Raw genomic sequence first — 72,089 nt, 5'->3', positions numbered from 1 at the left:
AAAGGTGGATAAACAGTAGAGCTCAAAATTTTTATTGAATTGTTAGGTAAGATGTTTACCACATAGCACTGTGTTATTTAGGAAATATAGGTCTCAAAGGTGATGCTGACTTCTACAGAGATCATTCCAACAACAGTAGAACAAAAGATTTGTTACTATCATCTTTGAAGATACAAAAGGCAAAACTTGTGGAGTTTGTAGCTTTTCTTCAGTATTCAGTATTTTTAAGAGTAGTAAAAAAGTTAACAAGATAACATCAAGTACTATAAGAAACTGAAAATGATTAAGTTTGTCATTTTATGCTTTTTTTTAATATTTGTTTTTTCGAATTTTACCTTGTCATACCACAAATGACACATTCAGTACTGAATGTTTTTTTTGTTATTTTACTTATATCCTGCTATCTGTTTCAGATATTAATAAGGGTATTGTTGATTTGACACCCCTGATAGTGACTTCACCCCTGTAAATTTATTTTGTGTATTTGGCCACTCTTTATCTGCTGGTATCAGTGGTGCAGCATCTGCACCTTTACCTCTTATACAGTGTTGTCCATCTTGGGTTTGTTTTCTTCTTTTCCTTGTTCGTTTCTTGTATGGAACCTCATCAAAACTCCCTCTTGTTCAACTCATCCATATGGAGGTGATTCCATTCATTATAAATGATCACCATCTCCTTCAGAGCTTTCTCTAGAAGCTGGATTTAGTCATGCTAAATTTCATCTGAATCTTGCTCATATAATGTATTTTAAGAAAGGTTGTTTTCTCATTAATAATCTGAACATTCCTATTATTTTATATAATAATTTGGATATATAATCTCTCAAGTAAAGCAGATTGAAAGCAAATGGTAGTGAATCTGGGTATGATTGTGTAGCATTGACTAAGCTTGTGTCCGATAATGCTGGTGTGCTCCTTGGGTAATACATGTCAGAGCTAGTCCTTCACTGACTCACCGATTACACCTAAGTTGGCTTACTTCAACGTTATTGTAAGGCTTCATGTCTTCTGATCCTGATATCAAATGTTAGATATTGTGTAAAAGTCTTGAAGGTATGAATCAGTATGATAAGCCCATGATCAAATTTACTGCCTTTCTCAGCATTTATTGTATCATTTTACCTGTTTCTTTTAAAGAGGCAAATTTGATATCACAAAAGGAATAAAGCTCAATAGTACTGTTTTGTCGCAGTGGCAGAACTTGACTAGGACACCTATGACTGCCTGTATCCTTTTTATGTTTAATACAGAGGTTGATGAAGTGATAATATGTACTTAGTTTCATGTTTCTATCATTTCTTAGCATTTTAAGGGCGACCAGATAGATAGCTTCATTCGATTCACTAACAGCTTTCAAAATTAAAGTCATTCGTTACTATATGGGCCTGGAAATAGCCTTTAATTAAAGTTTTACTCGGCAGAACTCATCAAGGCCTTAAATCAGCCATGATTCACAAGGGCTCTTGTTTACAGGACCCTTCTCAAAGCCAGAACTTATACTGCCATTACTGTTTTCTTTGTAATTTCCTGTCAAGGCATTTATGGGCACAACCTTTTAATCATTTGAGTATTTTTGATATGTATTTCATAGACATAGCCAGGAAATTGCAATCTTAGCTTAGTGCAGGATTGCCACTTGCAGTTTGTGGCAACTGTAAATATTTGTTCACAATCTCCGTTTGCGTGGGTAAATAATTGGTTGCAGCAATTATCACGCTACAGCTAGCGTCATTAGCGATGCTCTTGAAATTTTCGTAATGAAATTATGAGAATACTGAGAATACTCCTAAAATCCTTCCATACTGAATCTCTAAGCACCATATTGAAAATAGACTAATGCTGGCATTGTATTGTTGGCATTTCATTAAATGGTAATATTTTCAGTTAATGATACATTAGTATTGCAAGTGTTTGGGATACATGTTGCAGGTAGGCGAATCACTTCCCTTAGACATAACGAAGAAACTTTTCTCCTTTCTTTCACAACTGACGCCTATCTAGATTTAAACGGTTGTGTCTGCCTAAGTCATCTCGGCATAAGAAGTAACACGTCACAAATATGATTTGATTCCTTGAATTGTGATTTAGGATCCTCTGGTGATAATATATTCATATCAAGGCCCATACATAACAATGAATACATTATATGTTTGGAATTAATTCTCAAACGGCCTTTCTGGATGTCTCTGATGAATTTACATGCGATGGCATATGTGTTGCTTGTTTTTCAATATTAGGAGTGTAAGGACAAAATAAATCTACAGTTTTATGTAGCTATTTACTAAACAGTTCGTTGCAGTCAATAATCATCATCCTATCATATTTGTTATTGTATTTGATAACGTGCAGTGATCAGGCAAAAATAAATAACAATGATGAAACTCCAGGTGAGACCCCTGATTGCTGTGTATTGTCAGGCACGATTAAAACCAAGCATGTTCTCTTGTACGTGTATTCGTATCACATCTAAATTACCAGGTAGAAACTGGATTGACAAATTAAGCAGGAGCACTTCAGGATGATTAACTAGTTACTTGATGGAACTGTCAGTTGAAAATATTAGATCCGAACTTGGGCATTCTTGAAAAGAGAAAGAATCCTTTTGGGGAGTGCTTAACCTGGTGAGCTTTTGAATTTTGGTACATAATCCAAGTTTCCACCTTACATATAGTTTCAACTTTACATAAAGTTTCTACTCAAGTGTGCCTGATGTTCGACTATAATCAAAGTAATGGAAAACCTCCGGTATTTGTATTGTCTCTTGCAAATTTTTAATTTATAGTTTAGCATATCGGTCTCATGCTTAAAGATGAACTTGAATAGCATTTTATAGCTTTAAAATTGTTTGAGAACTGCTCAGTGATGTAGTTCTATTATATGTCTTTTTTTTGTAAAGAAGTTATTGATTAATCCTATTCCATAAATGTGAAAGCTAAGAATACATAAATTCTTTAAAAATTTTGTGGTTGTAAATACGTATTTGCTTTGTTTTCAGTATTTTTAGAGTTATTCTTATTTTGTCTAGGAATTAGCATTGTCTGGGAAGTTGTAAAATTTATGAGAATAGGTGTACAAGACTTAGACAGCGATATTTTGCAAAGCATTTGAAAATGGGACGAAGTTTCGCTCTCTATGGAGAAAAATGCAAGAGACAACTACAGCTTGCATTCTAGTAGGTTGAACGGTTAAGTAACGTACAGAGGCTGGCAGTGTAATTTTGAATTCTCTCTCTCTCTGTCTCTCTCTTTATATATCTCTCTCTCTCTCTCTCTCTCTCTCTCTCTCTCTCTCTCTATATATATATATCTATCTCTCTATATATATATATATATATATATATATATATACTATATATATATATATATATATATATATATATATATATATATATATATATATATATATATATATATATATATATATATATATATATATATATATATATATATATATATATATATATATATATATATATATATATATCCAGGTATATATATGTAATATATAATACATATAACAATAAAAAAGCGAGTATGCTGTTTTTCACTGAGAGTGTTCTTGAATTGCCGATATTTGATGGGATCAAACTTTTGATCTCATTTTGTCCATCACTGACTTCTTTCTGGGTGTAATCGAGATGTGTAGACGGTGGAATGCTGCATCTGTTGATCTTATTGTTCTGATCGTTGCATGGTTTGAAGGAGGGTAGTCAAGTATCAGTAGTGACTGACTGACTGTAAGTTAGCAAAATATCCAAGGTCACTCACACTGAACTAGGTCAGTATGAAGGCAAAGAATGTTTTGAGTGTTTCTAACATTCAGGAGAAGTCTTTACAAGAATGTGGCACCACTTCACTTTCACAAGGCAAAAATCGGATCATTCCGGGTTAAAACCCCCAAGGGTTTCAACCCGGTATGCATCCACCTTTGTGGCGTGTTTAGTACAAGCCCGTTGGGGATGACCGTAAAAACATAAACAAAAGACTGTAAATATCATAAAGATAATGACCCACAAGAAATATTAGTCCTAGATAACGACCCCTGAAAACCCTTGGGGGTCACTATCTAGGAAAAATCCCAAAAATCTTCACTACTTTGCATAATGTGTGTGCATGTTAATGCTATTCACTTTAAGTATTAGAATCTGTGTAATTGCAACACCTAGGAGGGAGGGACGGGGTAAGGGTTTGGTGGTGGCGGTGTAACTGACACACATTGCTCCAGTTTGTCTGGCATTGAGTTCTTCCATTTTCTCCCATTGTAACTCCCGCGTAATTCTGATTATTCCCAATCTTTATGAATGTGTTATCTATGCAACAGACTTAGAAGATGGATTATTTCTCAGTCTTCAAAGAAGAAATATAGACAAAAGGGAATAAGTATGAGAGGAGTAGCCCCTGGTAACCCTCGGGATTTACAGTAGTATACTTTAAATCATCTGCTACCCTAGTCTAATGCTACCACTGTTAATGAGGAACAGTTGCGCCACTTGCAAAGATAAGTAATTGATGAATTTTTAATGAAATATAAACTTGCTTGTTGAGATAAAACTTGAAATTCGTTCCAACACAAAAACAAGGAAATAATTTTTCTCAAATCATTGCTTCTGTACCATGACCATCTGCTACCATGGGTGTGACTTTCCAAGCTTGAGGGTAAATTTAAACCCCGTTATTTTCGTGACTTATCTATTTATTATCTAATTTTAATTATATATTCCGGTTCATTTGTTGCTGTTTAGTGTATATATTTTATTCCTACTATTTTTTAATTTTTTTTTTTTGTACACATGAATTACTATTCGTCCCTGTAAGGGCTAGTTCCGTCAGTGCACCTCACATGCTAAACTCAAGGCATTTTTAAACGTGGTTTGCTGCGTCCCTTCAGCCCCTAGCTTCACCCACTTTTTAACCTTTTACTTTACCTCTGTTCTCAAAACCTTGTTCCTAACCAACCACTCCAAATCTCACTTTTCACTGTCTTAAGTCCTGAATGACTGAAAGTGCCTCAGTGCTTGGCTTTATAGCCAAATTTTCATAAATCATAAATCATTAATAGTCGTGATGGCATGACTGTTATGGTGTTGAATCTCTGCTCTCAGGCACAGGTTCAAATCCTTGTATGGAAAGAGATTCTTATTGTTTAATTCGTAAAATATACTGGCTGTTGTACGTGAATCCATGTGGCCAATATGACTAGTGGTCCTAATACAGTATCTCATAATGCTTTTCTTAATGAACATTTCGTTCTTGCTATCTGTACATGCTCTTTGAATGTGAATATGTTTCCAAAACTCGAGAGGCCATGTACTACTTGGCCATGCATATTGTTGACAAGTGCATCAGTAGGGACTAAGTGGAGTTGAGTTGGTAGAGTATGTAAAGGCCTTTATGACGTTTTGATAGTCAGTCACGTGACATTCAGGACAAGAAAATGTTACATTCGCCTCATCACATGAATGGCAGAGGCTCAGTTACTGCTACAGATAATCATGGTGCTGGATGAGATTTTTCTGTTATTTCTGGTTGTGAGCAGTTACTAAATGAACCCACATACCAATCTGTCAGCCACCTTGACCTTGTATTTACATATATTAATGAGATTTTATCTTGGGAGTCGGCTTGCCAGTGGGCTCATCTGATTATAGTTTGACTAATGTGGAGATGGATCAGGTTGTTCCTGACATTAGCTTTTCAAGAAAGCCTAGGCTACTTGAAATCCCAGGCCATTTGGGATGGTATTCACTGTTATCTTATGGCGCTCAGCTGGAGTGATATTTGTCGAGTGTTTAAATCGTAATCTTGGCACTATTATCAAGAGGAGAATTCTTTTTAAAATCTTCAAGTTTCGTCTCATTATAAGCCATGGTGTAATGCTGCATGTGAGCTTGCCTACCATGAAAAATACGTTTATAATTTTTAGAAGAACAATTGTTTCAACTTTTTGTGGCGTAATTTCATTGAGCTTGGATGTCAAGCTCAGGTAGTGTATGAGAGAGCTGAGAGAGCTTGCAATGAGGGTGTGAGGACAATCTAGCTCTCCAGCGATGATGACCAGAATTAATGGTCTATCCTTAAGTCATCACTCTTTGGAGTTGATTGTAGCTTGCTTCCTCTTGTCGGGTTCTTCGTTGGGCGAGCGGGTTCCGTTCTCAGCTACCACTCTATTGGCCGCGAGTTCGAATCTCCGACCGGCCAGTGAAGAATAAGAGGAATTTATTTCTGGTGATAGAAATTCCATTTCTCGCTAATGTGGTTCGGATTCCACAATAAGCTGTAGGTCCCGTTGCTAGGTAACCAATTGGTTCTTAGCCACGTGAAATAAGTCAATCCTTCAGAGGAGCTGTTAGTCAGCTCAGTGGTCTGGTTAAACTAAGATATACTTTTTCCTCTTGTCGGAGTCCTGGCTTTGTGAGAAGAGAGTATTGTGAGTCCTTGGTTTTGTTTCAGTTATGCTTTTCCAGAGTCTAAGTTGTGTTCAGCAGCCTGCAGGTCTAGAGAAGTCAAAACCTTGCTTCTAGGGTGTGTTAGACCCCTAACGGGATTTTCTCATCTTTTTAAATTAAAGAGACTAACAGTTTCATTGCTCCTAAGGTTAATCTTGTTTTTTTAAAGTTAGCTGGTACTTGCGATGCACTCTTGTAAATATCTACCATCTTGCTGAGTGCTCTTGATTAGGGTGCAGAGGGACACATGGTTGGTTTAGGTTTTAGTTCAGCCTTTGACCATGTTATCATAAAAAAAACTTATCTGCAAGCAAAGATTATTGGGACTGGTGGATCTTAATATTTTAAATGAAATTTTAATAGGCTGAACCCAAAGGGTCTGTGTTGATGGCCAGTAGCTTTAGTAATGTCACTTCAGGTGTTTCTCAAGGTAGTATTCTTTGCTATTTATTATCTTGACTAGTGATATGGTAAGGTCTGGAGAACAAATGTATTCACATGGTCAAAGGCTGCACTAAAATCTAAACCGACCGTGTATGCCTCTGCGCCCTTATGCGGAGAGAGCACGCTGCAAGATGGTAGATATTGACAAGAGTATATCACAAGTACCAAGGCCTTTATGAAACCCAAACTGTAATGCTTGATAGCAGGTTATTATCAACAAACCCACAAAGATGCTTCTCAAAAACTTTGGATAAAACATGGGTAATTGTGATAAACCTATACTCTGAGGGGTATGAGGATGGACTTAGTCCTTTGGGTAATGCAGCAATGTTTCCCAAAAGAGGAAAAACGTGCAAGTCCAGCTAACTTTCAGAAAATAGCATTAATTTTAGGAGACAATAAAGTCTCAAAGTGTGATGGTTACTCCATCCAGAATGCATTTGCTTTTACTTTTGCATCTTGATTTACATATAAATGGTGCAATTTTGGATGTCCGTAAGTCTTCTGAGATTTTAGGTGTAACTTTTGATAAGAAATTGACTTTTTAGAAACATATTAATTATTGCTCCATCTAATTCTCAAAAAGTTGGTATTTTGTGGAAATATTTTTGAATATTTTGTGAAGCTGTAAATGTTTTTACTTTTTTATCCTTCCTTGTTTGGAGTACTGTCATCCAGTGTGCTCTTTGAATGCTGAATCTCTTCTCAAACTCGTGGACAGAGTTAAGTCACCTGTCAAGATTGTTTTCCCAGCTCTTAATGCTGACTTATGGCACCAACGTTTTTTCGATAAAATGTATTATAACAACAACATCCTATATACTTCTCTTTACCTGAATTAACTGTTTTTGCTCACAATAATAGGCAGGCTGATACTGCAAACAGTGTCTAGTATCAGGTTTAACTAGGAGTTTTATTTTGGGTACAATTAAATGTGAAATAGTTTACCTAGTGCAGTTGTGGAGTCTTTTGATCTCCAAATGTTTAGTGAAGAGCAAATTCTTTCCTGCTTTCTGCTGACATCTCCTGAATTTAGGTGTTTTATCACCTTTCCTTATAACTTGTCTCTCTTTGCAGGCTAATTTCCCTTTGGAACCCTTGTAGGTCTATGGTCTGTTGACTCTGTCCATAAGGGTTTTCACCTGAAGATTTAAAGAAAGGAAAGGAAGTGTTGTACCATAGCATGCCTACTGTGATTGATGTGAAGGAGCTTATTCTGGTGCACTGTCTCAGATATTGTGATCAGTGACTAGAGCTACTTTAAAGATGAGGCTGATATAATGTAAGATGACAGTATATCAATACCTTTATCAACCTGTTAAGAAAATTAGAGCTGTTAATGAAATTTGGTAAACCTCACAACTATTGAAATAAATTGAAAGTGATCATATAAAATGGGCCATTCTAAAGTCAAGTTTCCAAAACAGTCTCCTGAAGAGAGAGAGAGATTGCAATGGATGTTAACTGAAAATCTGATGCAAGAAAACCAAAATCTATTCAGCATAATTAGATGTCCTTAATACAGAAATGATATCAGGTACGAATTTCAAGGATGCCAGCAGCCGAAGCTTACTACAGGAGCTAAACACAAACGTGGTATTAGAGCAACAGAAGGCAAATGCCAGATGAGACTTGCACCTCTGTTTATGTTCTTAGCAAGTCGAAACTCCATGCTGTTGGAAAAACTCATTTTTCCTGATTGTTTCAAATGATGGTGTGATAACAAAGGCTGAAATGGAGTGGGCTGTCAGAGTTGGGGTTGCTAATTGCTCCCGTACTGCTTGTGATGGTATAGAATATCTCTTTTTAGACATTTTTTCCGGATAGCAGTATTGCTATTTTTTCATCATATGAATCAGTATAGTATCATACTTGATAAGTGATGGAATTTGTCATCATTTTGCAAAGAACTCAGTGAAGGATCTTATGGATCCACCAGAAGAAATACTTGTAATACACTTTTTTTTAAGGAAAAATCTGCTTGTTTTATTTTGTAAGGTACTATTTTATTGCTTCCAAGGAAGTAAAGGTTCAGTTTCTGAATTTGTACTGTACTGTTATACCACACTATTGTGCGGACAGTGTTGTTACAGGAATTGGTATCCACCATGCTAGAGCTTAAGTTCCTGTGAAATAGTTCTCATCATTTCATCAGATGGTCTCAATTTAAAAGTATGATTAAGAAGCTAGACACAGTGATAAAAGATGTAGGTGGGGTGCTAATTGGTATTGGATTTCTTACTATCACACTTTTCATCATATATTCAAGACATTTATAGGTATAAATGTGAAGAACTGGCAATGGATTTGTATTAATCTTTCGAATATCTTCTGGCAGATGTTAAGATGGATAACCTGCCAGATGAGCTGAAACTCAAAGAAGTTTTTTCATTAGTGTGTGAAATGTTGTTGGTTGATTTACTGGATCAATGACCGACGGATGAACTGAAGAAGACCTTTTTTGAAGTCATTCCAGCCACTAAATAATGACTTTGTAGTAGGCATTTTCCCTTAGAGTGGTAAACAGCTGTCTGACAAGTATCTTCAGATTTTCCATATTGAAGAATCCTTCATCCGTTGTTTACACGGATCTGTGATGGATTTCATTAAATTTGTTCTTTGTCATTTCATGACAGACAGTGCTGTCAAGGATATACCATCCAAAGACCTGAAAAATATGGACATTTCTGCAAGTCATTTGGCAGGTAAAAAGGTTGAAATTGCTCAGCCAGTTAGAAAAGATGCTTAGTAAATAAAGTCATCTTTAGTAGTGAGGAAATCATACCTTGCATCTTGAAATGCTAAGAAGAAATCATCACAATACTTGATTGACAATGTACCATTAGAAAGCGTATTCCTTAGGTCCTTAAGCATACTTCACCTCAGTAGCAAACAAAAGAAGAATGGTCGTTGAAACATCAAGAGTAACACTGAAGCTATACCATTCATTAAAAGCACTGATTTTGTTTCAGTATGTGATCAGCAGAAAGTGCTTGATGAAGATGAGTTAGAGTACTGGTCTGCAGTCATTGTCCAGTAATCTGCTTATGGAACTCTAAAGTACCACATTTTCTCAGATTGTGAAGACAGCACTCTCCCATTCCCAAGCAGACCCTGAGAGAAGTTTATTTGTAAAAAACAGGTACTCGGTACACAAAAAGGTTCCTTCTCATGATATTCCTTAAATGGTATGAGTGGCTGCAAAGATACTGTAAGATCTTCAAGTCGATGCACTAATATCTGAATATCTGGGAGTTTCCTTAACGCTGCCGAAACTTCACACGGACTGTATCTACAAAAGCAGAATGGAAAATGGAAGAAAGCAGAAAAAAGGCAACAGAAAAAAGAAAGAAGAGCAGATGAACAGAGAGAAGGAAGAAAATAGAGAGCTGAAAGATTCAAAACTTGATCGTACAAGAAGAAGCCATTGCTGAGGAAGAAAAGCAATTAAGAAAGGAGAGTTCAAGAGCCAGAAAAATTGCTCAAGGAGGCACAGTGTAGACTTTAAACTCAATATAAGCTTGGACAAAAAGTACATGGATGGCATTACAGTAGTATCTAGACTTCAACAGATTGTTAGAGAAAAGTTACAATCTTCAGAAAAGAAAATCAGTTGGTAGTCAACGAAAGGGGCCATCAACAAGAAGCAAAGGTGCCTAAGTAATGACTGAATGTTTGGTCTGTTTATCAAACTTGGTGGTGGCATATTACTACTTTTCATGGTTTTATAGATTAGTATGCATGATCATAAATGAGTAAAAATTTGTTTTCATATTCGGTGTCCAAGGATAGACACTTTCACACCATGTTATAACAAAATATGTCATAATCAACTTAGTTTTCCTGTTACTTGTATTTTAAGCAAATGAATGCCACTTTTTTCTCGTGTTGTGTAGTCTTCCCATTCAACTTAATGCACAATTATGGCTCAGTCTGGTTAAGCAATGTTCTGCAGTTTGTATATTCTGAGACTATTTTGTGTCATACTGACCTGCTAATATAATATATTATGATAAAAAAAGACATGTGAAGCCTATATTCTGAAAACGTCACCTAATACATAAGAATATATATATATATATATATATATATATATATATATATATATATATATATATATATATATATTTATATATTCATTTAGAACAAACTTCCTTCTTCCAGTGATCATATAGCAGAATTCTCTTAATGGAGCAGTTTCATGTCCGTGAATCTCTTTAGTACAGCCGCGGCCAATACAGATGATGGAGTAATGTCCGGAAGTTTAATTCTGGGTATACAACTTTCTCGTAAACAGTCGCACGTGCAGAGTGAATGGTCCGGTTTGCTTACAAAATTGATTGTAGCTTTGTACATCAACTGTCAACTGAAGCAACAGTACGATAGGTGCCGGGCCGATACAAGTAAAGTTCCATTAGACATTTTCTTTTTAAGTATCTTTACAGGATAATGCATAGAATAATAACTCTGATTGCAGTCAATAGATTAACTGCATCAGTGGATTCTTTCAAGAGTAATTACAGGCTTTCCAATCCAATAATATATATACGAAGTTACATACATACATTATATTATATATATATATATATATATATATATATATTATATATATATATATATATATATATTTATATATATATATATTTATTTATATATATATAAACTCTGATTATAGTCAAGAGTTCAATTACAGGCCAGTGGATGCAATCAATACTAATATATTCCAATATATATACTATATATATATATATATATATATATATATATATATATATATATATATATATATATATATATATATATGTATATTTTATATATATATATTACATATATTACATATATATTATATATTATATATATATATGTGTGTGTAACTACGTATATACTGTATATTATTGGATTGGAAGGCCTGTAATCACTCTTGAAAGAATCCACTGATGCAGTTGAACTGCTGACTGTAATCAGAGTCATTATTCTATGCGTTATCCCGTAAAGATACTTAAAAAAAGAAAATGACTAATGAAATTTTCTAATGAAACTTAACTTGCATCGGCCCGGTAACTCTTTATCATCCTGTTATTTCAGTTGACAGTTGATGTACAAAATTTTAATCAATTTTGCATGCAAACCGAATCATTCACTCTGCACGTGAGACTGTTTACAAGAAAGTTGTATACCCAGAATTAAAGCTCCGGTCATTACTCCATCATCCGCATTGGTCACGGCTGTACTAAAGACATTCACAGACATGAAACTGCTCAATTAAGAGCTCACTGGAAGAAGAAAGTTTGTTCGTGTATTAATAATGAAAGGCCATGTTGCTTAATTCAGTAAAATTGCCGCGCGCTCCTGAAACTTAATTAAAGTGTTTAACAGAAAAGTAAAATGTAATTGTTTCCAATACTCGTAACACTGTGTACCACAGCAACCTGTAAATAGACTGATTGGAGAAACAATATCTAGCCCAAAGAGATTTTGTAAATATACGAGGACACTAATTGGAGAGCAGATATCTAGGCCAAAGAGACATTGTGAATATACGGACACTACATGGAGAATTAATGTCTAGGCCAAAGAGATATTGATATTTTCGTCTGTCCAATAACTAGTGTTCTCTTGCTCTAGAAGGAAAAGTTAAGTATATCTTAGTTTAACCAGACCACTGAGCTGATTAACAGCTCTCCTAGAGCTGGCCTGAAGGATTAGATTTATTTTTACGTGGCTAAGAACCAATTGGTTACCTAGTAACGGGACCTACAGCTTATTGTGGAATCCGAACCACATTATAGCGAGAAATGAATTTCTGCCACCAGAAACAAATTCCTCTTGTTCTTCACTGGCCGGTCGGAGATTCGAACTCGCGACCAACAGAGTGGTAGCTGAGAACGGAACCCGCTCAGACATCAGATCCTTTGATTAAGCTAACAGCAACATTGGAGGATTAAATAGGTTGTTACCCTGTGATGTTTCCTTTTCTCTGTCTTCTCCATTTTCCTCTTCATCTCCAAACCAGCGGTTAGATGAGAACTCTATTTCCTTTGGGGTATAGAAACCTCCTTTAAATTTAGACATAAACATTTCAGAAGTAAACAACTAATTGGAGTTTAGCATACGGTCATCTCATTCTGAAGAAAAATAATCATAAAAGAAATTAGTGTAAATGTAAAGCCAGACGATAATGAGCTGATTGTGATGCTTATGTGATCTTGAATGATGTTATGCCAAATGTTCCTAATTTCTGAATGGATACAAAATCCACATCGTGACGTTTCTCTAAGATAAGTAAATATTAATGAAACCAATAAGACTGGGGAAAATAGCATTCACCAACGCTAAAACTGGTGGCCTCATTTTTGTAGATTACTTCAGCCGCCTTTCAAGTGCGAGCAAAACTCAACTTCTGAAACAAAGAAAATAGAATGACCCATGCCTTTCTTAACCTGAATAACATCGATTCATAATGGTCATGATTATACCTTAAATTATGACTAATATTTCCTCCATGTTATGTCAGCTGAATATTTTCTGTAAGGAGAAGTGAAAGCTGGAATTTGAAAAACCTTGCAGGCTCCCTAAAAAATTCCTCTCGGATGTTTAAATGAAATGGAATCTACCATCTTCTCAACTGCGAGAAGTAGAGCCAGTAGTAATATAGGAAACTTCAGTGCAACTTCAGCCTCGAAAAAATAAATACAATTAAATCAAGTGAACTTTCAGAGCCTCTTGAATATAAGTGTTCCTAAATGAAAATGATTTTTTTGTTACAAACATTTTTTTTTCCAAGAAGACAGAACTATCTTGAAGGAAATAACCAACAGTCTGTCTCTGTTTCAGGTCACTGGGGGCTATGTCAACCAAGAATGGTGCGCCAAGCTCCCTTTTCAAGCTTAGACACATAACATAAGCCTCACCACTTCTGCCATGAGGTATGTGTGTAGTACGGGTATGCAGTAGCAATATACATATCATCACCTGAAAAATTCCATATCCTTTAGTTATAATTTGTCAACGGTGAAATGTACATTATTTAGATTATTATTGACCATTTGAATAATGCAGTGGTAAACTGCAGTACAAGTTTTTTCTTAGCACCATTATCAAATTTCATTTATGAATGCCATTCTTACTGTGTTTTTTTTTCTTTGCGATATGTTAGGCTTACACTTTGTATTATTGTAAAGTTAATTCTGAGTTAATATCATCTAACCCTTGTCCATTGTCATTAATAAATTACTTTCTGAGAATCTTCAAAGAACAAATTACTTTATAGTACAGAGTATATTATTTATGTATATTGCAAATAACATCACTTTATACTAAGCTGAATTTCTTCATGAATTCATTGATAATGTGGTTATATAAAGATGGGAAACCTCCCATTGCTTTAGTAACACCTTGGTTGTCAGAAAAGTGACAGCACATATATTCCATTTCCTCAACTAAGCCTTATGATTTCCGGTGAATTTTCCAAAAATGTTTTACGTTCAACTATAAAAGCAACATCAACAACACAAAAAACAGCAAACTTTATCTGTGAGTGAGCTGTTCATGCTCATCAGGATTTCCAGATTTCTAGGCATTGGTTTTTTTCATAGAACACCAAAGCACCGAGCAAGTTCAGAAGACACCAAAGCTGGGGGTGATTTTCTTTTTTATTGCCAGTAGAAAGATACTTGTAAGGGGCAATATTGGTGGTGATTTTCTTTTTATTGCTAGTAGAAAGATACTTGCAAGGGGCAATATTGGTGGTGATTTTCTTTTTATTGCTAGAAAGATACTTGCAAGGGGCAATATTGGTGGTGATTTTCTTTTTATTGCTGGTAGAAAGAAGGGCAATGTTGGTTGATTTCATTGCAAGGATACATACACAGGCAATATTTATGGTGATTTTCTTTATTGCTGGTGGGTAGACGATTTGCAGGCAATTTTTCTTTTATTACAGCTAGTGGAAAGATACTTATGAGGAGCAATATTGATTTTCTTTATTGGCTGGTGAAAGTACTGATTTTCTTTTTTTATTGCTGGTAGAAACATACTTATATGGGCAATTTTCTTTTATTGCTGGTAGAAACATACTTATTGGTTTCTTTTTTGCAAGTGGAAAGATACTTGTAAGGGGCAGTATTGCACGGCATAATCTGAAAGAGAGTGTAAGTGCATTGCCCATTTCAGTAACTCCTCATTACTTTCCTAAAGACCATTATCCTACAATCAAGTGGCTGGAATGCATCTGGATGTATTAAATACTTAGGCCTCCTTGTGCAAAGTTTCCCTGAAATTATGAGAAACGTTGTCATCAGTCGTCAAGGCAGTCACTCTTCTTTCGTTTTCACAAACACTTCAGAAAAGTTTGTAGCAAAGAGATTGTGAATGTTTAGGGGCAGTCCTGGCACTGGTCTTGTTGACATGCTGATTGACGTGTTCATTCTGGTAAATCCTGTCTAGATAACTGAGTAAAATGATATTTTGGCCATCTAAACGTAACAGTAACGATTAAAGTCAATGTGAAACATCAGTTTGTGCAATTCTGTATACCTTGTGTTGGTGAATCATAGGCTAGAACTGGTTTTCATTTCATAATATTCGACATCCTTCGATCGTTTAGCGTATTTACACCATTTACATTTAGTTGCTATGTTGTAAGATCTGTTTGTGTTTCTGATAATTAAACTGCAGTATAACATTACATAGTTCTGGGATTAAAAAGGAACAACTGTATCGAAAACATTAAAGAGCAGTCACACGACCAAGGCATTTCAGCATTTCCTGCTTCAGGGTCCAAACAGGATACCAGAACCTGCACTTATTGTTCAGGAAGAGTAACTGTTGTAGTTAGTGCTTGTTTATGATCGCGCACACTTGTATGATTTTTCTGGTTTGTTAAATCTATGTCTGAATACAGATGCTGTGTTCAAATCTGTCATCGTGCTTGGGTCACTGTTTTACATAAATCATCTGAAGATGGTGTAAGGCAATAAAGAGGTGTGTATTAAAGAGCCATGTAAGGTTAGGAAACATGATATATAAAGAGAGAGAAACTGGGTTTTAGATGGGGGACTAATTGGTTAAGAATAATAAAGCATAACTGGGGTGGAAATAATTTCTTAGGCCATCGGAAAAAACATGGAGATCTAGTTTAAAAGGTTTGGTTAAACAAGCACCTTCTTTAATTAAACCAACAAGACTTCGTGTACTCTTTCTCAGACCTAAGCATAAAGTACTCAGGCTTCTAGGTTTTACGACTTATAACACTTAGAAAAATAAATAATGATTGAAAGATAATAGAGAGAACACTAGAAAAACAATTGTTAGGCAAACGAGGAATGGCAGGGAGGAACTTTTTGTAGAAGCCAGTAACTGATCATTTAACGAAAGTATTAGGTGATAGGAACATGAGATGGTTGAATAAGGAAATACAGTAATGGGCTGAGGGAACTGAACAAGGGAAATACAGTAATGGGCTGAGGGAACTGAACAAGGGAATGATGTCTAAAAGGAACTAGAGAGAATAATGCGGTAGAGATTATGTTAAAAACTATGGATGGAAGATAAAGATTATAGAGCAATAAAAAGATAAGGCACGTTATCTTACAGTAATGGGTGTATATCCTGAAAAAGAAAAGGTTTGGTGTGAGGGATAGAGTTTATAAAGATAGTATTAATGGGAGGCGATTCTGGAGTGAGGGATGGTGAATTCCAAGCTGCCTTATTAATGGTCATTTTGAGTAAGATGTTTGGTGAATATTAAACTGAGTAGCCTTGTAATGGCCACTTACCCTTGGATAATGATTACTAAATGTCTTATTAATGACTGTTTTGAGAAATGATGGATGATGAATATTATATAAACTTGTAATAGCTGTATGGGATGAACTGAATCATTGTTATTAGATTGGAAACAGAGAACACTGCACTATTGAATACATAATATGATTTTTAGGAATGATTCATGACTTTTTAGATGGAGATCAACAGGATTATGGATTCTAGAGTGGTGGTTTAATGATGCTAGGTTTGATGGTTAGTTGATAATGGATCTATGGTAAAGCAAGTATTCGATGGGGATTAAAATAATGTCTGATAGTATAGAATAAAAGCATAAAGGTCGCTAATGAGCAGCAGAGGCAAGTGACAAGTCTTTTTTCTGTCGTACAATGCCCTAGAAATTGAAACTGCTAATGTACAAACGTCCAAGCCACCTTTCCACCCACGTGCCACCTGGGGTAATAAGGTAAATGGCTGCTGATGACTCAGCAAGTAGATCCCTGCCACTAGCTCGCAAGGACAGGTAGGTCCTGTACCAGTGACAATCTGTCATGCCTGAATTGTGTAGGTCCTGTACCAGTTACAATCTGTCATGCCTGAATGAAGGTGTGAACTTGGGACCAACTTGGAAGAAAGTCGCTGCCGATATACCATTAACAATGGGGGATAGAGAACTGCAGAAGAGGTATAATGGAAAAGTGCTGGATGATGAAAAACTGTGGTGAAAGCATCACTACCATGGAACTACATAACAAAGTCCTGTAAAAGTCCACTACCTGGAACAAGTAGTTCTGATATTTTTGAACTGATGAATTTTGATCCTTCAGTCAGTGTGCACTTTCGAATGACCAACATAGTAAAATATGCTTGTTGGATGAGAAATGACAGTTGTTCAGTGAATGACAAAAATTACTATGCTTTTTGCAAAAATAAAAACGTACAATTTTTCTACTGATAAAAGATAGACATGTACAGAAAACCTAAAAATGAGGATCTGGTGAGTTGGTGTGCTTATGGGCGAGTAATTAAGACGTTGGTTGGGAGTGTTCTGAGGGTGTGAATGCTGACATCAAAGGTGATACCTATCCATATTCACCTCCACAAGAAGCGACCAGTGTATGACTACTGTGGGCTGAAGAAGCAGAAATTGCTGGTACTTTCAACAAAATTCTTTGTTGACAATGACGTTATTCAATGAACGAGATCGTTGGGGGACAGACTTCGACATAAGGCCGATGATGCTGTTGCCCTGAGTTTTTATGGTTACCCTAACACAGCTCTCATCTTCAGCAAATGTTTCCACACCTGTTAGGCAAAGCATGACAGGTGATATCCTCTATGCAAGGACTGATAATAGTCTTAATAATTTCCTTTGCTTCCTTAAGAGCATGACGTCTCGAGACAATAAACTAAAGCACCCTTGCATTCAGCAAAATTGGGACCAAGGATCTAAGGGTATGGGGACCTTAACTTACGGGAATGGTTTTTGGTAATTAGTCAAAGGTGAGTTTGGGGAATTGGCATTCTAGAGAAAGAAGGATGTCTTTTGGACACGCATCTTTTACCGAATCGATAGACAGGCAATAGATAGGTGGTGTAAAAGTGATATCCAAATGAGGAATAGGTATGATATGAATAGAAGCGGTGATAGGAATATGAAAAAGTAAAATCTAGGATCGGCCAGTGTATGGGGGCTGCTACCAACTGTGGGTGAAAGAAAGAAGGAAAATGAATAAAGTATATTAGGGAATAAGACTGTAGTGGGGAAGGATAGTGCAAGGAATAGTATAGAAGAGTGGTAGGTAATATGACAAAGGCAAAAATGCAATATCTCTTTGCTCTAGCTGAACTGGAAGAGATAAAACCAGAGAGGGAAAAGGAAGTACATTAAAGTCAGAGTAAGAAGTCTGAGAGATGTACTGTCTGTCACGAAGCTTATTTTGTAACGAATGCAGGCTATTGAGATGCGCACGTGGCATTTCAATGCAAATGAAAAAGTAAACTCTATATAAGGTGGTAGCAATGCACTTTAATGGGACTCATATAGAAAAACGGTTAAGTACATTAATGAAATGTAGTTAACTGTAGGAATTGATATAGTTAGTGAGACCAATAAAAGAATAGAGTAGAGTAGAAGTTTGTTTTCTATCGACGTCACTAAGTATGCAGTTACTTGCACGTAAGATAATGAACTGCCTATATGAAAATCAAAAGTGCACCACTTTAGTAGAACATATATGGTGGGCCGAATACAAAGCAGATTAATGATGCTTAATGGATAGCTTTCAGCAAGTTAATCAACAGGATATAATATTAGTCTACATAATTTTTAAATATTGCCCAGGAAAGTGAACTAAACTTTAGATAATGGGTCATAATTTCATAGTCGAATGATGAGAAAATTTTAGGATGGGATAATATGTTGTATGTAAGATATCAAGACGTATGGAACACCCAGGAACTAATTAGGAAAAAAAAAAAAGGGCACGACAAAATGTGAAGATGTTAAGAGATGAAAAGTAGAATGTCTGAATGTGGCCATGTCTTTTTATAAAAAAAAAAATGTTTCCATGTTCCCTCGCCTGTCTGTGTATTATAAGTACAGTGCATCCATATATGTATTCCTGTGTATGTGTGTGTGGGTGCGTGTATGAGGATACATTATAAACGACGAGTTGTTATTGTCGTCGAACTTCTGTCAAGTCTCGCGAGCTGAAGTTTAATGGGGTTGTATAAATTTAGTTGGCCGTGTGAGAGATAGGCAGGTATCAATTAAAAAGAAAAATAAAATGAGGTGGAGAGACAATGAAACACGGTAGAAGTGCGTCAACAGGATAGACAAATTCGTTATTTATCTTAATAGCAAATTTTGTTGTTTAATCATGGAAAGGTATTATGGTAACTGTCCGTCATTTAAAGTCATTCTGTGATTCATTCACAGAGAATGACTCGCACAGGGAATATCAGCGAAATCTATTTTTGCCATATTGTTTGATGATGATCTTAACGGTAAGAATAAGACAAAAAGACCAAGCTACAGCTTGTTAGATATATAAGAGCCAATAGGTTTGCCGAAAGAGAAGGGGACAATAGTTGTTTGTAAGCAAGAATGAGGAAACTTGAAGCCTGGTAGCGAAATTGACCGGCTTTGCTCTCACCCTGACCACCTAGCCTTTGCTTTTTCTTTATTATCACTCAGAAATTTTTTGGCATTTTTATGTTTATAGTAAAGAATTTTTTTTCTTGTTTTTTTTTCCATTTAGAGTTTTTGTTCATGCGTAGCAAGAACTATCTTAAAGCTTAGAAATGTCATCTTTGAGGAGCCATACTGTTGATGCTCTTGGCAATAATGTTGTTAATCCCATACTTGTCCAGTTTGAAAGTCACTTACTTAGTAATGACTTATAGTTAGAAATATATAAGATTATTCAAGGGTTTTAAAGATATATATAGTCTTCAGTCTTCAGTCTTAATCATACTTTCATAATCTTGTCATTAGATAATTCTAAATACAGAATAAGTGTTAAACTAAACTTAGTATCATTTAGATGTTGGTGATGGCATTGAACGTACATGATTATTTATGACATAAATATTGAATCTTTAAAAATAGAGAAATAGTGTGGATAAGAAAATGCAGACTTATAAAAATATAGTTCTTTGGAAATATGTCTTTACAAAATAACCAGGTTAGAATATTAAACAAAGGATAGTCAAGTCACTAGTGACTTTTGGCCACTGTAATAAATTCTTTGGGCGAGCTTTGGTACCCAATGCAAATGTTACATAACAAAATTTGCTCTTTAGAGGAGTAACAAGAGTTCAGAACTCTCTTAAACTTTCAAGACAAATTTTTAACTCTTGAAGTACAGAAAAATGATCTAATTTCAGCATGACTGTTGGATATTGTATGCAAATAAATAGTTACTATTCTGGTGAAATTAATGTTGGTTTCGTGCGCTTAAATAAATACGCTCTTGGTAACTGCGCGTATGAGTGACTTTTGCTCAAAAATAGATCCTGTGTTTATGACGAACAAATCCGTACAGTCCTCTGGAAGCCACAGCTGCTAATTTAAATGCTGTAGCCTGGTGTCATTTTTGGCAACTTTCCTAGATATGACAGGATCTTTCACTGGACCTACGTACATGAATTTTTTCTCTTAGGAAGAATATATTTGCACCCCGCAAAGGCAGCATTTTAAAACCCGGGAGGCCCTGTAGGGACCACTGAGGAGATGCTCATTTTGGGGAGGGCCAGGTAGCTGAGAGATGCCAAGCCAAACCGCAAGCCACATCAGAATGAGACCGAGGTCATGCTTGGTTCTCGTGGGCAGCGTGGACAGGAATTTTCGGGGATCGATGGGCGAGTTGAAGTAGGAGAGAAGGAAGAAGAGAGAGAGAAAGAGAGAGAGGAACGTGACCACATTAGTAGTAGGGGCTACTTGGGGAAGTTCCTTCTCTCGCACATGGCTGTTTTCTCTCGCCGCGTTGCTGCCTCTCAGTCGGTAAGGTGAGACACGACGATCGGGTCCTGCGACGAAGGAGCCACGGCCTCCGAGTACGACGGAAGGGACGAGTCGTCGCAGGTATCCTCCAGCCACGTGTACATCAAGGTGTCCGAGGCGTCCCCCTCCGTACACGTGTTTTGAACGGCCGCCGCCGCCGGGGCGCACTTGGCAGTCGTTGTGGCGGATGCGACCTCTCCCGAGGGCAGGACGACGGCGTACAGGAGGTGATAGGGTGGAGGCTTGGATGTCACCACTTCGTAGGAAGGTGGAGAGTCCACCATCGGCGATTCCTGCAAGAGGAGAATAATAAGTAAACAAGGAAGGGACTAAGGTTATATCTTATTGCGTTAAGGAGTTACTTGCTAATGCTTTTTAGATTATCACCCACTTTATATACATATATATATGTACATATACATATATACTGTATATGTATTTTTATATATATATAAATTATATATATATAAATATATAAATATATATATATATATATATATATATATATATATATATATATATAATATAATGTATGTATGTATATATACGCTATACGCACAAGGATCACTTAATGTCTAGATTTCTGACACTTTCTGGATACATTTGTCACTACAAACTCTTAGACTGAAATTAAGAAACGAATGAGGAATCTCTCTAACACCTGTGGCAGGATTCGATACATATATATATATATATATATATATATATATATATATATATATATATATATATATATATATAATTATAATATATGTGTGTGTGTGTGATGTACGTATTTTTGTTGTATGTATATTAAAAATAACGTGGACTGTCCTCATAAACAGAATAAAAAATCATTAAAGTTACTTCACGTACTGTCTTAGCAAGTTACCCCCTTTAGTAAAGAAATTCTACTTTCTAGTTTTTATTTCATTTAACGGGTATCCGACCCCTAATTGCAGTTATATGTGTTAACTCTTGTTTTTTCGCATTTAAACATATTGCATTACATGTTTGCTTTGTGTGGGCATATAAAATATATAAAAATCCCTTGATGATTTTATCAGTGACATAAAAACTAATGCACTCACAATCGTTCTTAAATGCTAGTATTCACCGATAGGGATAAAAAAAAGTGCAAAAATAAAAAGAATCTTTGTGAAATTGATTATTTCTTTTGCCAGACTGAGAGGACTCTTAAGGTCTGAGACAGAATATGTTACGCTTAAAATGTAAGACCAGAAAATGACTGTGCACTTAGACCATCAAATGAAATTCTTATCTAAGGACAATTAAAAATAATTTATTGTTACAAAAGTGTTGTAAAATTTAACATTCCTTCCAAAAACAAATCAAAGCGGAAAAAATGTTTTCCTACCGGCATGCCATCCCAGAATGAGTACAAAATACCTAAGGCCGGTCTATGCAAAATGAGCATGCGCACTATTTGCTGAAAATGACGAGTAGAAATGTTATTAGATAAATTTTATGCTGAGGGGACAATTGAACGTTGGGGCGAAGTAAGAGGTGAACTTCAAATTGTGAAGAAAAGCTATATATTATATATATATATATATAAATGAAAGATAAGGTTGAAGGTCACACTAATAAACCAGCTTGGACACTCGAGTCAGAATGTCAGCGCGGGGAGAATAAGGAGTCTTCAACATTTAAGAAAAGTTAAAGAATGCAAGAATTTGTAATTTGAATGAAAAAAGAATGGCCAAGGGATCCGATCTACTTGTGCAATTTACTGCAAACCATTTTCTTATTCGGACTACTGATTCGGTTATTTCAGCTTCAGTTCGACCTGAAAAACGAACAAGTAAGATTAAAAAAGTTTAACAAATACAAATTTTTTTAGCATCAGTATATTAAAAAGTGAAACTGTACATCAAACAAACTCGAAACAAAAATGTAAACCAAAGAAAGCAGGGAAGAGAAATGCGTGAAGAAGGATAAACCTAAAAAAAATGTGGTAATTAAAACCTGATAAGACTAATCCAGTTGACAAACGTGGCGGGTGACCTTGACATTAATTTTGAGGATAAGAAACGTTTTGGAACAATTCAGTTTTATATTGGCAACTATATCAAAAAATGTGCTTGACTTACCTTACTGCAAAATCTTTTAACAAATCACAAACTAACTAACATATATGTATGTATATATATACTGATATATACATACATATATGTATGTATTTATATATTATACATACATATATGTATATATTTATATATAAATATAAATATATATACATACATATATCTATTATAAATAAAGACAGAATCCACGAAGGAAAAAGAAACATTAAGGCTAGGCCTGACCTCTTATCGTCCTTTGCTTGTCTGCTAAGTAAAGGACGGTAAGTCGGAAAGGCCTCATAGCACTCTATTGTTTCTCTTCCTCGTGGATTTTATCTTTATTTATATATATTCATCACGGTCCATATTTTCGTGATTCAGTTATACACACACACACACACATACATATACATATATATATATATATATATATATATATATATATATATATATATATATATATATATATGTATATATATATATATATATATTATATGTAATGGAAATAAAACGATGCTGATAACTGAGACTTCCTCATTAGATTGCTCGTCCACGTATTTATAAAAGTGATTTCGGTTTAAATCTTTGATGGCAAAATTCATGTTTAAGGTCAGGTCACAGCTTTGGCATTTAAACCCTTCAGTAGGATTACATGGGACTTCTGCCAAGGGATTTGCCGCTCTGAAGACTTTCCCCTTTGAATCATGGCACTTGGTGAGTATATTTAGCTATGATGGAACACGTTTCGGGAATGACTTCCTTATGTCGAAAGAAAAAAAGCAGATATTTCCTTCATTGTCAATCCTTTTGGGTCTTTGGAACGTACTCTTCGAAGAACTCTTCCTACATAACACGTGTTATTCATCATTCTCCAGGTATAATTATCAAAAGTTTCAAGTCATGAAAATGACTTAAATGCTTCTTAGTACCAGCCTTTGTTTCTGGGCGCTGGCATTACGCGGTCTAAATCCCCCTGCCTTCATGTACATGTTCGTAGCCTTCCTTTTAATTCTGTTCTTGCGTTGACGGCAACACGCGAATGAAGATTCAGTGTCAATGATGGGGGACTTGTCTGCGCCTTGGGTGGGGATATCCTTTTAGGCTGCATATCTGAACTGAGCTTACATACAAATACTTATTTTGCGTCTATATTATGGTGCACGAGTTTATATTCAATGTTCAAGTGAGCGAAAGGAGAAATTTCCGAGTCATAATCATGTATTCAGAGCTAGTAACTCTGTAAGCTGCCATCTACGATACTTCATTATTTGTATCCTTGTCTCCTACCTAGAGGCAACACCGTGTAGGCATTCCTCTTTCGTTGAAGTGACGCATTAACTCAGCTGAAGGAAGACGCCATTCTCTCATGTCGTGGTCGATCACGTGGATAGAAACGATCACCCTCTCCCTCCACCAGATTTACTTCCCCGTCCCCCTTGTAATCCCGCCATATGATTGACCCCCTCCCCCTCCCTCACCATCTCGCCTCCCATCCATCCACCCCTCCACCCTAGCCACTAACGGTTTATTCCACGCCGGTTCTTTCCTCTTTGTTTCTTTGTTCAAGATATTTTTCTGAACGTTTAAACTTACGAGTAGTGCTCGTTAATAGTGTGGTTCTTAAAAATCTTTTGTAAAATTATGGAAGTTTCTGCTGTGTAGCTTTAATGGAGGACATTTTTTTCTGTAAGTGGTTTATAATTTCCTCATCAACTCTCTTCCATTTGATTTTTATTACAAACCTCTTGGTTCTTTTGTATACTGATGAAGGATGAATCATCTGTTGTCGTTTCCAAAATAGCAGCAGCGCAGTAAATGAAAATAGATCTCGTCAAAAATGAGACGATTATAAAACTGTAAAAATGGAAAACATTATTATGATGAGTTGACGGAGCTTATCACGTACTGTATGTGTGTTGAACGATCTGAATCTAAACGCATTGAGTGACTTCGCATCACAAATCTGTTTTTCTCAAGCGACCAAATCATGTTAAATTGGAGTCATGAAATTCGATAGTGTGGTTAGGATGAAATTACTTCTCTTAGGCGAATGCCGACAGCCGAAAGTCCTGATTTTGCCCGAAACAAGAGGGAAAGGAAAATATTGGCATAGGATTTCAAGGACGTTAGGCCCTAATGCTTATCATAATCTGGCTGCATTTCCTCACCTGAAAATTTGAATGACATGGAGAAATTGTTTAAGAGTAACGTTGTTGGTATGAGAGAGGGATTTGAGGAACGGCTGAGGCGAATGAAAAAAAAAAGTTCTTTAATATTTTAGTTTTCCGAATAACTTACGACCTACAAGAGCTGGTGCCAAATTTTAGAACTGTTGTCGGTGAAAAATTACGGTGAGTCATGTTATTTTCTCCAGAAGTTAATAATGATCATATCACGCGCGCACACACACACACTATATATATATATATATATATATATATAATATATATATACATACAGTATATAGTATATATCAATACAGCCAAATGAACTTTAAACGAAACGTTCCAGAGGTGTTAGGGCTCGTTCAGGAATCGAAGATGTGAATTATGGACCTGGTAGTTAGTCGACTGTTGTGGATTACATCTTGGGCAAAGGACAACGTGGGGCTTGCAGGAAGTTCAAACGGTCATCATAGTGAAAATCAGTAGTTTTTTTAATTTTCTGTAAAAGAAAACTATTGAGATGGCTATTTGTCTGTCCGTCCGCACTTTTTCTGTCCGCCCTCAGATCTTGAAAACTGTTGAGGCTAGAGGGCTGCAAATTGGTATGTTGATCATCTACCCTCCAATCATCAAACATAGCAAATTGCAGCCCTCTAGCCTCAATAGTTGTTTATTTTATTTAGGGTTAAAGTTAGCCATGATCGTGCGTCTGGCACTGCTATAGGTGCCAACAACACAGGCCACCAGCGGGCCGTGACTGAAAGTTTCATGGGTCGCGGCTGAGAGTTTCATACAGCATTATACGCTGTACAGAAAACTCGATTGCGCCGAAGAAACTTCGGCGCATTTTTTACTTGTTTATGCCATGTGCTTGATTATTTACACTGGACCTGCAAACAAATGTGGTTATCTTCTCGGATATTACATTGTTTGCCGCATTATCATGGTGAAAGGAAAAACCTTGTCACGAATATTCGCACATAATAGTCATGCAATTCATACATGCTTACAAAATATTTCGAGAAGCCACAAATAGTGATTCCAAGTGTTTGAAACGAGGCTTGAAAGTCGAGGAAGCAATCAAAAACAACCTGCCAGTGTAGAGCCTCTCGCAAAAAGAAAAAATTTGTGGGACAGAGCGACATCTGTTGACCCTGACAGCTACAAAGATGGCCACATTCTACCCCACGACCCCGGCCGCATACTCCATGAACCAAAACAACAACACATCGTGTGAGGAAAAGAGACCCAACATCGCATTTGGAGGGTGGCAGTTGCGACGAATCACACTTCTCTTACTGGATACGTCGTCTCGAAGCCCAGTTTGTGTTTCCAGCTTTCCTTCAGTTTTTGAATATAAAGATTTTATACCTTATCAGCCCCATTTTAATCTGTGATGCTCTCTGGGGTACTTTTTCAGAAGACATAGTTGTGTTTACTTTGACTACTTTGACTCACTTTTCATCGTCTGTCGTCTCTCTGACGCTTGATTAATTTTAGTTGTTCATTATTTTAATTCATGCGCACTGTTTTTTTCATTCGAGAACCTGTAATGCATTTGAAGTAAATCCCGTCCGGTTTAAGGCACACATGAATAAGCATAACAACAAAATTGAACACGGTTGTTATATCAAGAAACAGTTACGTCAAACAAATGAGGATAAAACGGAAAATAAAGAGATGTAAATGAGCCCTGGAAGATTTTTGTAACATCATAAGACCTTTAACAGTGACCGTGGTCATGGTGCAAATTATGTGATTAAGAAAGGGAAGGGCCAAATAGACTTGAAAGAAAGCCACCTCGTTGCGTGCTGCCTGACAAAAGCGTTTTAGAGGCATCAGGACTCGGTCGGATTCTAGGGAGAACAAGTCACGTAGCGTCTCTCTCTCTCTGAGGAACAAAAAAGACGGCGGTTAACTGTCACGCAAGTAGGGCCTGGGAGTGGAAAGTTTCAAGTGGGGAACAGCTTAAGAGACACACACAATGTTTTATTCAATGACAAATTGTATTTGTTTAAACTTTGAACACAATTTAATAGTACTCGTTCGTGTATACGGCTCTTGGAAAGTCTTTCGAATAGTCTAAGAGCAAAGTGTGACAGACACGAGAACACTCCGTGAATTTAATGTGTATCATTAGGTGGACATGTTTCTCGAGTTCTGTAAACCAGTCCCGGCCCTGGAGAAAATTTTATCAACATATTCTTAATTGAGCAGAGATCGCAATACAGAGAAAATTACAGTATTTTCAACAACTCACCAATGACAGTGCCTCAATTTAATGAGCTGAAAATATGTTTCAAAAAGAAATGTTACCTGGAAACATGTTAATGCATTAATTTTATGTTACAATGTAGAATCCTCCGTTAACTGATGAACGATATAATATATATATATATGTGTGTGTGTGTGTGTGTGTGTGTGTGTGTGTGTATATATATAATTAGTGTGTGTTATTACTAGGGGGTTTCTTTAACAAACGTGGGAGAGTTTTAGATTCCAGGAATCTATAACCATATAAAATCAGTTTTTATATCTTTCATACTTTTGAACCGCGCTGATCTAAAACCTGTCTTCTTATCCCAGTATTGGTCTTATGTCACTCCCGCAAGCAACTATAGAAAGCAAAAAGCTGACTTCGTGTAAAGAACGTGTCGGATTATTAAGTGTGGCAGTTTGCTCTCTATGTCACGTACTGATTATATAAAGGAATGTTGTATTGTTGTGCATCGTTACTGGGGTACATCCTACGTGGTTTGAAATCGAGTTATATTGCGACGCAGATTGATTTTCTTTGTGTTGTCTTTTTGTTTAGTTTTCTGTAAAAGAAAACTATTTAGATGGCTATTTGTTCATCCGTCCGCACTTTTTCTGTTTGCCCTCAGATTCTAAACACTACTGAGGCTAGAGGCTGCAATTGCATGTTGGTCATCCACCCTCCAATCAATGTAAACATACCAAATTGGAGCCTCTAGCATCAGTAGTTTTTATTTGATTTAAGGTTAAAGTTAGGCATAATCGTGCGTCTGGCACCGCCATAGGTGCCAACAACACAGGCCACCAGCGGGCAGTGGCGTAAAGTTTCATGGGCCGCGGCTTAGAGTTTCGTGGGCTGTGGCTGGGAGTCCGTTTACGCTAACTGGGGACGACTCCAGAGAAAAAAAAAACCTTTACAGCCTATTTTGATATTTTAACCGCTGAATCATAGATGAATCTTGAATACGTAAAACCTTTACATCATTTTCCTCTTTATACACACACACACACACACACACACACACACACTCTGCATCACTGATCTTTTTCTCGCACGTAGGCTTGTGCTTTCTGGACATTAAGTCCCTTCATTCCCAATGCCTTTTTCATCTATCTAGCTCTCTCTCTCTCTCTCTCTCTCTCTAAAACTTTCTTTCTCTCTTTATGACTTCATCAAATCATAACTATCCTTTCACCTTTTATACATCTTTGTGTATATCTCGCCCCTTCACTTCTGTGTACACCACATGAGCTACATAAACATCTCGACAGTTTCAACCTGTTATTCTTTCGTTCCTATTTACATCCTTACTGTATATTGCATTCTAACTTCGCTTCTGTAGACATCCTAATTCTCTTCTCAATCTTTCCCGCGCATCTCGGTACCATCTTTGCTTTACCTCTTCTCTCGTCCTACCACCATCAGTTATGTTTACTCTCTAATACCTATACTAAACTCCCTAATATACCTATCCTAATAAACCGCTTCCATATTAACATTTGTTAGTCCATCTTCCTAGTTAGCTTACATTCATAGCCTTACTGTTTCTTTTATTTACTCTCTTCTTTCTCCTCTCAGCTTTTCTTTTTTTTTTTTGACCGGTTTACCAATTTTTCCACTACCCCAAACCTATATTGTATTATGAGCTTGGAACGTCAACTGTTCCAAACTCCATTCCCGACTTGTTTTCTTATCCAGCAGCTTCACATCTACATCTGCTGTCAGCCCTCTGACTCCTTGAGTCGTTCCATCCATTTAAACATTGCATTACTCTTTCCCACCGCCCCTCTAACGATTCCATTTTGAACATTTTCAAGATTCGTGTATGTCGCGTACAGCGTCGTCCTTTTATTTTCAAACTTCTGGCATACCTGTTGCTTAATAAAGGCCTGATTCATACGTATTCTTTTATCTAAACCCTCTTTATTATGTTTTACTACTCAGTCAAAACTCTGTCATATTCCTTCTCTGGTAAACTAAGTAGTGTTATTCCCTATAATGAAAGTTATGTACCTTCTGTATGAAAACCTTTACCTCCAACAATCAAGCCTCTTACCAAACGCAATTCCACAAGAGTCTGTTTTAGATCTTTCTTAGACAGTGACCCCCAACGGGTTTTAACCCGGTATGTATCCACTTTTGCGGCGTTTTTAGCACAAGTCCGTGGGGATTACTGTAAAAACATAAACAAAAGGCTGTAAATATAAAAAAGATAATGACCCCCGAGAAATATTAGTCCTAGATAACGACCCCCGAAAACCACTGGGGGTCACTATCTAGGAAAGATCATCTGTCTTAAAATCTGCTCCAGGAGCGCCTTAACTACCACACCCTTTCTGTCACCCACTATTATTGCATCTTTTGCATTTCTGTCACCCACCATTATTGCATTTTTTGCATTTCTGTCACCCACTATTATTGCGTCTTTTGCATTTTCTGACACCAGCCAGGCACAGCATCAGGTTCTTATAAAACCAGTGTCTTTGGCTCTCATTTTTTTTCCCATTCCAGGACCGTTTGCAGTTATTATTCCAACTACTGAGAGTTGGCACATTTAACTTTACTACCCTCTCCCAAAACGAACTCATTTGCATTCATTTGCACTCATTCAGTCGTCCCCAGTCTCCGTGACACTGCAGGCGCTGTTGCTGCTAGTCATCATCTGCCCTTTAATTTTTTAAACATTTAAAGTTCACACCAAAGAAGATTGTCATTAAATTATCATCTCGGATTCTGTTAATTTGATTCACGAATATAGTCATGGCAGCATAATCGGATGCATTAGAGCACAATTTTTTTTTTTTTTGTATTATCGAATATATTACTCAATGCAAAGTAATGCAAACTTTTCCTGTTTGGAATCGTAACTTTTACGATTTCATTTTGAGAAACAGAGGCCTACTACAATCACTGTAAGTAAGTTGTTGGAACGTGAAGGACTGTGACAACTAACAATAGAAACACTCGTTAACATAAATAAACCACATGTATTCAGACATGCTAGTTTTAGATTTCTGAAGAGAAAACTATTGTGCCGGCTTTGTCTGCCCGTCCGCGCTTTTTTCTGTCCGCACTTTTTCTGTCCGCCCTCAGATCTTACAAACAACTGAGGCTAGAGGGCTGTAAATTGGCATGTTGATCATCCACCCTCCAATCATCAAGCATACCAAATTGCAGCCCTCTAGGCTCTGTAGTTTTTATTTTATTTAGGGTTAAATTTAGACATAATCGTGCGTCTGGCAACGGTATAGGCCGGGCCACCACCGGGCCATAGTTAAAATTTCATGAGCCGCGGCTCATACAGCATTATACCGAGACCACGGAAAGATAGATCTGTTTTCGGTGGCCTTGTACAGAAAACTCGATTACGCTGACGAAACTTCGGCGCATTTTTTACTTGTTTTAATTTATTAGTCTGTTAAAAAAATCTATTTCAAATGGAGCCATGAAGTAGAGATGCTTCTGCAAGGAGCTCTTAAAGGTGACTTGATTGCCTTTGTATTTAGCTCAAGGTTTTGGAAAATAATGAATGGTCTTTTCACTTATGGAGGTCTGTGTCGAACGGTAATTTTGCCTTTTTTTTTTTAATCAAGACTGCTGACTGCTTTTTTTTTTTCTACCACCCACAACATGTTATCGGCATGAATTCGCTAAAAGTGGATGAAATTTGTTAAAGGTCAGTCAGTGTAACATTTTGTAAAGGTTTCTGTAATTCAGATACGGCAGAATACCTCCTTAGTGCAAAAACATTGTGTTGTATAGCCTTAGAATATCTTAAGAGTATTTAACAGCTAGAAGAATTAATAACGTAGAAAAGGAAGGCTAATCTTTTCGCATTGTCAGCAAATTTATTTTGTTATAGTGTTTCGGGATATAAAAAAGAAAATCTTTAATGAAGAGCAAGAGTGTTACGTCATCCATCAACATTAATTCTCGTTGCTTAGTTGCCGCGACTCAAATAGTTGTTGGTGTAGGTCGTCCTGTAAAGTTCAAGGATGTGATTTCTGGAAGAACCACAATTCGGTGGACTTGGTCTTGTTTGCCTAACCTGTCTGTATGAGAAGCTTGCAGATCTCAGAAAAAAAAAAAAGCTTGTGCAGGTAGGTCCTGTTGCTCTTGATGTAGTTACACCAGTTCTTTTACTATTTTTTTGGAGTTATGTTGCCATCGCCGTTATTTGTTTGTTTCCCAGACCTTCAGACATTATTGACAGCGAACAAATACATCTTTGAAGATGAGCTTCGAGAATACCGACACGAAAATAGCAGAAAACTTAGTGAAAGTTCCACGGCACTATTTGCATCATTGCAACCTCCTTGACCACAACACCCGCCCCCTTCTCCCCAGGTAGAAAACAATAAAGTCCAGTTAAGTAAAATCTACAAGTATAATTCTGTCCAGTATTTCAACACGAATATTCATGGTGTGTAAATCAGCAGTTTTCTTGGAACGTGGCTGGATTTTTTTTATATTACTGAATATCTGCTAAAAAGCCAGTGCATGGAACTATTCAAATAAAAAAAAAATTGTCTTTGTGGAATGAGAGAAGTATTGCCAGGAGAAGAAATCTATCGTAAAACATATCTGAAATTTGTCAATCGGTAAAAAAAACATCCATCAGATAAATTAGGTAAAGCAGCATTGCGTGTTCATCTTAAGATTGTAAGAAAACTTTCTCCTATTTATGAGCATCAATAAACTGTACATGCCACTCCCAAGATGATAACTAAGTTTCCATGCAGTGGTATCATGAGAAATAGTTTTTGTTGTAACTACTCGGTTCTCTAACAAGAAAATAAAATATATTTAGTGAATGGAAAAGTTTTTGAAGGTTTTCTGTGGTAATCCTATTAAAATGACCGATCGTCGAGCTTTTTCGTTTCTTGAATTGATTCGCTGATCATGCTGCGGCAGACTTTGATACTAAAACACTATAAAAATAAACTATTCGGTTTCCTCTTCATCCCCATAACACCTAATTTTTAGCACTGGAATCTGTTATGCTTCCATTTTTATGCTCTAAACTTAAACGTGATATTTATCATCCGCTGCTTTTAGCTCCTTGTCGCTAGTTGCTTTTTACAAGCATGAGAATAACCTTGACAGAACAACAAATATCGTATAATTTACTTCTGTTTGTGCAACTTCATATAATATTATTTTTTGGAGGCTTCGCAAGAACTGCCATGAAATATTTGAATAAGTATTTAACAGAGTGCGTGTTATACCAAATGAACCCTGTGCCATTTTTACTGATATCATTATTAATAAAAACTGCATAAGTTGAAAAATTCGTAATTATACATAACCCTTGAGCTTAACCTTCTTAGTTTAAAAAACATGCAGTCTTGAGGGGCTTCAGTATTTTGAGAGGGCTCAGTAATTTAATAAAATCAGTTCCCTTTAACAAAGACGAGAATTTATTGATGTTTCTGGCCTTGTTCTTTTTTTTTTTAAACATATATGTCCATAATTCCCAAAATCCCCAAAGTCTGGAGTGTGTGAACTTTTGTTAAAGGTCAAGATCAAAGTACATTTTCCTTATAACAGGAACGGGATCCTGTTACGAAGAAAATGTAGCAAGTGTGTATTGTATCAGCTGTTGTTAAAGGTCAAGATCAAAGTACATTTTCCTTATAACAGGAATGGGATCCTGTTGCATAGTAAATGTAGCAAGTCTGTATTGTGTCAGCTGTTGTTAAAGGTCAAGATTAAACTACATTTTCCTTATAACAGGAATGGGATCCTATTACACAGTAAATGTAGCAAGTCTGTATAGTATCAGCTGTTGTTAAAGAATAAGCTGCATTTTCTTTCATCATGATCTTTAATACCAGTTAATACAATGCGGACTTTGAAAACTATGGACATACATATTAAGGGAACTGATCAATCCAGAAACATCAATACAATCTCGTGTTGGTTGAAGGGAAATAATTGAACAAAAATACTAAACCCACTCAGCATACTGAAGCTCTAAAGAATTGAAGTTTTTTAAACTAAGAAGACTGAGTTCGAGGGTTTTGTATAATGAAGAATTTGTTGACTTTTGCAACCAATCTACCGATAAGCGGAACCAGGGAAAACTGACTGATTCACTGTAAAATATTGTGCTTCATAACTAAGTCACAATTCCCTTGTCTGTATAGCTTAGTATTACGTTCCCTTTTTCGGATGGGCATAATTATAATTACGAATTAACTTTTATCATTACCTTTGTCACCGTCATCGTGAATGTTTATTAGAACGAGCATGATAAGAACTGTTATTATCAGAGAATAACTAAATCTTGAATAACGAGTTTGCATGTGAAGTGACTCATGTCTAGGGAAGGGAGCGGTTTCACTAAGGTCGGCAGGTTTCGATGTATCAAAGGTAATCCTACCTTTACGAAGAGCCATCAGATGTCTGTCGGTTCCCCGTGACGTTGACTTGATTTTATAAAAGAAGAGAAGAATCTGAAGTTCAGCTGCTCACGTTTTCGTGCCATTAGTGATTCTCATGGCAGAAGAAGGGGAAAAAATGAATAAATTAAAAAGATTGAATAATCGGTTTAGAATGATACGTCGAAAATGCAAGAGACAAGAAAAAAAAAAGCCACTCCTGACGGCCTTGCCTTCAGCTTACTGTTACGATGACAAGCAAACTAGCTTAACAAGGTATTACCGTGCGAAGAGAAAAGTACAGCGAAATGGATTAATCTTATCGGTGGCCTTGCTTACGGTGACGTCATCTCACTTTAACCGTAAATATAAACAAGTATAAAATTCTTCGAAGTTTCTTCGGCGCAATCGAGTTTTCTGTACAGCCGCTACAGCGTATAATCAAGGTCACCGAAAATAGATCTATCTTTCGGTGGTCTGGGTCTAATGCTGTGTGAGCCGCAGCCCATGAAACTTTAACTATGGCCCGTGGTGGCCTATCCTGTTTGTTGCCAGAGGCACGATTATGGCTAACTTTAACCTTAAATAAAATATTACTGAGGCTACAAGGCTGCGATTTGCTATGTTTGATGATTGGAGGGTGGATGATCAACATAAAAATTTGCAGCCCTCTAGCCTCAGTAGTTTTTAAGATCTGAGGGCGGACGGACAGACAAAACCGGCGCAATAGTTTTCTTTCACAGAAAACTAAAAAGAAAAAAAAATTACTACTGCATTATTCTCAGTCATTCTCAGGACGTGTCTTTACCAAAGTCAACGATTTTACAAATAAATTTATAACGATTTTCTATATTTAGGTAATCAGAGATGCAATATATGATCTAACAGCATCTGAGAAGGGTATTGTTCATTATAAATATTCACTTGTTATGTAGCCGCGTAGAATGTTTTTTTTTCTCCGTATCGTTTTCTGTCCCCATTCTGCCAGTGGTTAAGCATTTCCTGTTTTATTCCACTTACACTAACCAACGTACTTATCAGATATGTTGTAATAGTTTATGGGATTAGTTTTAAGGACCAGGGCATGAGAAAATGAAATTCAGTTTTTTTCAGTTACTGTATAAAAATTTCCAACTCACACTATATATGATATAGGCTATATATGTATATATATATATGTGTGTGTATATATACATTATATATATATATATATATATATATATATATATATATATATATATATATATATATATATATATATATATATATATATATATATATATATATATATATATATATATATATATATTTGTGTGTGTGTGTGTGTATCACTGGCGAACATGCTGTGTAATTGCACAACACCATACGGAAGCGTGAAACAAAGGCTATGATCCTGACCAGTGTCATCTTCTAAGGCACTTACCAACCGAAAGATTGGTACACATTAGAAGAGATTCCCGTTAAATATGCCAGGGTAGAAGCACAGTACGTAATTACGAGCATACAAACAAGTAAGACAAGGGCTTTTCCACCTGAGAGGAGGAGGGGGAGGAGGAGGAGGAGGAGGCTGGTCATTGCTGACAGAGTTCTAGTGCGCAGGACACCTCATCTGGATTATTGCTTAACCGTTTTGCTGCCGTTTGGGCCAGCCTTAACTGCACTCAAGTCTGTACGTTTTACGTTCATATATTCCTAACCTGATGTTTCTTTTCTTATTAAATATTTCTTTTATAAAACTAGGCTCGATTATATACATTTCCCTATAACGTTTTATTTGAAACGACCAGTTTTTTACCTGGTGCTCGGTTAATGGCAAGATTGTTATCTGTGACGCGGACAAAAACTGCAGTTTTTCTGTGCATATCTTATGCGGCTTTCAGTTCTCTTTTCCATTGAGGTGCCAGTTTGACTAACGGAATTTATCACATTTATTAGATGGAATGTGATATATACAGCCTTTGGTATTGGCAGGAGAGTTCTTAATCGGTACTTTTGTTTTTTATTACATGATAATTGTTGTTCTTGAATGCCACGCTGACATTAAAGTTCTTGATTGTTTAAATTTAATAGAGGGCAACATCCTTAATTATATTTTCCGTGGGATAATTATATATATACGAGTATATATATATATATATATATATACACACATATACATATATATATATATATATATATATATATATATAGAAAAATCAACACACAATCACGTGTGGAACAGAAATAAATTTCTGACTCACATCAGGACTTGTATGGCATAGTGGGCAGCGCCTTGCCTTTCAATTGAAAGACCTGGGTTCGATCCTGATGGTAGTCAGAAATTTATATATACTGTGATTTATATATATATATACATGTATATACTGTATGCATAAATACATCAATATATATATATATATATATATATATATATATATATATATATATATATATATATATATATATATATATATATATATATATGTGTGTGTGTGTGTGTGTCTGTGTGTGTTTGAGAAACGGGGCTCCAGAAGGTGCGGCAATTTCAGTTTTAGGTGCGTGGTCTCCTCAACTCAATCTGTGATGCGCTCCTTTCAACTAAGTACGAAGAATCAAACCCTCCCCTCCCCTTCTCGCTGGTAAGACCGGTATCATGTTCCTAGACCACGAGGTACATTTGAAATATATCACGAGGGAACCCTAGATCGGTCTCACGGGGTAGGGGCAGCATGCCGTGAACCTGTTTCCTGGAAAAACCTAGCGTGTCTCTGTTGGACTAAGCTGCAATTTCCTCGCCTGACTGGGTAATCTTATGTGGTGATTGCAGCCAAGTGGAGAAGGATATGTACAGCATATATATACACACACACACATATATATACATATATATGTGTGTTTTTTTGTCACATACATCTTGAGATTTTTTATTCATAAATATTAAGCCAGAAATTTCGTTTAATATCAACTCACATTACTTAGGGAATAACTTACACCCAAGAAGATTTATAAGTGATAAGAGCTTCGTCACTATTGGGATTCGAACTGCCACCTGGTTGGGAAACAACGAAAGCAAAGTGACTGACCATTCAGCCATCAGAGATGTGCAAGTTTATATTGACTCTGCTGTACATACGCCTGTATGTATAAATGTAAATATATATAAATATATATTTATTTTATACTTACGCACACATACAGGTGTATATGTATTTATATACATCACACATTATCACAAGTGAAAAATAAGAAACGGGGTGTAGGTCCTGACCCGTTTCGACTTTATTTCCAAGCCATTGACAGTCCTTCGTCAGTGGCTTGGAAATAAAGTCGAAACCGATCAGGACCTACACCCCGTTTCTTATTTTTCACCTGTGGTAATGTGTGATAAATGAATCACGTACAAAAGTGATTATAATCGTGTATATACGTATATATACAGTGTGGTTGTGTATAGTGTGGCAGCGTAAGCATTGAACAATCTACTGCCTTAATATAGCCTTCGGCCATAAGCAATCAAAGCTGAAGATGGAGTGAGGGAGAAAGTCGATATGAACCAAGGCTTAGGGCCGAGCAACTCCTGTCAGCTGGAAATGTATAAGGATCAGAGAAAACGAAACTGAAAGAATACCAGAACTTGGTCGTAGAGGAAAAGGAACCCATCAAGCCAGCGCAGTCTGCTGGGTACTGACCTTCACAGGGTAAATATGGAAGGTGGGTAAAGCTAATTGCTTGCCCCCAAGCTACAAATTGCATGATACCCACTAACCTTCGACGATATGGCTTAGAGGAGCCGGAGCGGTAAACACAAAATGTCAGCATCATGGAAAATCCAAACAGGGGAAGTGACATGCTCTTCAGATATCGAGGTTATGGTTTCACCAACGTAAGGTACATTGGAGTAGTTCATTGGTTCATCATGGACTTCTACTACAATAGAAGGGGTTGTTTACAAGGAATATGTAGTGGAGATGCAAAAGCAGACACTACAGAAGTGAGATAAAATTTCGGGTACCAAATAGGGAAAGTTCATTCGAAAGTATGTTTAGAAGTATAGGGGTATAGAAAGAAGGTCTTGAAGATCAAACAACTTTTCATGTTCGGGACAAAAGGGCAATGGGTGCTTTTCCTCCAACGTCAGCTTGATTGGAATGCAACCCTTCTAAGTAGCCAATTGGTTCTTAGCCACGTAAAATAAGTCTAATCCTTCGGGCCAGCCCTAGGAGAGCTGTTAATCAGCTCAGTGGTCTGGTAAAACTAAGGTATACTTAACTTTTCAACCCTTCGGGTGATGTTCACTCAGAATTTAGGGTTTCCAGTGTTATATTTATATTGAGAATATCAATATGTAGGCGAAAAGAAAGCAGGAATTCTCAGCAAATTAAAGCATCAGAAGAATGATGAGCATACTGAATTTCAGTGAAATTCAGTATGCATGAGTTAAGGTATGAATGTGCAAGCGTCATGATGAAACTACATTCAGGCTTGCGAATGGAGACTTGATTAGAAATTGCGCTGAGAGGTCTGAAATAGCTTCTGGGAAGCATTGCAAGAACAATGAATTTCGTATGCAAGAAGGAGAGGGTACAAGTTGCGTGATAATCTCAGTGGGCATCGAAATTGATCATTCCCTCTGGTATTGGGTGCCGCCAAATCAAAGGAAACTAACAGCCGCTGCCACATTTATCTATGTAGCTGTTAAGGATTTCTTAGGGACATGGGACGTTTGACTTGAGGTGATTAGAGAATATGCAATGGACTGTTCTGAAAAATATCGAAAGGTCTGATTTTAGAAAGGTTCCTTCACAGACGCAAGAAACAACAGTCGTTGTATAAAACATTGGGAAATCATGAAGCTACGAGGATGCAGTCAAAATTCGAGCCAGTTTTGTGTAGATCATGAAGTTGGGCAATTCTGTTCGTAACAAAACTATTACATTTGGTCTTCAGCTCATTCTGCCTAAAGTAAATAGGAAACAGTGACTAGCGCCATCAAGCAATTAAAAGATGAACGTGACAATAATGTCATTCCGGTGTCGATGAACTGTTGAATATAACTCCCGTGTCGATGAACTGTTAAATATAATTCCCGTGTCGATGAACTATTAAATTTAACTCCGGTGTCGATGAACTGTTAAATATAACTCCCGTGTCGATGCACTGCTAAATATAACTCCCGTGTCGATGAACCGTTAAATATAACTCCCTTGTCGATGGAACGTTAAATATAACTCCCGTGTCGATGAACCGCTAAATATAACTACTCCGGTGTCGATGAACCGTTAAATATAACTCCCGTGTCGATGAAATCGTTGAATATAACTCCGTGTCGATGAGCCGTTAAATAATGAACCGTTGAATATAACTCCCGTGTCGATGAGCCGTTAAATAATAACTCCGTGTCGATGAGCCGTTAAATATAACTCCCGTGTCGATGAACCGATAAATATAACTCCCGTGTCGATGAACCGGTAAATATAACTCTGGTGTCGATGAACTGTAAAATATAACTCCTGTGTCGATGAACTTTTAAATATAACTCCGGTGTCGATGAACTGTTAAATATAACTCCGGTGTCGATGAACTGCTAAATATAACTATGGTATTGATGAACTGTTAAATATAACTCCCCCTGTCGATGAACTGCTAAATATAACTCTGGTATCAATGAACTGTTAAATATAACTCCCGTGTCGATGAACTGTTAAATATAACTCTGGTATCAATGAACTGTTAAATATAACTCCGGTGTCGATGAACTACTAAATATAACTCTGGTATCGATGAACTGTTAAATATAACTCTGGTATCGATGAACTGTTAAATATAACTCTGGTGTCGATGAACTGTTAAATATAACTCTGGTGTCGATGAACTGTTAAAAACTCCCCGTGTCGATGAACCGGTAAATATAACTCCCTTGTCGATGAGCTGTTAAATGTAAATCCGGTGTCGATGAAAAGTTAAATATAACTCCCGTGTCGATGAACCGTTAAATATAACTCCCGTGTCGATGAGCTGTTAAATATAACTCCGGTGTCGATGAACCGTTAAATATAACTCCGGCGTCGATGAACTGCTAAATATAACTCTGGTATCGATGAACTGTTAAATATAACTCCGGCGTCGATGAACTGTTAAATATAACTCTGGTATCGATGAACTGTTAAATATAACTCCGGCGTCGATGAACTGTTAAATATGACTCGTGTTGTCATCCGAATCGGTCATGGTCAAAAATAAAAAGAAAGAAAAAAAAAAGCCTTATCGAAGACTCTGATTGCATCACATGGCCTGCGCTCAGGTGACGAGCACTGACCACGCGGCAGTGAATTTCAAGTCCTCTTTTGTCATTCGCGATGGGAAGAAATAAAAAGGCAGCGTGACCGTGAGTCATCCACCGCATGATCTTTGTTTATGTGTTGGGCCGGTAATATTTGCCTCCTCCCCCACATGGGTTTTGCAACAGTCGCATGACCGCAACTGGAAGTAACTGCTTTTATTAGATTGGCATTTATTTGGCGCACGCCTGTAACATTAGTAGTAGATGCATGAATTGTATGGCAAAAAGGTGCCATGTATGTGCATATATATATATATATATATATATATATATATATAAATGCATATGATGCATTATATGATTGTATTTCATCTTAAAATCCACAGACCGTCACAGGAGCTAATCAAAATGTTAAAATGCTTTACACACACACACACACACACACATATATATATATATATATATATATATATATATATATATATATATTATATGTGTGTGTGTGTAAAGCATTTTAACATTTTGATTAGCCACCACTTCACATCTAAGGTCTGTGGATTTTAAGATGAAATACAATCATATAAATGCATACACGCACACATTATACATACATACATACTACACACATACATAAACACACACATACATAAACACACACCTGTCCATCTATCTATCTATCTATCTATCTATCTATATGTGTATATATATATGTATGTGTGTGTATATAGATGCTTTTTCTGGTAATAGGAACGTCCTTAGAAAATCAAAACACTATGTTTACACTCGCATCAACCCCTTAAATTGTGAATCAAAATGAACCACTGTGAAATAAAAAAAAAAAAAACTCCACAAAGGGTTACATCACGCAGGCAATTCAGATGGAAGCAAGGATGGTAACGCAGCAATGTATGCAGAATAAATGGAAGAGAAGAGTCTATGTTTGTCAACACAGGAATGCACGAAGGGATTGTTAAACCTTGCTTTCTTTTATGGAAATGAGGTGAGGTTGTTGAATGTAAATGGAAGGAATACTTGAATAAATTACTTAAAGAGGAAACTAAGGATAAGAAAGGTTGTAAAGGGGATGAAGATTGACATACAGAGTGATAATAGGCTTATTAGGTGCAAATATGGATTCAGGTCCGGAGGTTTTGGTGCTTTTGACGGAGTAGAGGATGACAGGTTGGTGAAAGGTGCTTGGAATTTAGGAGTGCTGTCAGAGGGAAACATATATTGTGAGCATGACAGGGATGAGTGATGCCGTGAGTAAGAGGGCGCAACTCACTAATGGTGAGCCATTTCTTTTGACATATTTATATGTATATATTATATACATATACATACATATATATATATATATATATATATATATATATATATATATATATATATATATATATATATATATAATATATTATATATATATATATATATATATATATATATATATATATATATATATATATGAACTATGTAATATGCACGTCTTAGCAAAGAGATGAAAAGGCAGTGCCTATTATTTTGTTTTCTCCGCGGCCACCCCACTGTGGGAAACGGCTTACGTGTGGGTATGTACAGCGTCTACTTAGAGATACCGGCACATTTAAGAATTTCGGGCGGACTTTCCTCGTCTCCTCGCCCTCCAGGTGCGTCTGGTGGCGATGCGGCCGCTCTCTGGAGGAGTGCATCATTGTTTTAAAAATCCTTTCGCAATCAGGTCCCTCGAGCGTTGACTGTCGGGAAATCCTGCGTTTTGCATAGGCTAAGCACATGTTGGTCGTCCGCCTACAGTACCTCCTAATTTCCATTATTGACTCGTTTGTCCTTTTTAAAAAGGTCTTCTTTTCAGTTCCTGTTACTTTCGCTGTCATAGTTTTCTCGCTCGCATTCACTGGAGCAGTCTGCCGAAAAGTATTTGGAGGACTCTTTTGTTCCTCTTTGCAGCTCTCAGTTGCTGGAGAGTCGAAGCATTGTGGAAAATGTTTTGAATCAGTGTGAGAAACATGTATGCTTGTTGAAGGTCAACGCGGTTACATTCAAAGTCGACTCAATACCCCACTAATTCGGTTCTTGAACCCCTTGCCCTCCAACACGGCTACACACCTCCCAACAGTCTCCGACTAGCCTTTTTTTTTTCTTTTTATGCGGCTGAGGAAAGAACGTTAAGACAGAGGGAGACAAAGACTTCATTTTAGGCGGAGGTTTTAACACGTAGCGGGAGCTTTACTTCAAGTTATCATACTGTGATTTGTAGTCTTATTTTACAGATAAACAATATAGGCTCAACTGTAACCTCTCAGTATTGTTACCAGTCTCTTTGACTTTGCACGTAATATAAAGAAATAACCATTTAGGGATCAAACATAACACAAGAGGTGAAAATTAATAAGGATGGAAAGCTTTGGGAAAATGTGGATGAAGTAAGAAATGGACACGTAACCATAAAAATGTACTGTAATATAACTCTACAGTCACCAAGGGAACAATATTCATAAGTCCCACCGAGTCAGTCTCTCTCTCTCTCTCTCTCTCTCTCTCTCTCTCTCTCTCTCTCTCTCTCTCTCTCTCACACACATCCTTATTAAAAACTTGTTATTAAAATGTAGCTGCTTACAAACTAAGCAGCATAAATAGTTTTAAAATCAAGAGGTTGATAAAACTTATCTCAAGACGTAGGGATAAACATTTCAGAAGGGACTATTTCGTAGGATGGGTGACCTATCCAAAACGAGCTAAAGTTTCTCATCGTAATTGATATCTATGTCATATAGTTTGTTGATTTGTATCTAAATTTCTTTTTCATAGACTGCTTTCCCTGTTGGAGCCTTTGGGCGCATAGTTTGGCTTTTAATAGTAAAACGATAACTGAACCAAATTTTGACTGAATGAAAAAGGCAGTGGTAACTGTAACCTAAAGCAAGCGAGGCGTGATTCTAGATACCCACAAGAATACTCAGTTTATGGGTATTGCTCTCTCTCTCTCACATTGTATTAATATTTCCTCTTAATTCTGAACTATACAGAAAAACAGTTAACTACATGCATTTCTCGTATAGATTTTTAATTTTTCCATTTTAAACAATGATGTATTTATAACCACAATAACGAGCAACGTAACAGCTTCCCTGCTTGGAGAGAAATCATTTAATTTTTTATTCCATGATCTTTCAATTTTCTGGCCTTTTTCCTTTGTGGTAATGAGCATACGATATTGCCCATCACTTTTGTCTCACTAATATATATATATGTGTATATATATATATATATATATATATATATATATATATATATATATATATATATATATATGTGTGTGTGTGTGTGTGTGTGTGTGTGTGTGTGTGTGTGTGTGTATTACTAAAAGGACCTTATTCAAACTGGATGGTATCAATTGGAGTATTTATTCAGAAATACGGATACTTGATAGTGTGGACTGTTCGTCCAAGAAAGCTTGTAACTTTTTCTGAATAAATACTCCAATTGATACCATCCAGTTTGAATGAGGTCCTTTTAGTAATTCTACTAATGCACAGAACAATTGTGTAATTGATAAAGTTAATATATATATGTATGTATGTATGGATGCATGTATACATGACTGTTTGTATGTATGTAGATTCACTCGATTTCTTCTTTTTGTTCGAGAACAAAATAGAAGATTGTGGGATTTTTCCTGCAGCTCTCTTTCGTGGAGCTGAAGTACATGAGTGGTTTGGATTAGATATCGACATAATGGAGTGATTAGGTATCGGTATATGTGCTGAATGGGTATTTTAGTACCCTGGGTTTTATTGCGTAGGGTGGGGTTAATGGAGATCATAGATCAAAGGTCCTTTAAACATACTCAGAAAATATTTAAAGAACCTTGGGTAGAATAGGTACGAAAGTAGTAGTGTGCAGTGCGGTTGGTAAGGGAGCGGAGATGTAGGAAAAAGGTTTGGCTGATAAAGGGCATTTTCTCATTAAATTATGAGCCTCAGGCTAAGTGAGAGTGATTGTAAGGTCTGTTGTCAATGGGGAAGGGGTTGTGGCGGGTTGGGGGTGGGGGTTGCGGCCCCCATTTGCTAAGGCCACGAGCGATATGTAAGGTCAGAAATGGGAGAGAAGAAAAAACGTGACCGAAACGCAGCGCAATGCGCTCTCTCGGATATAGGTTAGATAGAACTTGAAAGTCGATTTCTACGTTTTTCATTCCTTCGCCCGTTAGTGAGATTTTCCGGTGCTGCAGCTCTTAGTCTTAGGGACGAATTTATTCTTTCTCACTCAAGAATGTCAAGAATGTCAAAGCTCTTCTGTTTCACGTATTATAAACAGCAACTTTAGTATCAGTGTTATCACCTCCATATTATCGTAGCATGAATTGGCACATGGTTAATTTTGTTATATATTAGGCATTGTTTCAGCTTCTTATTTACAGCAATATCTGCCAACTTTACAATAAAGTTTCATATATATATATATATATATATATATATAAATTAAATATATATATATATAATATATATATATATATATACTATATATATATATATATATATATATATGCGTGTATGTGTACTGGTAGCATTTGAGTGTGCTTATTTCTCATTTAGGGAATATCGATCCCCGTTAAAATCCGCCTATTGAAAAGATCAGTTGAAGTCTAAAAGTCGAGCACTTTCTTCGACAGTGCCCTCTGGGCGAGGTAAGCTAATCCGCCTGATTCCCACAACAGAGAAAACGTGATTCAGGTGGAATTGTGATGATTTAGGAATAAACATGTTTATCGCTTTTTTTTTTTTTGCCGATACATATCGCTTGGTTTCTGTTTATCATTGTTGTTGTTGCTGTCTCCAGAGCAAACAGTTACTCAGTTGTTTAGAGATGAGGTCAGTGGATAAGGGTACAGCCATATATATTTTATATATATATATATATATATATATATATATATATATATATATATGTATGTATATATATATATATACAGTATATATATTGATTATATCTATCTTGTCTATCTATCTGTCTATATATATATATATATATATACACAATATATCTATATTGATTATATCTATCTGTCTATCTATCTATATATATATGATATATATTACTTATATATATACAGTGCGTATATATATATATATATATATATATATATATATATATATATATATATATGTATGTATAGTATATATATGTGTTGTGTGTATGTATATTACACATGCCTGTATCGGCATAAACAAGCCGCTCTCTAAACTTGCTACTATTTTTAAATATGTGATTGAAATTAACTGTCTTAGGAAATACAACGAATAATAACATCCATGATTCACAGACTAACCTATAAGAAAAATATATACCCGCACAGAGAGAGAGAGAGAGAGAGAGAGAGAGAGAGAGCGTAAATTGTATATGTCAGTGAAACGATGATCTCTTTTCATCCATCCACATTTCACCACATTACGCCCAAATTAAGAAAGACAAAGATTCAAATTTTAAAATGTATATGTGTAGCAAAATATCTTAGCATGGAATAAAAGTCACCAAGTAGTGAGGCAATAATTTGATGTGTTATTTTATGAAATCAAAACCTTCTGATGTGTGTTTCCAATGTGAAAAGCTTTAGCTTCAGGTATTTAAACCATCGCATTAGGTCTATACCTCAGGCGACTGGATGAAGGTAATCAGCTGTTTCACATCTGCCTAGTATTAAATTTTCTAGCAAAAAGGTTCACAACTTGAACATTTTAGCTGCATGGAGGCAGAAATAGCTTTGAAACAAGGAGGCCAACATGAGTGACACCAGTGGTGCGGCAACAGTATGCTTGAAAAAGGGAACGATTTATCAGTACCTGGTCACCATCGGTGTTTGAGGCGTTCCGCTGTCGGCAGCAACGAGTGGAAAGAACCGTTGCCAAAATCAACAGGTAGATTCCAGAGAGAACTAAGGCGCAGCTGACTCCGAACTGGCCATACTGGTGCATGGAGAAAATAGCCAGGATGCTCGGGGTGATGGCCAGCAGGGCCAGAAGAAACGATTCCAAACACCTTTTCATTTTTCTGTCTGAGAGATGCTCAGTGGTTTAACTAATGCTCCGCAATCTGCGCAGGCCACTGAAGCCGTTCGTCGGTTGCGCGCTCAGCGAGCAGCAGAGGCAAACTGACTGAGAGTGAGTGAGTCGAGAGACTCTAGTCGCTTGGTCTGAACTCTAGAGCGACAGAGCCTCTCTCAGCCTGACCTGTCATCCTTCGAGATCTTGGGATGATGACGTCATTCGCAGTGATGCATGCAGCCTCTTGGCTCGGAAGCCATTGGGAAATAGTGGCAGATGAGATATCATAAACTAATTCGAGAAATAACTATTCATATGTGGAGAGAGATAAAAGATTGCATATGCCTGTTGAGTAGTTGCCATGCATTTTTGTTATAGAGTGGCCTCGTTCACCTCCAGCCGAAGTCAGCCTGTTTGTCTGCCTGTCGCTGTAATGGATACCCTGAGAACAAGACGCGGGCATCCTTTATGAATAATCCTTATTCATGTGTTGACAGGATCCACCTGCTTGACTGATCTGGTCGTTGCTGAATGCACGTAAATTGTGAATTGCAATTCATTAACATTAATCAACGCACGAAAATAAGTAAAGATAATTTGTAAGTTAAATGTGAATGGTTAAGGAAATTCGGAGGCGAAATTAGCCGTCTTAGTTGTGGTTGAGACCATGCAGAGACGCAGGCGCCTTGCACAGATCTTGCCATCCAATTTTAGAGTTTACGTAACTGTTGTCATTTGCATACATTATAGACCAAGTCGGTTTTTTGAAATTTTATTTTCATACGTTATTACTGGATCTTTGTAAACAGCATACTTGGACTCCTGATTTTGATCCTGGCTAGGGTCAGTGATATAGGGCTATTCGATGAAAACATGAAGTGATGCTTTGACTTAAGAATTGCATTACGTACCTGATAGTTATCAACTTCGTCTCGGGATGTTTACTGAAAACCAGAAGCCTATACGTCCTCCTTGAACCATCCTCTTCAGGAGGAGAAATATATATATATATATATATATATATATATATATATATATATATATATATATATATATATATATATATATAATATGTATAATTTGGTTATTATAATTATGCACACATGTATATACTTACATATATCTATGTATTTATGTATGCATGTGCATATGTAATAATAGTGAGTCTTTCCTCCTAACAGAGGAGACTCCTGAGAAATAACTACCATCCTGACACTGCTATATTCATGTTTTGGTTGCTGAATTTTATGTAATAAATTACTCACAGCATTGATCACTTCATGTAACAACACAGAGGCTCATCATAACGTTATAACCCATTCTTTTCTGTCTTGTACGCATTGTCGCTTCGAGATTGTTGTATATATATATATATATATATATATATATATATATATATATATATATATATATATATATATATCCTCATAACATATTTCCAAACCTTTTTGTGAAACTTTTATAATCCATGTCATTGAAGTCAGATTACAGCCTGTTTTTTTTTTTTTAAACATGTTTTAGCCGTAGATTTAACTCGACTGAGGAATTCTAAAGCATTATCGCTGGGAAAGGATTTAAGGGTTCTTAAAATTAAAGGGTAAAAATAGGCGAAACGCATCATTTTGCAAAGTAATACATTGTTAGCGTCTAATGAAATTCTGTAACGCCTAACTGTTCAAGGCTGAGAAAGAGAAAAAGACTGATTAGCTCTAGAGGCTTCAAATGGTATACCTTCGATGTGGAACTACAAGAATGACGTCAGGATTTATCATATTCCGGCGACATTATTTCTTTCCTTCTACTGTCGAACTTTGGTTTTCTTTTCGTGCCTTTGGTTTCCCTAACAACTGTCATCCTCCTTGAACCCCCTTTCTTTCCTCTTCCCTTCTTTGCCTGTTAATTTCGGCCCTGGCTGCATAAGAAGGTGCACGTACAAATCATATTTTCCCTTTTTGTCAATAAAAAGTGCTGATTAATTAGCTCCTTAGTTGTCTTTTATTTTTGGGTAATTACTGAGAACTTTTATTTTTCTCGTTATGAATCTTGTTCCTCCGTTTAGTCTGCAACACCTGACTGGCATCTCTAACGGCAAGGCAAAAACTTGTTTTTTTTTTTAAGGTCTTATGCCTGCTGAGATTTATCTTTGACCTCGTTGTTCAGTTAGCTCATTGTGCATCCTGTATAAAATCTATAGTAATAAAATCCGAGTGGATATTGTTTGTCCTCCCCCGGGTGATAGTAGGGGAGACATGACACAGCCACCCAACCCCTGCAAACCGGTTTGTCCGCCCAGGGGGGCGGGGTAGGTAGGGGATCAGGAGGGTAGGGGAGACATGACATATCCACCCTCCTCCTGCAGAACTGTTTGTCTGCAAAACAGTTTGTCCGCCCTGGGTGGGGCGGGTAGGTAAGAGATCGAGAGGGGTAGGGAAGACATGACTGGCAGCTCCAGATTCCAGGGCAACAAGCTCGTATTTAATAATTCTGATTATGTTTTACATTTACCTCTTCCCAGATTGCACCGTCCATCTCAGGGAACCAGATAATTAGTTAATACTAGTAATTAGTTAATACTAATTCCCTTTCCTTATAATCAGTGAGGTTCATTACCACAAAGTTTTCAAGAAGTTTGATTTCTCTTCTAAATCCTGTAATTGAAGTGTCGTAGCTTAAGAAGTTCAGGTTTGGTGCAACTTTTTTTTTTTTTTTTTTTTTTGAGCAGACTGTCATGACGCTGACTTCAGACTGCATTTCCTGTTTACCATTTACTTCATTATTGGCCCTGTACATTTTTCCTTTATTTTTATTTTACTTGCATAATGTACCCTTGCCTTTTCAATTTCCTTTTCTGTGTTGTTCTGCTTTCTTTGCTGGGGTTCGTGGGTTCCTAGCATTCTGCTTTTCCTGAAAGAGTTGAACTTTGGCTCACAATAATAATACTAATGATAAGTGGTTCTTTTGTAAATATTTGAGAGTTGGAAATGTTACCCCATTAGCTAAATGTAGGAGTGGTAGTTCTTTCCCTGCAAATTACCTTACAATCTGATTAACGTCTTATGTAAATAACAGATACACATACACAAACATACACTTAAAACCTTAATGTTACCAACTTATGGAGTCACCTTTTCTAAGGGTAAAAATCGTGTAGTTGAAAAACATAAATATGTATATATACATATACAGATATATATGTATTTATATATGTATATATATATATATATATATATATATATATATATATATATATATATATATATGTATGTGTGTAATCTACGTATGACTGACAAAGACATTGTCTATATAGGTCGCATAATTTAGTTCTGATGCATTTGATGTAAGCCTTAAGAATGAACCTGTCTCATGAAGAATCAAGAACGTGACACCTGCCCTTGCAGAACTTTGTTTCCGTCCAGTTGACCTCTTCTTAAAATACAAGTGAAGAACAATTGCAAGAACTATAATTGCGCATAACTTAATAAAGTCGCAAAAACATCTTCTTTAGTTTTCTGTATTTCTCCCTTCAGCCACCACTGCATATAGACTTTTACCACGGTAAGCCTTCAACCCCATTATTCCAGTAAAATAATGCTCAGGTTACCATGTTTGTAAGTGTTTCTCAAATCATCTCAAATATTTTTGTTAAGGTCCCTATACGGAGCTGATTACGTAATCTTGGTTTCAAGTTCAATCAACTAAAAAAGCTTCATTATATAATATATATTTATATATTCTACTTGTTTTTTTGTGTGTTGTATGTATATAAGATTGCAAATTTAGTTCTGATTCAGTGAATGAACCTTTACCTTTTGTTTAATTAGTATATATAATATATAGTCTTCTATTAGACAGAAGCTCACCACGGTAAGCTTTTGCCACAAAATGTCAGAGCGAGAGTTCAAGCGTAACTCAAGCATGCCTTGTATGCAAGGGTTCAGCCTTTACAATTATAACAAGACAGAAGAAAAAATGTCAGACGAGAGGCTTTCAAATAACAAGAAAGGCCATTCGTGAAATAAAACGGGGATTCCAGAACAAGGAAAGAGAGGTATAGACACAGATAAAGATCTCTCGCTGGAATCCAGCGACTCGCGAAAGGGATCATTATTTACTATCGCATCTAAAATAAAAAATGACACGTTCTCTCCTGGTATGGAGAGAGAGATCAGAGTTGTGATAAAGACGTCTCGAGGCCTGCAGTAATAGCAGTCTTAGAATAAAAAATAAGCAAGTAAAAATGCGCCGAAGTTTCTTCAGCGCAATAGAGTTTTCTGTACAGTGTATAATCAAGGCCACCGAAAATAGATCTATCTTACGGTGGTCTCGGTTTAATGCTGCATGAGCCGCGGCCCATGAATCTTTAACCACAGTCTTGGTGGCCTGTCCTATATTGTTGCCAGATGCACGATTATGGCTAACTTTAACCTTAAATAAAATAAAAACTACTGAGGCTAGAGAGCCGCAATTTGGTATGTTTGATGATTGGAGGGTGGATGATCAACATACCACTTTGCAGCCCTCTAGCCTCAGCAGTTTTTAAGATCTGAGGGCAGACGGACAGACAAAGCCGGCACAATAGTTTTCTTTACAGAAAACTAAAAGTCAATTCGGTAGAATGGGATGAAATGTGACGTCACTGGGCTCGAAACGCACTCGATTTGTAGCCTTCGTGGCGTAACACCAGTCTACAGAACGCCATCGGGCAATCAAAGCTTGCATCTGCAAGTCAGCCACAATGAAAACTCGCAACGAATACAGTTAACATGTGTTATACGCCTTATGCAACCGATGCTGAATCTTCTTGTTGCCGTGGTGACTAATGGTGAGATTAACCGGTTATTAGTTGTTTTTTTTTATTGAAAATTTTTTATTAGTTCAGAGAAGTGGAAAGGGCGGCTTCTAATAAGATGTCGTCGGTGTACAAAAGGTGAGACCTGATTTTGCGGATGCTGTACAATTATTCGCTCTGTTTTCCTCCTCGCTTTTTTGTCGACCCCGTTAACCTACCATACTGGTGCTTGCTGCCTTTGAGAAAGAGCCGTGCGGATACCTGCCCTTGAAATCTGTTTAATTTGCAGTTGAACCTTTGTCCAGCTTTGAACCTTTGTCCAGCTAATAGGTTTCGTACCTATTCCAAGCCTGGAATCTGATGCAAGCCAATATGTAACCGGCGCACCCTGTCACTAATTGCTTTCTTTTTTTGTTTATTCAGTCGCTGGTCTTGTTTTTCTGAATGAATCCTGTTTTTTATAAATGTTATTACATAATGAATTTCATTTTTGCTCTATTTTTCTGTTCTCCCAATGCGATGTATCTCTTTCCAAATGATGTTTAACATAACCTGTTACTTAATCGTCATAATCATCTATTGATTAATAAACCTTCGTATAACGCCTGGGAATTCATGTTTTCTTTGATATATATATTGAATTATTGGAATTACCAAATTAATAATGTTGAAGTCCAATTCTCTTTGTTAGTTTAGTAGACGCTTTTAAGACTTCAGTTTCCTGAATAGCAAAGGTTAGTATCGAAATGTTAAGAGCGTATGTTGTTCCGCCGTCGCTAAAGATGAATACTTCTTTTTGAGGAATCTTTTCCTGGAAATCAGTAGGAAAATATCCACACGGCAACAGCACCTGTTCACCGTCCCCACACACACACACACACACACACACACACACACACACACACACACACACACACACACACACACACACACACACACACACACACACTTTCCTGGAGGACTAGTCTGAGTTGTGGAATCAAATATGTTTAAGAATTTAAAGCTAGTTACACCGGCAAAGGACTGGCGCTGCTTTGCTTATTCTTCCAATATTTCAATTTTTTGCATATTTCTCAGCTGCTTGCGCGAAAATTTGGTTAACTAACGAGCGTTTGAAGTCAGAAGCCAGTCGGTTTATGCATGACCAGTCAAACTCCGGTTATTAAGTTTTGCATCCAACACTGACCTAATCATTGTAGCGGGGCCAAGCTTGGGAATTTTGCATTGTGATATAAGCGCAATAGGTCTTTTCCACTTCTAGCCGAAGGTAATAAAAATAAATGGATTTGGCGACATCATGGAAATGATATGATACTGAAGACGTGTTAGTTAAATTTTGTACTACGCATACTTCTTGGAATTACAAATTGCGTAATGCTAACAAATTATTGCAAATTCAAGATGGACACCATTTAAAAAATTTTCCTATCAAAGGAGGCACCTTGACATAAATCAAGAATTGAGGACAGGTACATTGACTGTCCAGGAAATTAAAGTGTTTTCATCCATAGCCATCATTTGTAGATCTGATTATCTGACAAAATATCAAAGAACTTGGAACTCTCGAATGTTCATGGTATGGGACTACCTATTTCTTACAATTCAAGCGACCAAACAAGGGGTATGGATACATTTAATTTGCATAGAATACCATCCAGTTCGATGAAATTGCCTAGCTGCCTTCATCATTTTTATTTGAACACTAAGTGAGGTCCCATGTTTATGGCAGCCATGATTTCAAATAAAGCTAAATACTTCCTTAGATTTAGAACCATAGAACCAAGGCTGAGAAGATCGCACACACACAAGCACTGACAACAGGTATTTAAAGTTCTGACCTACAGACAGAATACAATAAAATACCAAGTTCACAAGGTTCCAGTCTTAGGATCATGGGGACACATTTGAAATTAGATGAGATACCTGCATCCAAAGAGGGCCAGTTTGCCATGATGGGCATCATGTTGCTTCAGTGCTTCAATTGGACAAAATAGTGGTTTCACTAGATTTCATGTTCATTGTGAGAGGCATCTTTCTCCATGTACTTAGTTATACTAGTGGAGCTAGCCAAAATGGTTTAATGCAAATGCAATATGGCAGATAGATCACGTTTTGATTATGTTTTGTCTGAACTCCAAAGAACACATCATGGGTTAATTTAAGAATTCAGAGCTGGCAACCTCATGTTCCAGAAGACCAAGGTGTTTCCTCCATAGCCAGTGACCTAGCCCAAAATCTACTTAACTTCTGATGAGTCGAGATGGTGGTGGCTCTTTGCTTCACTGATATGTTGATATATTACAATGGATGGTAACAGGACAAGATATTGCCTGATCCATGAAGGAGCTTGAAGTAGCATAAAAAAATCAGGAAGTTCAGATGACACCTATCACCATAAAAATGCAAGAAGTTTCTAGGTCTCATCAAGGATATCCATGCTTTGGTGAGTGCGATGGGAGACTTTGATAACCCCTGTGAAGGCAATCTCAAAAGAAATTGCTGGGCCTAGGGTTGATGAGGAGGTCAGTAAGAATAAGCAGACAGGAAAGCATTATTTTCAAATATTCAGTTGAAAATATATGTAAAAAGAACACTGCTTATTGACTGCATACCAAGAAATAAGCTGATGATACTCAGGACTTCCACTGTGAGGACAATATGGAAAGACAGACAGAAATCTGTCTCTCAGAAAAAACTTGGATCTCTTCTCAGGTCTCAGTTTGCCAGAATAGAGATGCAATCTTTACTTGAGTACTTTTGAACATAAGAACCTCTCTCATGCATTATTGTTGCCTGGGAGTGAAGTGTGATCTTTTTTCATGCCTAGAAACTGTTCAAACTTCAAACTCTGACAAAACCAAGATTAACTGTACTATATTAGATGGGGAAGCCATCATCTAGATGCTAAAGTCAACCACTGTAAAGATCTTCAGTGAGTATGCCCATAATATCCTTACCCCGAAATTGATGTGGTGTGTGACTGCTTTTTGTCTGATGTCTGAATTTTTTAAATATGCTACGAAAGCAGAAATGTGAGAAATGGATGCATAGAGCCTTAGATGTGACAGTTCACATTAGGAAGCTGATAGTCACATATTACTGTTTGGCCAATGCAGCAACAAGTGGCCACCATAAAGTAACAGTTGGAACTATTGTGGTGTTGATAGTATCAATGACCCAGGGTCTGTAGCCAGAAGAGAGCTTTGATTGGGATTCGGTAATGGCATTTGACAGTGCTTGAGACTGCAGCTGGGTTCAGGCCTGAGATGGTATGTGTACTTCCAGTGTTTCACACATTAACTTCTTGTTACACAGTTTCAAGCTTTATAGGTCATGGGAAAAAGACTGATTTGGCCAGCTGGGCTCTTTACAGGTTTTCCATATGTGTTGAAGCTGTTTTCTGTTCCAGATGTAATACCACAAGGGGTAATAGCCTTCATGGAGAGGTGTGCTACTGAATTAGCTCATACTTAGAAGGATGATACTATTCATGAAGAGCCACTTTGTGCATTTAATCCCTCTAATGAAGGCTTCTCCAGAGGAGCATGTACCAAGGAGGGCATGTGTCATGACAAGCTGGTGATGATGACAGCACTACCTTAATCATTAGGTGGGCCTGGTCAAAGACATCTGAGAGGTACTATGAACCCTTCTCGACACTCCTACCAGATTCAGGCCAGTCCAGGTCTGAAATTGTTTCCTGAAATTTTAAGAAAGAATGTGAAAACAGATGCCTTAGACTTCCCAACCCTCTGTGACTGAGTTGGGGAGTGCTATCTAGCCTTTTCTAGAGTATACACTAGGTGTAAGCAGTTACTCATAATTTTTTCATTTCTAAAATCAAGAAAAAATAAGGAAGCAGAGCTAATTTTTTCAAATACCATGGGCAATGCAAACACAGTAAGGAATGATAATTTGGGATCACTAATAAACTTTATACTTCAGACCAGATATTAATTTGTGAAGTTTATTACAACCTCTAATATAGCTCTCTAACTGGAAACTGATGTATAATAATGTATGTACGATTGTATGAAGTTTGGTCCATATCTTCTTGTGTGGGGGTCGGGGAGGCCATTCATTGCCATCATGACAGTGGAGATATGAATTTGTATTAAAAATTACTATTATTAAAAACTCGCAGAGACATACATACAAAATGATAAACAGTATACATATCTTTCACGTGCATTTGAAAAATAAAATAAGAAATAAATTATCTAAATATTGAAAATCCCAATGTATTTTTAATAAAAAGCATAAGGGATCGACCAAAACCTCTTCACTAAAATCTCAGGTGGGGGGATTTCAGGTCGACATATTTTTTCTTGCTGACCAAGAATTGAGAACAGAGTAACCTGTCAGAGTGAGCCCACACTGGTGCCCTATTACCATCTAAAATGTACTTAAGACTTAAATGATTGTGCCTGATCCTCAACCTTTTAGTTGCAAATAAAACTTGTAGGGCAGAGGCTTATATCCTCATTGCTGTTATCTTTCTTATCATAAGGGCAGGGGCTGCCACATCTCTTGCTCCTTCCTTAAAATGTATGGCCTAATTGGCCTTTTCATGTCAGAGCAGGGGACACTTTTCAAAGCTTAATGATAATTTTAATGGCTTCCTTTGCTTCCTGTGTACTATCTCATTACTATGTATTCCTATGTGAGAGGGAACCCAACAGAGTTGAAGTTTTACACCATCGAGAAATAAGAAAGAGCAAAGGTTGAGCCTTTAGGACTAAGTGGTGAGAACTATTGCAAGCCCTCAGATACCCTAATGCATTCCTATAGAGTCAAAGTATATAACAAAGCATTTCCTTCTTTATTCTAAACGAGACGCAAAGCCTTAACCCATGCTGTCAGACACAAAGGCACAGCCTGGTCACTTAGCTAAATATGATTCATCCTCGTGGATTACAGAACATCATCTCACGCCATTTTTTGAATTTGAACCATCCGTAAATAGCCTCATGTGATATTTATGTACAGCATCTTGTTCAGGGAATTAGGATTTTGTCTCTTCTATGGGAGTGTTCCTCTTTGAAAAGGATTTTGGGCTCATGAAAATTTTAGAAATGATTCGAGGTGGGATATGAGAATGGTTAACTTTCTAGATCATTTGCTACTCGAGAGTGATATCATTAACTTGCTCATGCTGATATAATCTAGTTCGACAAGGCTTAGATATCTTGGCCCACTAAATCTAAGGGTCACCAACTTCTTTTAAAACACAGAAGGAAGGGTTGCTGGGTACAAATTTAATTCCACACAAATATTGCAGACCCAACTCCACACAGTAAAAATCAGGTGGTAATTCATTAGTATCCACATACTCTCAACAGGCAGCATATTCTAAGGCTAGATTATATACATCAAATTATTAATTATATTTTTGCACACAAAGGAATCTGACAATCATATTCAAGTGAATTATGCAACCTCAAGAATTACTTAGTTTTGTGTACGAGTGTCATATCAGTGCTTGAATCTTGACCGGGCTATTAGAGTCATCTTAATTATGCAAGAGCTGTCAGAGTATCCAGAGGCGGGATATTCATTTTCAGGTGGATCCATAAGTGATGAAAGAAGATAAATAAATGATAACTACCTCAAAATATTGGGGAAATGTCATATTGTTCGTGATATTTGCATTCTCCACGAATGTCACAGTGAGGGTCAACTTCCCCGGTGGTCCACTACCTACCCTGCCCACATGGGATGGCATCAAACGAATGAGACACAGGTATAAGTGAAACCTGCCTCTTGGGACTGAGATTATGTGAACATAGAATCATCCACCCTTTACCGGTAATGATGGGATTCTGGACTAAAGCTGTGTACTAGCCCAAGGATTACGATGAGCCAAAAAGGTGCATATACTGTCTTCTGGGTGGCTGACGTCACTCCCCAACTCTCGCAATAACTTTGAATGTAAACCCCTCTCTAACCTGGAATCCTTCCCACATTTGTCTATGGAGTAAATTTTGACAAATATGGAAACGTCCACGTTAGGAAGTATTAGTCACAGAAATTGAATAGCAAGATGGAATAAAGTTTATATAATACTGAAAAGAGAGAGAGAGAGAGAGAGAGAGAGAGAGAGAGAGAGAGAGAGAGAGAGAGAGATCTGAACCGAGAAATCTTTTCCACAAGTTTAAGAACCCACTTGCCTGGCACAGGGCTTCAAAATAGAACATTCTATGTTGCGGCCGTGTGACTTCAAGAAGGTTGCCTGTCACTGAAAGGGGGTTTCTATGGGTGAAGATTCAAAGTACACATTAAAAAATGGTTCACTAGAATTAGCTGAGACTGTACACCAAAAAAAAAAAGGTGTAAGGTATCACAGGATCACTAGGAAAATTTCAAGTTCAGTAGCAACTGTGTAGTAGCCTATTTTCCTTCCCAGTTTCTGACAAGAGAAAATGGCGGTTCTAGAGCGGGTGTTTTGGCAGTTGATCGTGAGATAAAGGGATATGATTTGACTCAAAGATCGTCTAAATCGGATTAACCTGGGTAACTCCATAGGAATTGCAAGTTTCACACCATCATGACTGCTACCGGAAGATGACGGTCATTCTGAATTTTCAGTGAGTTGTTTGTGCTATGCAGATGCATTTCTCAAGAAGTGCGTATGGCGCATCAATCAACGTCTTCAGTACCTCGTTCTGATTAGGGGACCCGGGTTCGTTTCCCCGCTACCGGACATCAGAATTTCTTCATATTTCTTGCACTTGGATCTTAAGGCTTTGTAGTGACAAGCATATCCAAAAATCCGCGAAGAACTCGAGAAAGTTAAGAGGGCTATTTCAATTACTTATTTAAAAGTGTTCAATGTACAACATCCATAGTCTCCAATTACAAAATTACATTAAATTTCCTGTAACAATGTACCTCAAATTGTTTTCAGTACATCACTTTAAGCCTATCTTAAATTACTTTCAACAAGTTGTCGCTGGCTGCCATTTTTAAAGTGGATACCACATTCAAAAGTTCCTGATGGATCCAAGTAGAGGAATAATCCTTCCTTCATTTTGTATGTCGTAACCCAAGTTGGAATGCCAGTCTCTCTCCCAGTCAAAATTTTAATTACTTATGCAACCAATAAAGGGGAAAAATAAGTTAAGTATACCTTAGTTTAACCAGACCACTGAGCTGATTAACAGCTCTCCTAGGGCTGGCCCGAAGGATTAGACTTATTTTGCGTGGCTAAGAACCAACTGGTTACCTAGCAACGGGACCTACAGCTTATTGTGGAATCCGAACCACATTATACCGAGGAATGAATTTCTAACGCCAGAAATAAATTCCTCTAATTCTTCAAGTTGAGTTTCTTATAAGTTAATGATTTCGAAAAACTTTCCTTCTTGTCTACCAAATTGTAAGACTCACTTCTTCAATACCGGGTATTCGAAGCCAGTTTCCTTCTAGAATTGATATAAAAAGCAATCATCAATAAATAAGACTAAAAGGACGAACCATCCGGCCAAACAATAACACCACTGTTAAACGACGCAAAGAGCAAATCAAGGATTCCTGCTGAAGGACAAACATCATACAAGGACTGCATTCAATGCAGGAATGAGAGAGCCCGCCTAGAATTAAGTGTACATCTGCGATAATTTAGTTGAGTCTTTGGTATATACCGGCGAGACAGGGGAAGATTGAAATGCGCACCTTCGGATGAGTAGTGTCATGGAATAATCACGTGTCACATTCATGCACGTACAGCTCGGACGTGCTCCGAAAGAAAGAAATTTAGTAAATTACGTGCGCACATTCAGGCGATGCACTCGAGGTGGTACGTTTCAGTCATGATTGCAAAAGAGGTTTCATGTCTTGTATATAAAGCTGTAAATGCTACCTAAATATTCCTCATTCATATCCCAGACCTTGAAATTCTTGGAATCACCTCTAAGACAGATTGCTAACACATTAACATAAACTATTTAAGGACGGCTTTGCAGATAACGGTTTCATGCTCGGTCTAGGATTGAGAGAAAAAAGTTTTTTTTATTTCGTGTATTTTTGTTTTTTTTAGTTTTTTCCTTGCACCCAATTTCTCTATTTTTTAAGACCTTACTTATAGTTACTTTAGACTTATGATGTTAATCAAGATTCGCACCTTCCTTGTAGATTAGAGGAATTAGAGGAATCATAGAAATAAGGAAATTTTTTGACATTTTAATATGATTTTTCTCTTCTTTTATTAGCGTATATATATTGAGGTAGAACAATTTTCTTTTTCTTATTTTATTACTGTATATATATTGAGGTAAAACAATTTTCTTTTCTTCTTTTATTACCGTATATGTATTGAGGTACAACAATTTTCTTTTTGGGATTGGCTAGCAACCTAACCTAATAAACATCACACAATAATTATTGCGTTCCATTCCATGGGCAAAAAGATTTGGCAATGAACATAGGCTACTGGACAATAATTTATTAGTTTTCATCAAAGTTCATTTATTGTCATTCCATGGAAAAAAATTCATAATATTTACCGCAAAAGATTTGGCTACCGTAGACTTCATTTTCAGGCTACCGTTATCACAAAATCAAAACCATATATTTAAATTGTCAGTTTTTCATCAATTTTGGTAAATGTACACAGAGTAAACACACTAGGGTGGGTATACCTTTATAATGTTCCTCAGCTAGCACGCTGCTGGCCCAGCGTTCGATTCTCTGACCGGCGAATGAAGAATTAGAGGAATTTATTTCTGGTGATAGAAATTCATTTCTCGTCATAATGTGGTTCGGATTCCACAATAAGCTGTAGGTCCCGTGGCTAGGTAACTAGTTGGTTCTTAGCCACGTAAAATAAATCTATTCCTTCGGGCCAGCCCTAGGAGAGCTGTTAATCAGATCAGTGGTCTGGTTAAATTAAGGTATACTTACTTATAATGAGCAAAGTAACCTTTCACCCAATTTCCAGCCACCTCCAAGCACAACATCTGCCCACTGCCATGCTCTGCACATTTACTTTGGTTCTGGAACAGAGCTTATTGTTGAGAGTATGATACAAGTTTCAGTTGAAACATGTTTGATACTGAAAGTGTTTTTAAGGAACTGTTGCCAATCATACATACATCTTTGATACATTTATGATAAAGTTTCAGTTGAACTGTTTTGATACTGAACACCAATCTTGTATCATACATACTTTCAACTGTTGCCAATCATACAGTTTTCATACATCTGAATCTGATACATTTATGATACAAGTTTCAGTTGAATATGTTTGATACTGAACACGTATGTGTCTTGTATCATACATACTTTTAAGGAACTGTTGCCAATCATACAGTTTTCATACATCTGAATCTGATACATTTATGATACAAGTTTCAGTTGAATATGTTTGATACTGTTTTCTGATATACTACTTTTAAGAACAATCATACAGTTTTCATATCTGAATCTGTCTTTATGATGTATTATACAACACGTATGTGTCTTGTATCATACATTTAACGAACTGCTGCCAGTCATACAGTTTCCAAACCTCTCTTCCTGTTCAAATGCACTGAAATTGAAATAATTAACCCCAGTACCTCATGGTTTCAAGATATGATTGAAGAATAACAGTAAAACTTGTTTGATAATTGAAAATTTCAATGTTCAAATGTGAAATATTGAAATTCTAATGATTTAAACCTGGTTATGAACCCAAAACACTCATAATCTCAAGTGGGTGATGGTTGAGATACCATCAGTTTTCCTTACTTAACCTAGTTTTTATTTTTCACGCTAATAGATTTTTCTTTCCAGTGTTAAATTGCCTTGTTACCCAAGCTATAGGCATAATATAAACACAGTTAGCCATTTTTTTTAGTTTAGGAAGCAATAGAAAGTGAGAAATGTTTAAAATGTTTTTAAAAAATTTGGGGGTTTTTTTTTGCAGGCTGTTTTTTTCGCAAAAAAACTTTTTTTTCCGAAAAAAAGGCTTGTTTTTTTCGGGTTGCAAGCCCATTCTCTTTATTTTCTTATCAATTCTACAGTTTCCCCTTGAGAGCGCTATTTCCCTTGCTGCTTAGCGCGATATCTCGCAACAAAATGATTCTGCCATTTGCACATCTTTCCCCAATAGACTTTTATGAAATGGGACAGTTAACAATGTTTTCAAGAGAGCAGGAAGATTTAGCTTCTAGTTATGTTGCATCTGCGAGACATTTCAGAGATTTTATTTGCCAACTTCTTTGCAAATGGAAGTGTATCGGCAAGGGAAAGCCGATGAACTTGACCAGGTACATCCTTGAAGGCAACATGCATCAGTCTCTGCAAAAGAAGATTCCCTTCGGCTCCTAGCTGCAACCCCTTTCATTCCTTTTGCTGTACCTCCGTTCATATTGCCTTTCTTCCATCTTACTCTCCAGCCTCTTCTAATAATTGTTTTATAGTGCAACCGCGAGGTTTTCCTCCTGTTACACCTTTCAAATCTTTCGACTATCAATTTCCGTTTCAGCGCTGAATGACTTCATAGGTCCCAGCGCTCTGGCCTTGGGCCAAAATTCTACATTCCATTCCATTCCTGCAAAAGAAGAGTAAAAAAGAATTGTACCTGTTAATAGAAAGGACTCGGTGTCCAGTGACATTCCAATACGACTGCAATGTCTTTGCAAAGGGCACTGAATTCCCGTTTCAACTCGGGCGCAGGCTGAGCGGCCCAAATACGTATTACAGCAGCAGTTGAATCATTGCATCGTGGCTGTTACCACGTGGTGGTAGTCCCTCAGTGACTCATAGGTACACAGACCTTGCGTATGACACTGTGCTATCTTAAGGAATTATAGCTAATCCCCCACGGACGAGATTAAGGTCGTTTCCTCGAGGAATGATTATGACTGAAGCGACTGTGTTCGGATCAGTCTGGAGAGTTACGTCTTCTTCTTCTTGTTATGACTCAGGGTGCATGGGTGAGGTATGGAGGTGGCAGGTGTGAGGGATGGGTGGGGAAGGGGGAAGGGTTGCCACTCTCTTTTATAGGCATACTTCCTAAATTAAATAATTTGAGAATGAGAAAGAGAATAATATGGAATATATTGCAGCAAGCATATAAAATGCATTGAGGGCTACTCTGGATGTTGTCTACGCCGAGTAATTATCCTTGAGCTTTAAGAGTATGAATGTAACAGTGAATTCTGTCCTTTTTCATCAAGCCACCCATTAATAGGAAGTCTTATTTTTTTTTTAAATATTATTAAAGTGTTTCGGTTACCAGCTAAATATAGCAGAAGATTTCTTATTATGAGACTCTCTGTAGGGGGGTTAGTGCCGTTGGTGCCCTCACGTGGTGCACTGTAGGCATTACTTAAGGTTCTTTGCTGCGTCCATAGCTGCAACCTCTCTCATTCCTTTTACTGTACCTTCGATCATATTCTCTTTCTTCCATCTGACTTCCCACCTTCTCTAACAATTATTTCATAGTGCAACTGCGAGGTTTTCCTCCTGTTACACCTTTCGAACCTTCTTACTGTCAATTTCCGTTTCACCGCTGAATGGCCCCATAGGTCCCAGCGCTTGGCCTGTAGACCAAACTCTACAATCTATTCGATAATGAGACATGACTCTACTGTGGTTTTCTTGGAACAGCGTGGAACCTGAACCACTTCCCATGAGATCAGTTCAGATGGAACTCAAACTCACCGGACCCTTAAATATTCAAGATCACAAGGTTTCGAGTCGAACCTGTCGAAACAACCTCGATTTTCAAGGGGTTGCTGCCACTCGTCCTTCGAAGAGGACTTTTCCGAACCTTCTCCGTACGTTGCTTCTTCACAGTAACTTAAGAAGGTGTCTCTCTCCCTCGTTAGGCGATCGTACCCTGACCGGCAGTAGTGACGTTCAAGCTGTAATAATTGGATGGCCAAAACTGGTCTTGCCACAGTCCTTTGTGTTTCCAGTTAGCACCAAGTTACCAAGTTGTCTTGACTCAAATAAAATACTTCAGTAGAGCATGGAAAAACCTAGTTATTGTAAAGGCAATAAATTTGATAGCTTGTGCTTGTTATTGGGGCAGGTATGTGCATGCAATGCTTTTGTGAAACTTGACTATGCGCTTTTCATAATAGAAATTTTATTACAAATCTTACATGAATGAAGGCTTGAAGGGTAAGCACAACATACCTTGTGTGCTTTGTATTGTTTTAGAATTGTTGTACCTCGAGAACTGTATGTCCATCATCTAAGCTTGTATTGTAATTACGTTCTTTATTTGCGTTTTTTTTCATGCAATCGCCTGTCGTCATCCGAAAAACGCATTTTATGAAAATATGTTTTTAGAGACTAAATCTTAAAGTTTCTGTCATCAACGTGGTCGGGTTCCAAAGACCAGATCCTATATCATAAGGAATTTCGATTAGACTGACTGTGTTTGAAGTTTCTTTGGATTATATGCAGAATTTCCTTTAACTTTTTTGAAATAGACTTGTACATAATATTTTACTGAGAAATATACTTTTTCATAAAGTTTTATGTTGTAAAGATATGCGTAACTTGGTCACATCTTTTAACTGATGGCATTTCTGTTCAAGTCTTGTCTACCCTACATTGATCTTATCGACTGTTTACGAATACTTCGCTGTCCATTCAAAGAATTCTCAATATATGGTATGAATTCATTTCTCGCATTCGCTAGCCCTTAGGAGTTTTTTTTTTTATTCGTAGAGCTTTCACCATAAACTTCTATATATGGTGTTTTCTTAATATTACATTATTCAGTTCTAACTGGTAAGCAAAGAATACAGCATGCACAGACTGACGTATGCACATGCATAAGAATAGACATGAAACCATACATAAAAATTTAAGTTTCAGGTTTATTGCATGTTTATTGCATTTTAAATTGTTTCATGTTTCTTTCTTAACATGCTACAAAAACTCTTGGGAAAGAGATAGAGGAAGAGGAAGAGATCTGCAATTTTGGTTAGAAGGGGTCTGTGTGTGTGTGTGTGTGTGTGTGTGTGTGTGTGCGTACGCGCGCAGCCCAAATTCAAGCGGAATGTCGAAAACAGATTAGGCTGCATGATATATCTTTTCTTCAGTTTTAGATTTATATGTAATTTTTTCGGTCTTTGGTACGGATGGTAGTGAATAGGGTAGAGATTATAGTAAGTAAAAAAGCACTCTTAATGTCGTAATTCAGATTATTTATCAACAGCGTTTACGTACCTAGCCTGCCTTTAATATCAAGGAGTGACGTTACCAGCTCACTAATATTTCGCAAGGTCAATTGTTAGCAGATGGCGCTGTCAAACGGTTTTTATTTTTTTTTGTGTCAAAACTACAATTTAGATTGATAGGAACCATCCGAGTTACATTTTTTACTGCATTAGGTTTTATGATATATATGTCCATAAAATTTATCTGAAAATATACTTTCTTAAAAGTGATGTGCGTACTCTTTCAGTCTTAGCATGCAGCTTTATAAAAATGCCTTGGCAGTCAATAGAAATATGAAATTAAAATCGAACGCCTAGAACAAAATTACTAAACTATTACACTTATAGAGCAGCGAGGCGGCTTGGGACAATCTACCCAAAAATTAGCTAAAAATAAACTCTTGCTAATAAGTGTTACAAAATGAAAAGCCTTTAAGCATGCGGAGAAGGAACAGCTTAACAAGACTGTCAGGCAATAAAACAATTGCCTGGTGATTAATAATTGTGGATTTTCTTTCTGTATGTGTCATATATATATATATATATATATATATATATATATATATATATATATATTGTATATATATATGTATATATATGTGTTTCGTATATAAATCTGTATACAATATATTCATATTGGCACCAGTGGTCTAGTGGTCATGATCCCCGCCTCATCAACGAGTGCGGCAGCTTTTATGGCCAGAACAGGCGGAACGATCTAGACACGTTATTCCGTCAACCTTTATATTGAACTAGGTTACCTGGCAGTTACCGAAAAGCAACACTTCCTGAAGACACGGAACCTATCACAGTGATAGACAAAATAAGTAAATAAATAAATGAATAAATAGATAAATTTATAAATAAATGAGTGAACTGTACCCCTTTTATCTACGTACGAGTGCGTTTTGGAGAAAAAACTGACGGAGAATTAATGTTGTGTAAAATTTGGTCGTGTAAAAAGAATTCTATCGGCCATTCCAAGCGGAAGATACGTCGTCGAATTATACACTGATTAAATATATTATTTATTTAGTTTTCCTCATACTGTGAATGTGTCATGTTACATAAGGAGAGAGAGGAGAGAGAGAGAGAGAGAGAGAGAGAGAGAGAGAGAGAGAGGAGAGAGAGACTGTAAAACAAGAACGAAGATTGGAAGATTTGCCATTCGCTTCGCGACCTGACTACCTGAAGGTCTTGAAAATGAAGCTGCATCCAGTTCGTTATCTCTCATATCTCCGGTCAGGTCCCTCTGGTAAATGTGGTGGACATTAGGGTAGCAACAAAGTGGGGTCGACAAAAAAATGCAGTTATATATGCTGTTCCTCGGGGGCACTGTGGGATTACCATAGATGGTACCTTAAGTGCCGAGAAACATGCATCTACCCTTTGTGGTGGGGACAATGCCATGGTTTGCCCTATGTCCCGCACCAGGATATTCCCGAAAAAATCGTCTGGGCAAATGGCAGATAAATTCCTTCACTGTAGATGGCCACACCTAACTGAAATGAACGTGGAGGTACATGAAAATTGTGAAAAGGAAATGAAAACACGTTTATTCGCTCTACAGTTTCAACACCATTTTATTTAATTTGATCAGGAAATACACCGTGTGCTCTAAATCATAAGCGTGAAGCCTGATTCTTGTAGTTAAAATGAATGCAAAGCTGCAGTCCGATTTTATCTGCTTTTGTTCACATTTATATTGCATGTGATTCAATAAATCCATTTATGGTGACAAACTAAAATCAATTGTAATAGATGGATTTATGGAAGAAGTCCTTTAAACTCGAGTTAAACTCGAATTATTATGTATGTAACAAATATTACTGTAAAAATTGTTGTTTAAATGAAAACTGCGATGTTTGTAAATAAACTTTATTGAATTGAATAAAAAAATAATTTTCCCGATTCGGTAGTACTGTACTCTTGAATCCTTTTTCGAGTTTCCCCAAGAAATGATAATAAATTCACTGCCCATGTTTAGAAGGATACCCTCGGTGCGTGAGGCAGTGTGGTGTGATCGCAGTCTCATTTTGCGATAGAAGTAAAATACGCGAACGAGAGGTTATATGTCACTTTCTTTTCGCTTTCAGTTCGCCCAGTGGGCGTAGCGGCTTTGAGCTTATACATAAATATATATATTTATACATATACATACATTATATATATATATATATATATATATATATATATATATATATATATATATATATATATATATATATATAATAATGTGTGTGTCTGTGTGTGCTCATGCAAAGTGCATGATAATTTCCCTTCTCTAGTCCATCATGAAAGAAGAGAAGAAGGGTTGGGCTAAAGCAAATAAGAGACGACAAACCAACCGCTTAAGAGAATGAAACCTTTTGAGAACCAGGAAGAGCAGCAGTTGGGAGACAATTAGTCAGTTAACTGGGCAATCCAAGAATTTCCGATTTTCCACTGTGTAATTGTGAAATGAGCTGCCATGATGGGAGAAATTAGCTGGCCGCCTGATACGAAGAGGAAATCCCCCACCCCGAGAGAGAGAGAGAGAGAGAGAGAGAGAGAGAGAGAGAGAGAGAGAGAGAGAGAGTCTGAGAGGAGTCCACAATCTTACCCTCTTGGGGGCTCGCAGCCTTCAATGCTATTTTTTTTAATAATAATCTGGCATCAACATTATCATCATCATGATCAGCAGCAGCGTTAGCTTAATAATGGTAATAGTATTAATAGCTAAATTTCAGCTGTTTATTTTCTCACGAACAAACACTGACATTAGAGAATGCTATTTCTGTTCAAGAAATTAAAAACAAAATATTATTCTTGGCTTCAAGTATAATCGAATTTGAGAGCAGCATCTGAATTCGATACGTAAATGTATATATGAGCATTCACAGACTGTTATTATTCTCGTGGTCAGGTCGGTAACGTGACCTCCTCCTGATATTCTGGATGCGGATTGGAATCCTGCTACGGACGTCAGAATTGCTTCATTTCAATCATTTGGATCTCAGGCTTTGTAGTGAAAAGCGTACCATAAAGTGTGAAGATACGGTTATTACAGTTACATACATATCTGGTACACAGTGACCAGCAGATTCTATATGTACATTTTCCAGGTTAAAATGCAATAATAGTGGTTACCCACTTGGCTACGATGGTGAGGATGGAAGTATTCCAGCTCTAAATATATCTGAATTCGACAAGTATATGTATGAGAGGCATTTGCCTTTTATGCTACTCGTTCTGATATTCTGGATGCTGGTTCGAATCCTGCTGTGGGCATCAAAATTTCTCCATATTCTTGCATTTGCATTTCAGGCTTTGTAGTGATAAGCGTTTCCAAAAAGTGTGAAGAATTCCAGAAGTTAAGGGGGAATTGGGGTTATTAAAATTACAATTACACATATAATAATATATATATATATATATATATATATATATATATATATATATATACATACATACATACATATATAATATATATATATATATATATATACATATATAATATATTATATATACATAAATAATTTAGAAGAATATATATATATATATATATATATATATATATATTATATATATATATATATATATATATATATATATATATATATATATATATATATATATCTTTCATTCATGACACCAGAGACTGTGAATTATAAATATATATATATATATATATATATATATATATATATATATATATATATATATATATATATATATATATATATATATATATATATCTTTCATTCATGACACCAGAGACTGTGTGAATTGCGTAAATTTGGACCAAAAAATTTCCATTGAAACTCCACAATAACACAACTTCCTTGTTGAATCGTACTTCTCTTTTCCCGTGGTGCGGTTCATTTAACAGCTACTAGTGCCAATCATTTCTGTATTTAATCCTTTGTATTTTTCGGCTGCGTTAAAGTACGTCTTTTTCTCCGTTTCACCTTATCGGTCTCCTATTCCCGCAAAACTTTTGTGGTGGTTGACACTCAACTACTGAGAAATCGTTCTTTCATTATGGTACTAACCAAGTCCGTCAGCATAACTCCTTCATATAACTGGTAAAGACTTGATCTAGATTGGTAAGTGACAGAATGAAATGAACACCACCATCAAGTATAGAGAGGTTCAGTTTATATATATATATATATATATATATATATATATATATATATATATATATATATATATATATATATTATATATATATATATAGGTACGTGTGAGTATTTGTGTTGTATTTGTTGCATATGTATATGTGTAGAATATTATGCATATGCACACACGCATAGAAGGAGAAAGATGATGAGCAGGTGAGTAAAGAAGGAGATACGTGGATCTAGAATGATATATAATGCAATTATTACACCTTGCAACAAAGTATACGCAACTGCACTCGTTCCTTGAATGCAGAAGAATCTTATTATTTTAAATTTGGTATTCCGAGGCAGCACCAGAATAAAACGACTCCCTTAAATTAATCAGAGATCACTTCCAGTTTATACCTGATTATTGCAACATGCAAGGGGAATCATGCAGAGGACGAGTTTAGCAAGCACAAGTTACGCCGTCATTAAAACCCGGACATCGATTGTAATTGTTATTCTGTTCCAACTCGATATGCATTGCACCTGCTGATAAGTCGGGGTTTTGGTGACGGGAACGGCGAGGGAGAATGATCAGTTCTCTCTGATAACATCCCGTTTTCTTTATTAAATTGAGCAGGATAGACTAAAGAATTTAGTGGGAAACCTCCAAAGACCCTTATCCATTCTCGAACACTACAAAGACAGAAGGACGGGCTTGTTCCCAAGAGACAAATATAAAATATGTCTCAGTCGACGCAAGCAGTGAATTGGTGCCAGTACTTAGCTGGTAGTCGATTAGTATGGGGTCGTATTCAGGGCCGAGACAGACAGACAGAGAAAAGAAAACTGCTATGGAATGTTATCATACACAGTATAAACATATAAAATTATATTACCACAACATACCTTCATGCAGATATTTATATATGAAAACTACAGCAACATATAGTTGGAACGGGTGGGCGAACATTTACTGTAAGTACTCGCACGCTCCAAATGTCGGTGATAATTTAAGGAAAGTTTATCCACTGCATTCGAAATTATTTGGTCATCGATTGCTTTCATGGCTGTTCACACATATATAATTCTCCTAGGGTGTAAGTTATTCCTGAGGTATAATGAATTCGATATTAAATGATGTCTGTGGCTTCTCATATATGCCCAGAAATGTAATTTAAGGTATTGGCTTATTTTTAGCCTTTGTTTGGCATCGAAAAACTAACCTAACCACGCGGCTGACTTAATCTACCAATGCAAAAACACAGTAAATAAATAAAACTTATACCAGTGTAACAGTGCAACTTATAGCAGTGTAACAGTGCTATATGAAACAAGCTCTACAAATGAACAATTTACTTTGAGAACACCGAGAAATCCGCTGTAACAAGCAATTCACCCACTCAGGGCTTTCATCCAAGTATCCAAACTTCGTATTCACGGTCAAGTACTTAGTGAATCACCACACAAAACAATTCCATGAAAACTGTAAATTCTATTACTATATGTATTGATTATAGTTTATTAAAAAAAGATACGTGTGTTCATGAAATAACAAAATGAAAAAACATAGAGACCACAGTGAACATAAAAGGTTGCAAAAAGACACACGCGCAGTGTTCTTCAGCAATATACTAGATTGCCCTTGCAAATTTTATAGCATACATTTTTATGCCCATTTTCTGTGCTGAGCACAAAACGTGAAAAGAACCCGTATAAGAGATACAATTGTACCCCAAGTCACCAACAAAGCAGCAACTTATTAGTTGATTGTACTGTACTGTATGGACGTTTGTACGTTAAGTACGCAAACATGCATTATGTACACTCAACACCATACAGCAACTTTTATTTACCTTACAAAATGTTTTCTGCATACCTGTAAAATAATCTTAACTAAGAGTTGTCATTGAAAATAAAATATTAAAGTTATTACTAATGCCCCCGTTTGCTCTCTCTCACCCATATATTTTGACGACTAACGAAAGTGCTTTAACATATACCAAATTGGACCGCTTTGCTACTGATGATAAATTTCACGTAGCCTAGTGACAATATAAGAGGCATTACAGCTGATTGTCGGCAAGTGATTGCTCTAGTTTGGCACTGCAAGGCAAAGGAACAAGAGTTGTAATGACATCAGGGGTTAACTGTAAGCCAAGCAAATATCCAGTGATTTGGCTGACTTAGGTAATAGGGTAGAGGATTCGGCACTGAATACTCTGTTGATGTTCCTGTACAGATGGGGATACTAAATGATCAGATGGTGATGGAACTGGATGCCATGGGGCGGGCTCCCTGAAGAAATCTTCAAGTCTGTTTTGACAAAAGGATACATACTGCTACGCGTTGACGTCTTTGGTCCTTGAAGTACGAAGGAAGTCAACGAAATCTTTGGTAAACATGTCCTTATCATAGTCAATGGTCATTTAAGTTGATGAGGACATTGAATGCTTCCTTGACGTTGTTAAATATGGGTTTATGAGTAAGGGCGTTGTCCTGCTTGTCATTGACCATCATCCGAAGCAGTCCCGATCTGCTTGTGAAGACATGGTCTGATATTTAGGATCATCATCGTTGTCATCTAGCCTTTCACAAGCCTATTCCATATTAAAGTCGTCTTTGGACTTCCTGAAGTGTTGTTAGAAAATAGGACCATAACTTGCAAGCCATCATTCAGCCAATGCGTTTACAACTAAGCAAGGGCATAGTTGTAAATGCACAACTTAAGGAAGTTTTTCCAGAGTCTGCTGAGTACATTCCCTATCAGTAACCACTTTGAGATTTTCCTTGCCATTGCATCCACCAACACTCCATTTTGGAGTCTCCGTTGGTAAAGCCTCATTGCTACCACAATAATTATACCTTGGTCAGATAGTTGAAAGATAGAAGTCATATTACCATGAAAGAAAAGAAGTCTAATACGAGTATACATGTTCTTTGCGCCCAACTTGTGCTCAGCGGGATGAGCGGTGCACTGTTGAAGTGTGGAGTTTTCTCCCAGCATTGTGGTATACCACTCCCCTGTTTAATAATGGATGATATCCTCGCAGAAATTTTCTCGAAAACAGCATCCATTGATAGCGGCATACGAACAAGCCTTTTAAGAATGTCACAAAACCATAGGAAACCTATCCATCAACCCGTGAGGACACCTAACTACTTGGAGTGTCCTTAAGATAGTTGGACTCAGGTTGCTTGATAAGGTTTTCGCAAGGCAATTTCTCCAACTTGCCAACCAAGGCATTTTTGTGCAACAAGCGGTAAAGCAACCCAAATTTCATCAGCATAATAGATTTGACAGCTGCTAAACAAACTCTTGTTGACCAACTGTAAGTACTTGTTTATTTCCACTCATTTCTTCATTTCTGCAGTTTTTCCTGCTAATTACATTTGGGCATTCTATCGTGTTGAAGCTTTCACTGCAAGTTGAAGGTCTCGTAGCTTGTTCCCCGAAAACATATATTAATGAGATTAATAGCAGAGTATTATAGAATTACTGAGTCTACTTTGGTGACTACAGATTTTTTTTTTTTTACTGCGCATTTACAAAAGGAGACAATTAAGTTTTTAGCGGACTTTATATTTTTACACTTTTTTTTTACTGTAATATCGCTGTATTGCTAAATGCAGTGCGTATCCATATTTTTTCTGTGTGTAACGATGATGGTATACAGCAGTGAACTCCACGTTCAGACATAAACCCCCTGTCCAACAT

The 72,089-nt window shown here is 36.8% G+C and overlaps 1 protein-coding gene across 1 annotated transcript; it reads right to left on the bottom strand.

Annotated features, from left to right (window-relative positions):
- Positions 1-20,295: 20,295 nt before the first annotated feature.
- On the bottom strand, positions 20,296-46,504 carry LOC136855403 (uncharacterized). The gene is made up of 2 exons (XM_067132393.1): positions 46,128-46,504; positions 20,296-21,453 (listed from the first exon to the last, which is right to left on the bottom strand). Exons 1-2 carry the CDS (start codon positions 46,329-46,331, stop codon positions 21,154-21,156), a joined length of 504 nt encoding a protein of 167 aa, XP_066988494.1. The 5' UTR covers positions 46,332-46,504; the 3' UTR covers positions 20,296-21,153.
- Positions 46,505-72,089: the final 25,585 nt, after the last annotated feature.

Source organism: Macrobrachium rosenbergii, chromosome 31 (genome assembly GCF_040412425.1).
Source record: "Macrobrachium rosenbergii isolate ZJJX-2024 chromosome 31, ASM4041242v1, whole genome shotgun sequence".
Classification (NCBI taxonomy): domain Eukaryota; kingdom Metazoa; phylum Arthropoda; class Malacostraca; order Decapoda; family Palaemonidae; genus Macrobrachium; species Macrobrachium rosenbergii.
The sequence above is the reverse complement of the archived record's forward strand: the minus strand, read 5'-3'. Positions and strand labels throughout refer to the sequence as shown.

What these genes read in the sequence shown, in the direction of transcription:
- LOC136855403 (XM_067132393.1), bottom strand. Translation starts at nt 46,331, where the DNA reads ATGAAAAGGTGTTTGGAATCGTTTCTTCTGGCCCTGCTGGCCATCACC. An exon ending in CAAACACCGATGGTGACCAG is followed by an intron (nt 21,454 to 46,127) that starts GTACTGATAAAT and finishes CTCCTCTTGCAG; the next exon opens with GAATCGCCGATGGTGGACTC.